General features: G+C 43.4%; 5 protein-coding genes, 4 long non-coding RNA genes and 1 pseudogene across 19 annotated transcripts; 9 read left to right on the top strand and 1 right to left on the bottom strand.

The window, feature by feature from the left end:
* The first annotated feature begins 9,546 nt into the window (after positions 1–9,546).
* Positions 9,547–10,946, top strand: LOC120712081. The gene is made up of 3 exons (XR_005690676.1): positions 9,547–9,935; positions 10,084–10,129; positions 10,671–10,946. It is a non-coding gene; the product is annotated as an uncharacterized LOC120712081 (long non-coding RNA).
* Positions 10,947–16,962: 6,016 nt separating this feature from the next.
* LOC120713348 (receptor kinase-like protein Xa21) lies at positions 16,963–22,003 on the top strand. Its single transcript, XM_039999330.1, has 5 exons — positions 16,963–17,413; positions 17,536–17,718; positions 20,277–20,528; positions 21,237–21,380; positions 21,642–22,003. The coding sequence occupies exons 1-5, from the start codon at positions 17,044–17,046 to the stop codon at positions 22,001–22,003; spliced, it is 1,311 nt and encodes a 436-aa protein (XP_039855264.1). The 5' UTR covers positions 16,963–17,043.
* Positions 22,004–24,459: 2,456 nt separating this feature from the next.
* LOC120712079 (probable LRR receptor-like serine/threonine-protein kinase At3g47570) lies at positions 24,460–28,014 on the top strand. Its single transcript, XM_039997794.1, has 2 exons — positions 24,460–24,802; positions 27,369–28,014. The coding sequence occupies exons 1-2, from the start codon at positions 24,496–24,498 to the stop codon at positions 27,728–27,730; spliced, it is 669 nt and encodes a 222-aa protein (XP_039853728.1). The 5' UTR covers positions 24,460–24,495; the 3' UTR covers positions 27,731–28,014.
* LOC120712080 lies at positions 24,838–28,001 on the top strand (annotated as a pseudogene).
* A 5,000-nt stretch (positions 28,015–33,014) lies between the features above and the next one.
* LOC120712078 lies at positions 33,015–35,066 on the top strand. The gene is made up of 3 exons (XR_005690675.1): positions 33,015–33,522; positions 33,634–33,710; positions 34,857–35,066. It is a non-coding gene; the product is annotated as an uncharacterized LOC120712078 (long non-coding RNA).
* Positions 35,067–44,986: 9,920 nt separating this feature from the next.
* On the bottom strand, positions 44,987–49,804 carry LOC120712077. The gene is made up of 2 exons (XR_005690674.1): positions 49,427–49,804; positions 44,987–47,411 (listed from the first exon to the last, which is right to left on the bottom strand). It is a non-coding gene; the product is annotated as an uncharacterized LOC120712077 (long non-coding RNA).
* LOC120712075 (probable LRR receptor-like serine/threonine-protein kinase At3g47570) lies at positions 45,383–49,047 on the top strand. The gene is made up of 2 exons (XM_039997792.1): positions 45,383–48,179; positions 48,437–49,047. Exons 1-2 carry the CDS (start codon positions 45,446–45,448, stop codon positions 48,796–48,798), a joined length of 3,096 nt encoding a protein of 1,031 aa, XP_039853726.1. The 5' UTR covers positions 45,383–45,445; the 3' UTR covers positions 48,799–49,047.
* Positions 49,805–52,483: 2,679 nt separating the features above from the next.
* Positions 52,484–58,003, top strand: LOC120712076. Of its 11 annotated transcripts, none has more exons than XR_005690672.1 (8): positions 52,489–52,669; positions 52,774–52,824; positions 52,910–53,063; positions 53,917–53,998; positions 54,134–54,218; positions 54,447–56,237; positions 56,704–56,814; positions 57,700–58,003. It is a non-coding gene; the product is annotated as an uncharacterized LOC120712076 (long non-coding RNA). The 11 variants fall into 11 exon arrangements; XR_005690667.1 differs by having other exon boundaries at positions 52,491–52,669; positions 52,910–53,082; XR_005690664.1 differs by having other exon boundaries at positions 52,502–52,669; positions 52,910–53,998; positions 54,447–54,525; positions 55,104–56,237.
* A 3,149-nt stretch (positions 58,004–61,152) lies between these two features.
* On the top strand, positions 61,153–61,512 carry LOC120713347 (polyubiquitin-like). The gene has a single exon (XM_039999329.1). The coding sequence runs from the start codon at positions 61,153–61,155 to the stop codon at positions 61,510–61,512; it is 360 nt and encodes a 119-aa protein (XP_039855263.1).
* A 10-nt stretch (positions 61,513–61,522) lies between these two features.
* Positions 61,523–61,846, top strand: LOC120713346 (polyubiquitin-like). Its single transcript, XM_039999328.1, has one exon. The coding sequence runs from the start codon at positions 61,523–61,525 to the stop codon at positions 61,844–61,846; it is 324 nt and encodes a 107-aa protein (XP_039855262.1).
* The last annotated feature ends 9,285 nt before the right edge of the window (positions 61,847–71,131 follow it).

Raw genomic sequence — 71,131 nt, 5'->3', positions numbered from 1 at the left:
GACAAAACAAAAGAAGCTTGCTTATGACTTAACTGAAGAGGAGTTGAATGAAAATGTGAAAGAGGATGTATATCAGCAAATATTCAAGAAGAGAAGTCCTCCTAAAAAAGCACCGATAGATCCATCTACGAAAGCCTTCTTTGTTAACATGAGCCGAGGTGCTAAGAAAAAAAATGCTAACAGACTATGATCGCACAGTAAAGAAATCTGTTGAGGAAAATCGTCGTAAGAGGAGTGAGGAGACGCAACAGACACAAACAGCTAATCTTGGCATGTCCCAACAAGATCTAGAAAGGTTGGCTAAAGAAGCTGGCCTTACGGTAAACAAGCTGCTGGGGCGGGAAGATGTTGAAATGGCTGAAGAAGTTTGGAAATTTGAGCATGGAAAGCCACTAGTCAAGCCAGATCTTCTCAAGGGTCTGCCAATACAAATGCATAGATTCCATACATGGTACATGAAGAAATCAACGACTGATCCGGAGTACTTAATTCCTGTGCGTGTTCCAGATACACATTACTTCAATGGCGTTGAACTCTTCTACCTGGATTTCAAAGATATCTATGAGATATACCATCGAGGCGCCCTCGACCGTTCTCTCGTTAGCTGCTGGGTTCTGTAAGTATGCTTTCATGCTTCTGTCAGTTGTCTATATATTCATCATTTTCGTGTCATCCTCACAGCTACTTAGCACCGATTGCAGGATGGAGATCCAAAGGTGCCGTCAACAGGGGATTTACAATGTGGGCTTCATGGACCCTGTTGCAATCAACTAGAAGACCATAACCGACCATCATGAATTAGCAAGCCAGAGGGTTGTAAAGTTTTTTAGCAACCAATATTTCAAGCAATTCATACTTCTACCTTACAACTGGGGGTTAGTGTCTATTATCTCGTACCACTTACATTTTTCATTTATAATTGTTTCGTCTAATATGCTCTCTACGTTTAATTGCTCAGCTTCCACTGGATATTGCTTATCATAGGGATGGAAAGTGGAATTATTAATATGCTTGACTCCATGAGGAAGCCACCCTCTGAATACGACGAAGTTTTTGACGTCCTTAACGAGTATTTCATGTCATTTTATCTCAACTATGTAATATATTCATGGCATTTCCTCATCTCAACTCTGTCATTCCTTTTTATGTGCAGTGCATGGTGTGAACTGCGTAAAAGTCAGTCAGGCCTTCAAGAAGAACTTACATATAGACCAAACTTTCCGGTATGAATGCATAAACGCATGCATGCGTCGTATCTTCTTTGCCAATAATGTGTACTAACTTTTGTTCTTTCAGTGTTATAGACAGGCTCAAGGCACCAATGTATGTGGATACTATGTTTGTGAGTTCATGCACACTTTCATGGAAAAAAGTGATATGAGTGTATGTAAACATCGGCCACAATTTCAATATTTTTGTCTTACAATTCTGATTTACTATGTTATTGATTGTTTTTTATCAAATGATAGATGCTAAAACGAGAGATGAACTCCTCCCTGAAGATAGGATCAAGGCAGTCCAGGAAAGTCTTATTGGGTTCATAAATAAGGAGATCATCCTCAAAGGCGGAGAGTTTTTTGACACTAGAGAACCACTTCCGCCACCTAATGATTATGATCCAAGCAGGAGCACATAGACATTATAGCTGTTCTTCAGAAAGAATGTAGTTGGACATTGAATATATTTTATAGTTGGTTGTGTATAGTCAAAAAGATTCTATGTATATTTAAATGTACATATATATATAGTATATTTAAATATATATAATGCATATATGTAGGTTTAAATATATCGGCATACGTATATGCATAATAGATTTAAATATACATATATATAGTAGATTTATATATAATAAAAAATTAGGCGCTGCTGATTTACTCCCACTGAAGTGGCGCCGCCATGTGCAAAGTGAAGCCTCTTTAGTCCCGGTTGGTAGTACCGATCGGGACTAAAGGGTTGCGTGGGCACGTGGGTTGCTGACGCGGAGGAAGCTCCTTTGGTCCCGGTTTTCTCTACCAACCGGGACTAAAGATGCTTTTAATTTTGGGTCATGCACCCGGGACTAAAGGACGAGAGATTTAGTCCCGTTTCCGTAGTCCCGGTTGGGAATCCGGGATGTAAGGGGGTTCCCAACCGGGATTGATGGCCGGTTCTGTAGTAGTGTAGCTTCATTCACCTTGATCTTTGCAGTGGACACTGGATCTGTCTATACATCTTGCCTAAGGAGATCAAAAGTATTGGTCTTGGACTCGTTGGATTACGAAATCAAAAAATATTCGATGATTTTGAATATAATACGGTGGTACGATATATACCTGCAATATTACTTCTTGTATATGTCAAGTCGTCCTACTTATCTGAGTTTCTATATGTGTTCTAATTATAACAGGGCCTTCAAAATTGGCATCGAAAAGTATAAATTGCCGTTTTCATCCTGAGCACCAGCACAAAATCATTATCAGAGCGAAATTCCCGGTATGGAAGAAAAGACACATATATATGTTGAAACAATGTATTATAAATCTAAAACTAATTATACTTGTTTGTAAAACATAGTGCCACAAGCAACCAAGGGGAACCGGATACTGTGTATACTATGTTTGTGAGTACCTCAGGATCGATGGGAGGTACAGAACTAATCTTGAAGATGTAAGTATTCAAAAACATTATCTCGTTTCATTGTATGTATTGCATGTGTGTACATCATTAAGACCACCTTGCCACTATTGACACTCATATCATCTTTTTCTGGTCCAGCTCCCAGAAATCCCTAAGACAAATCGGCCTCTCACCGAGACTAACCTCATGGACGTCGTTGCCAACGTATGCCGCTTCACAACACACGAGGTGATCAACCTGCGAGGGCAATTCTTCGATCGCGGTTCCACTTTAGCAACTGAAGAAAAATACCATCGATTGATCGAGTGGGAGAAACGTGGCAGTTCTAGTTAAGTTGTTGTGTTCGATGTATAAACATGTATTAATCTATGTGCGATGTGTTTTGTAACTAGCTAGCATGCACGGCAAGGTTGACACACACTTGAATATTTATTAAATGTGGCTCGAATATATATATACACACATACACACACGCGTTTCAATCCATTAGATTTCGAATCTGGCTGGAAACAGAAAACACATGGCTTTCTCAAATTATGGCGCGAATGAAACAGGGGTTTAAATTTTAGCAGGAGCGGTGGAAAACAAAAACTGCTCCTGCTGCAGATTTTACAGGAGCAGCTTAGGAACCGCTCCTACAGCGGGTTCCATTGCAGGAGCCCACGAGTAGGAGCCCTTCCTAAAACCGCTACTGTAGGGATATTTTCCACCGCTCCTATAGCAGACTTGTGTAGTAGTGGCTGTTAGGGACTTGGATGTCCCGGTTGAGTGGGTATATGCAATTTTGGTGAAACAATATTCAGAGAGAAACCCTGCTTGTCTTTTTCTCCACGGTGTTCCTACATCATCGATCCCGCGAAGTGGGTCTATAATTTGATGGACGGTTAGATCGTAATCATGATTTTCATCTAATGGTTAGACCATACGTGCGTAAAGGTTTTCTAGGTAAGAAATAGTAAAACGACGGCCCGCTCTCAGGCAGCGATCGGCAGAAGCGCTAAAAAATCTAAGTGTTTGGTGGAATTAAACTGGATTCTCATGTCCAACCTCCTAGAAGCGGCTTATAATCGTATAAAAACTGGCCCATTGGCTCAAAACAAATGACAAATCTGACATCCAACACTGTTGGAGAAACGCTTATCGGTACCAGCACGTTAGTGCCGGTCACAAGGGAGCCGGCACTAACGTGTATCTACAGTACACTACAGTCACTTTAGTACCGGCTATTCTCTACAGCCGGCACTAAAGTGTCACCCCCAATGGTCAGCAGCCTGCCCCCTAACGGCTCCAGCCGGCACTAACTTGGCACGGTGCAGGTTAGTGCCGGCTTAAGGGTCCAGCCGGCACTAACTGTCTACAGTTTGTGCCGGATGAATTCACTGGCCGGCACTAAGTTGCCCCGTATATACTGCCCCCTCCCTTCTTCCCCAGCCCGACCCATCCATTTGGCCGAGCTTCTCCTCTGAACCATGGCGTGTTAGAGGGGAGGTGCTGCCCATTTTCTCCAAAATTTGTGAGGATTTCGCCCATCCAAGTGCATTAAAGGTTAGCAGCTTCTTCCACTCTTCTTTCACAGTGTTTATTCTTTTGTTTCATGCTTTCTAGGTAAAGAAAATAGTGATTTTAAGGTTGAGGAACAATGAGCATAATTTTTTAATTTGTTCATTAATTTGAACAAAATAGAATTGATTTATTGTGTTTTAGAGAAGGATTACTATATAATTTGAGTATGACACATTTAGATTATTTTTTTTGAATTATTTCATGGGGACATGTCTATATGTTATTATGCAAAATTTTAAGGATGCGGGAAAATGAACATGATTTATCAATTTGTTCATTAATTTGAGCAAGGTAGAATTATTTGTTGTTTTTTAGAGAAAGTTAACTATATAGTTTGACTATCACATATTTAGAATGATTTTTTCGAATTATTTCATGGTGACATGTGTATATGTTATTGTGTCAATTTATTTTGCTATTTAGGTTTACTAGATAGGTAGCCTATGACACATTTACAATTTGTTTTCGAAATACTTCATAGTAACTTGTTTTGATATATGTAGAATTGATTTTTGTTTTTATACGGTAATTAATTACAGATGGACCGGCAATGGATGCACGGCAGCCGGAGCACATCGGCGTGGATTCAGGGTTTATATTCTTTTCTCAAGGCGGCAATGGCAAATAGGTCGCCAAAGGGTTTAATGTGTTGTCCATGCAGTATTTGCAAAAATAAAAAGGAATTCCGGAAAAGAGATACTCTATGGAATCACCTGGCCTTGAATGGATTCATGAGTAACTATACCCTTTGGACCAAGCACGGCGAAGTTGGAGTTATGATGGAAGATAATGAAGAAAATGCCAATGATGATAACAACCTTCCAGATTGGGCATGGGTTCATGAAGCAGGTGGCTTTCAAGATGAACCAATGGACGAGGGTGAAGCAAATGTTGCACAAGAGGAGCCACCTGACGAGCTAGGTCAGGCGTTACTTGATGCACAGAAAGACAGTGAGACTGTGAAGGAGGCATTAAAGTTCGAGAAGATGTTGGAGGATCACAAAAGGTCGTTGTTCCCTAGTTGCAAACCGGAGCAAAAGAAGTTGGGTACCACGCTGGAGATGCTGAAATGGAAGGCAACTAATGGTGTCACCGATAAGGGATTTGGTGAGCTATTAAAGATTGTAAAGAACATGCTTCCTGAGGGTAATGAACTGCCGTCAACAACATACGAAGCTAAAAAGATGGTTTGCCCTCTTGGATTGGACGTGCAGAAGATTCACGCATGTCCTAACGACTGCATCCTGTATCGCGGTGAATACGAGAACTTGGAAGCTTGTCCTGTTTGCAGCGCATTGCGGTATAAGATTAGGCGAGATGATCCAGGTGATGTTGATGGGCAGCCGGTAAAGAAGAGAGTTCCCGCAAAGTTGGTGTGGTACTTCCCTATAATACCACGTCTGAAGCGCTTTTTCAAAAACAAGGATAACGCAAAGTTGATGCGGTGGCACAAAGAAGACCGTAAGGAGGATCACATGATCAGACACCCAGCAGATGGGTCCCAGTGGAGAAATCTTAACCGAGAGTATCCTCAATTTGACAACGACCCAAGGAATATAAGATTTGCTCTAAGTACTGATGGAATGAATCCGTACGGTGAGTTTGGCAGCGCTCATAGTACATGGCCTGTGACCCTATGTATGTTCAACCTTCCTCCTTGGTTCTGCCTGAAGCGTAAGTTCATCATGATGCCGGTGCTTATAGAAGGGCCAAAAGAACCTGGCAACGACATTGATGTGTTCCTGCAACCCTTGATGGATGATCTATTACTACTCTGGAAAGAAGAAGGTGTACGTGTGTGGGATGAGTATAAACAGGAGTCCTTCAACCTCCGAGCTTTGCTTTTTTATGCATCAATGATTGGTCTGCACTTGCAAAACTTTCGGGACAGTCGAACATGGGATACATGGCCTGCACCCACTGTTATGATGAGACCGATAGCATTTATTTGAAACACTGTAAGAAGTGCGTATACATGGGCCATCGTCGATTTCTTCCTACCGATCACCCCCTAAGAACCGAAGGGAAGCATTTAAAAGAAGAGCCCGAAACTCGTCCTAAGCCTCTATTCCGTAATGGAAAGCGTGTGTTCTCGATGATCAAAGATGTGAAGGTAGTATTTGGAAAGGGTCCCGGTAGGCAACCTGTTCCCAAGGATGACCAGGGACATGTTCCAATGTGGAAGAAGAAGTCTATATTGTGGAACCTACCTTATTGGCAAGTCTTACAGGTTCGCAACGCAATTGATGTGATGCATCTGTCGAAGAATCTTTGCGTGAACCTACTAGGCTTCCTGGGAGTGTATGGTAAGTCAAAAGACACATTGGAAGCAAGGCGCGACATGCAACAGCAAGCTGGACGACAAGGCTTGCAACCCGAGAAGAGAGACAAAGGATGCCACTATTTAAAACCTGCCAACTATAATCTGAGCAAAGAGGAGAAGGAAAGTATGTTCGATTGCTTGAACAGTATCAAGGTCCCGTCTGGGTACTCCTCAAATATACATGGCATAATAAATGTGAAAGAGAAGAAAATCCAAAACTTGAAGTCACATGACTGCCACGTCCTGATGACACAACTACTTCCGGTTATACTGAGGGGTGTTCTACCGGAAAATGTGATATTGGCAGTTGTAAAGCTTTGTGCGTTCATGAATGAAATTTCGCAAAAAGCAATTAATCCAAATAATCTAATAAAGCTGCAGAAAGACATTGTCGAATGTCTTGTCAGCTTCGAGATGGTCTTCCCACCTTCCTTCTTCAATATTATGACACACCTTCTAGTTCATATTGTAACAGAAATAACTATCCTGGGTCCTGTTTTTCTACACAATATGTTCCCTTTCGAGAGGTTCATGGCCGTATTGAAGAAGTACGTGCGCAAACGTTCTCGCCCAGAAGGATGAATTGCTAAGGGCTATGGAACATAGGAGGTCATTGAGTTTTGCGTTGACTATCTTCCTGATCTCAATCCGATTGGGCTCCCCGTGTCACACCATGAGGGGCGACTAAAGGGAAAAGGCACACTAGGAAAGAAATGTAATATGAACATCTCTTGTAGTGAATTCAGCCAAGCAAACTTCACGGTTCTTCAGAATTCATCCAAGGTGGCTCCCTATATTGATGAGCACATGAATATTATATGGTCTGAAAATCCACAGAAGAATTTTGCTTGGATTACACGCCAACATATAAAAACTTTTGACGGCTGGTTCAGACGAAAATTATTGGGCAACAACACAGTTGATCAAGAACTTCAATGGCTGGCCAAGGGACCATCAATAACCGTCCAGCAATACCAAGGGTACGAAATCAATGGGTATACATTTTACACGAGAGCTCAAGATAAAAAAAGCACCAACCAAAACAGTGGTGTCTGTATGTGTATAGTAAACAGTATTGGAGAAAAGAACAACTACTATGGTGTCATAGAGGAGATATGGGAACTTGAATATGGACCCATAGTTGTCCCTCTGTTTCGTTGTGAATGGGTGGCTGGAGGAGGCGTAACGAAGGACCGGTATGGGATGACCATAGTCAATTTTAAAAAGATTAGATATAAAGATGAGCCATTCGTTCTAGCCAAGGATGTGACACAAGTGTTCTATGTGAAGGACATGTCGAGCAAACCGAAGAAAAAGTCGGATAAGACGTCTCAAGCAGACAAGGCTGGAAATGAGCCAAAACGGCACATAGTTCTTCCAGGTAAAAGAAAAATTGTTGGAGTCGAGAATATTTCGGACAATTCGGAAGATTATGACCAGATTGATGACCTTCCTCCATTCTCAGTTGACGTTGACCCCAGCATCCTCTTATCCAAAGAGGACACGCCTTACTTACGCCGTGATCACGTCCAAGGCACTTTCATCAAAAGGAAGATTATCAATGTTCCAGTAGATAATGATGATGAGTAGTACTTTTATATAAATTATATATTGTATTTTCTCATTAAGTGATGTAATGTAACGCACCGCGTCGTATTTGTCTCAATTCTCGATACTATTCGTCCAATTAGGACACAATATCATCTTCAGATAATATTATATTTTTGCATGGTATAAATATTATTTACTTTCGCTAATTTTGCATTACTAGGAGTGTTGAAACATTAAATTACAAACAAATAATCAAGTAATTTGCGAATTGATTACATCATTGTATAGGCTATTACTGAAAAGACTTTTGAATATTTTTGCATGGATCAATCTGAAATTTTTTCGATTTATTACGAATAATAGAAGCATACTAACATATAAACCCTATAAGCTACACATAATTGATAATAGTAGCATATTTGTTAATTTACATCAATTGCTATTATTATTGTGTAGATATAATTACTATAATTATTGTGTAGCTAAAAAAATTAAGATATAAATTTTTGTTGTATTATTTTAATTATTAAGCCTATTATAAATAAATTTATGAATATTAAAAATTTATTGTAAATGGGAACTGGCATGTCGAATTTATAAATCCCGCCAGATGGGACACGTTAGTGCCGGCTGGTAGTTCTAGCCGGCACTAACGTGAGAACGTTAGTGCCGGCTAGAACTACCAGCCGGCACTAACGTGTCCCATCTGACGTCACGGGGGCACGTTAGTGCCGGCTGGTAATACCAGCCGGCACTAACCGAGCACCCCCCAACAAATTACCCCCTTCGGCGCCGCCCAATTCAGATCGACGTCGCCCCGCCGCCCCGACTTCTTCTTGCCGCCCCTGCTCGCTCGCCCGCGTGCGCCGCCGCGATCTTCCCCGGCCAGCGCTCGACCATGGCCGGCCTTGAGGTCGTCCCCAACCCGCCGTCCCTCCTCGTCGTCCCCAGGCCGGTCGCCCCCACGCCTCGTCGTCCCCAGGCCGGTCGCCCCCACGCCTCGTCGCGGCCGCCCGGTTGCCACCACCGCCCCGGCCCTGACCACGCCGCCCCTGCCTCCGTGACGTCGCACGTGGTCTCCGCGGCAGTCGCCTGGTCCGGGCGAGGCGAAGCAAGGTGCAGTGGCCGGCGTCGCACGTGGCCTCCCTTGCCAATCCCGCCGTACGCCCACCTGGTCCGGCGAGCCGAAGCCAACGCTCCCTTCAGCGCTGCACGCCCCAGCCCCAAATCACGCCCCAGGTCAGGTTTGATTTGGGCACGAGTCTGCTGCCCATCGTAATCCGGCTAGGTAAATTTATTGATCCTCTTTTTTACTAGAAAGCTACTAACCTGCAATCCGCTTGATGGAAAATAGATAATCTGCAATACACATGCTGAATTGCTAATAAGCTTTTAGCAGTTACACATTGCTCATTTATTTGCTTACTTTCATTTATTGATCCTCTTTTTTACTAGAAAGCTACTAACCTGGCTTTTTTCACAGTGATGGACTTCATTTCATTTCTATTTATTGATCCTCTTTTTTACTAGAAAGCTACTAGCCTGGCTTGATTAAATTTAATTCATTTCAATGGACTTCTCATATCATTTTGTGTGCAGGAAGTTGCTTGCGTGCACAATAATCAAATGAAAACAATTAGTTTGTACTCATTTCGTGAACTTAGCTCTGCCATCTTTGCATTTGGAGGATTTCATTTGCCTTCTTTCCCATGTAAATTCTAAACTTTGCTCACTACTCTTTCTTTTCAGCAAAAATCTGGAATAATGGAGAAGAAGAATAAGATAGTAGAAGAGTGACAGATTGCTGCAACCACTTAGCTCACGAGATGACCATCTATCTGCACTTGTCTTTCCCTTTGTCCTGCTAATTTAGTATCAGGTAAACACATCTTACTTACATGCTCGTAGACACATTTTATTGTTCATTTGCAAAGAAATTAAGGGAAGGTGTGCTCTTTTCCCTTTTCCCTTCCATTCTCTGCATGTACACTTATGCTCTCTCTTTTTATTATTTTGTTTCTCAACAGGTACTGAAAATTCTCGTATTTGGTTGAGATCTAAACTAGGCATAAGGTTAGTTTTTTACGTTTCTTAATCCAAGTAATTTCATAATCCAAGTAATCTCTGTATTGATCAGACAAGATATGCATTCTTAGAGTACAGGTTACTGAGTATTTACAGTACTCGAGACTTCACATACATGATTTTTATTACCCATAATTTCATAACTAGGCATAAGGCATTTTGAAGTCTTTTACCATTTAGCATGCTTATCAGGTACAAAATAATACAATCAGAACTGGTTACAATCAGAACTGGTTACATATCTGACTAGGTATCTCCCCTGTCTCCACCAAGAACACTAGATCCTCAAGAAACTCCTCAAATCTGTAAGGTATCATAATCTGTAGATTGTTCAGTCTAGGCAGTATGATATAGTATGTGGCTTTAATAGATGCTTTGTAACCGCATATAGTATGTGGCTCCAGTATGATATAGTATGATATCATAACATGATATAGGAATCATAAGGAAGGAACAGGATAACCTTTGATTTAATAGATGCTTTGTAACCTCATATAGTATGTGGCTTGCTGTTTTTTTATTGTTTCAGGTAGTGGAAATGGATCCTACGAACAACCAAGACGAGTTAATGCACGACCTCATTCGTGATAGTACTGCGTATGTAGCTCCAGAGTTTGATGAGGACGAGAACGATGGCAGCCAATTTTTAAACTTGCATTATCATGGCGACGAGGACCAAGATATTAGTGGGGAGGAAGAAGAAAATGTCGAGGAAGCCGAGGTATAAAAGTTTAGTGATTCTTTCAGGCATCAGGATAAACGTTTTCTCAATATATATGTTAGGAGCAAGATATTGTTTGTGACACATGCGGCCCAGCTGCGAACTATTTGTATTATGTTGCTAGCTTTGTTGATGATTTCAGTCCTTATGTAAGCAGTCGTGCTCCAGCTAAAAATTCTTATAAATGTTTCAGTCAATAAGTTACCTAATATCATGATAATTTTCGATCTGGAACCCTTGCTTGCGGGTTATGCAGGTTACGCATACCTGCCGCGACGTCCACTAGTTGCTAGCAACCCGCTTGATAAATTTGTGATTCTTTCAGGCATCAGGATCGACGAAGCCTAAACGGAAACGTGGCTCCAAGAGGAAGATGGTAGGATGTACGACCATCACGGAGATCAACGAAGCAACCGGCGAGCCACTAGCTCCTGGTCAAATTAAGACAATATTTGTAAATCAATTGGGATATCTTGTTAGGGAATCCGTCCCCATAAAGTATGAGCTTTGGAAGAGAAATAAAGTCTCTGATCGACCTGAAGATATCGTGCCAGATTCAGAGAAAGATTTGTTATGGAAAGAGGTGTCGTTGCACTTCAACTTTCCTCCAGGCAAAGCTGACAAAATAAAGGGATGGGCATTTAAGAAGATGGCAATTCAGTTCGCCTCGTTCAAGAAAAAATTGGTGGCAAACTTTGTCAACAAGGGCCTCACACCAGATTTTGATAAAGTCTGGAAGAAGCAACGAGAGTGGTGGAATGAATTCGTGAATTACAAGCACAGTGCTGACAGCATGGCAGCCTCGATTCAAGGCAAAATGAATGCTAGCAAAAAGAAAAACTTCCATAGACTTGGGCCCGGAGGTTATAAGGTTGCCATTCCGAAATGGGAAAAGATGAAAAATAATTTAATTGTAAAAGGAATCGTACCGCAAACCTTGAGTTGGCCCAAACGAGCAAGGTATTACTTCTATGCTCATGGAGGCACACTAGACCCTGACACTGGAATGTTTGTGACTAGCGACGTACTAAGAGAGGCTACCCAAAGACTCGAGGACGCAATGAGGCGTACCGAAGAAGGAACCTTCCAGCCCAACAGAGAGAATGACGAGCTGACTTACGCTCTTGAGAATGCGGAACACACTGGACGGACCCGAGGCGTGGGCGTAGTTCCATGGAAATATGGCTTTTCCGGAGATCTCGAAACCTACCGAAGCCGATGCAGAAGCAAGGCAGTAGTGGCTGAGAAGATCCATAGCCTAGAAAACCGGATAATGTCACTTGAGGCAGCAGTTGGGCAACGCTCGGACCAACCAGCTGCCAATGTGGAGATCAGCCCCTCTTCTCAGCGTCGTAGCAGTGTTGCTTCCACGGAGTACCCTAATTTGGGTGCCGACAGGTCGAGGGACCCCATTGACGACATCACCGTTAGGACCCAATGTGAGCTTCTGGTTCTTTATGGGAAAAAGCTCAAAGTTTGTGCTGAGGGTTATGCGGAAGTCCAAGAAGAGGGCGGGACAATACATTGCCAGCTGATTCCTGAAGGATTCGCCAGAGTCTTTGTTGACCGAATTACTGAAGAACGCTGGGAAGACATGGACCTCCCGATCCCTATAAGTCCTGAAGAAACAGAACTACAACATGCCGTACACACATGAATCGCGTGGCCAAAGCGCGACATAAGATTGGTGCAAGCAGACACAGATTCCGCTCGGTGCTCAAGGCAAAGATCACCAACGCCAGCTGACAGGAATCCTAGTGTTGGCCCACCTTCTCCACCGCCTGCACGGGACCCCAGCATGGATCCGCCATCACCAGCCGCACAAAGCGAGCCAATTCCGGCATCATCACCAGCCGCACAACAGAATCAGAGTCAGCGACAGAAGTCATACACGGTACCTTCGGTCCAGCCATCTCATAAGCAGCAAAGAAAGAAGAAAGCAAAGGCTCCAGAAGAGGAAGAGGTAGAAGAATCGTTTCAAACCTTCTTGCTGAAGCGCAAGCTACTGAGGGAGGCTGCGAACAAGAAGCTAGAAATAGATCCGGTTGCAAAGTCACACTTCATTAAACACTTCATTAAAGATCCCACCAAGGAGAAAGAAAGAGAGTCGGATTATGATCGGCAGATCAAAAAGTGCTACAGCAACCCCAAGAATTGGCGGATTAATGCAAAGACCGTTCCCCAGCTCGGAGAGCAGTCCAAACAATCGATCCCTCCGTTGATAGTGCCGCGTGAAGAATGTCCCGATGAATCAAGAGATCCGTTGACCATGGCTGGGATGATATTGCAAACTGATCTAACAAGGGCTCAATTGCTTGGGGAGGCCCTACAGAATGCCCGCGGCAAGAAAAAGTTTGTACTTGGTGAACCTTTGATATGGCCAGAGTTGCTACCATTCCTACCAACGAGAATGGCCGAGTTACACAAATGGTATGCCGTGCAATCTAAAGCTAATCAATTAGAGATGTTCCCAGCTCGGATTAAAGATGAGCATTTCTGGCGGGGGGGAGATGATGTATATATCGAGTTTGCAGCACTTTACGATTTATACCATCAAGATGCCCTTCACAAGTGCCTCGTCAGTGTATGGTGCATCTAAGTATTGTCTCTCGTTTCATTATTTTAGCCTTGTGTGTTGACTGATCCCCGTTTTTCTTGTGTCCCGTAGGTCAAAAATTCAAATTTGCCGAAAGAAGAACTTCCATAACGTCGGGTTCTTCGACCCCGATATTATACACGAGAAATCGCTAGCGCTAAATCCTGGAGACATAGTCAATGTTATATACAGGGGGTTGCGTAAAAATAGCATGTGTCCCTTCATTCTCTTGCCATACAACCATCAGTGAGTCGTTCTTTGTTAGACTTTTTTTTCAATCCCTTCGTATTAATAATACTATTTAATAACTATTATAATCAACATTAATTGGTTATGCGTATGTATATGCACAGCTTTCATTGGATATTGCTTTGTATTCGGATTGAGGAGCACAAGGTCTTGGTGTACGACTCGTTAAGGCAAGATAAATCAAAGTACCAAGATATCATCGAGGTGGTAAATACTGCATGGAGTCGCTACCTCCACAAACACATAGGCTTGCCCATAGGTGAAATCGAGCCTCTTCATTGGGTGACTGATTTTCCGGTATGAATATACTCTCGCTACTAATGTCATTCGCAATAAACATCAGAAAAATTCTATATCGTAACCCACATTTGTCCATAGTGTTGGAGACAGGGCCAAGGAAACAACTTATGTGGATACTACGTATGCGAGTGGATCAACTCTTTTGCAAGTGAAAAAGGGCAAATGACAGTGGAGGCATTCAATGTACGTGAGCACAATCACATCTGCTCATTATTTTAATTCATTATTTTTTATTCTCATGTTTTTATCGAAAAATGTGACAGCGTTGGTGGATGAAAGAAGAACTCATTGAAATCGCTCGGATCAGGGCAATTCAAGAAGCTATATGCGGATTTCTACTCGATGAAGTCATAAATCCTAAGGGCGAATTTCATAGCGATCTCCGTCTAAGCGTCGCCCAAGAAGATCCGACGACGAGGAAGCTGATACGTTATTATAGTTGATGTGCGCAATAATTTGTAATATCTCATATACTTTTGAACTCCTAAGTGTTCCATACATCACACACACACACACATATATATATATATATAATGTTAGTGTAATATGCTGTTCTAATAATACTGTGCAATACAAAGAGTACGACTATGTAGTCACATACGCTAGAAATACGCATAACCATATGTATAAAAACGAAAAGAAAAGAAACATAAAGAAGAAAAAACATTTAGTGCCGGCTAGTTAAATCAGCCGGCACTAACCTTATTGTCAGGACTCGGGCGGGGGCGGCACGTTAGTGCCGGCTGGTATTACGGACCGGCACTAACATACGCACGTTAGTGCCGGTCAGAGTAGCCGGCACTAACGTCTGTCACGTTAGTGCCGGCCATTTAGTGCCGGGCCGGCACTAACACGTCCTGTGACCGGCACTAATACGTCCTGTGACCGGCACTAATAAGCCGTTCTCCAACAGTGCAACAACATGCTAAATAGAGGGTAAACAAGTAACCCCTGCCTGCAGGTTGTGCAATAGTGCTCAGAAACTCCCAAACATCTTTGTAAATATTCCCATTTGCGAGACAAGTTTGAGATTTTATATTCTCTTATTATGGGGGAACTTCACCAGGTTGCAGCAGGCAAGCAGTGGTTTGGTATACTCTAGGTGGAAACGATTGCCCGTGAGGTGCAAAAGTTCACCAGGTTGCAGCATGCAAGACAGTGGTTTGGCTTACTCTAGGTGGAAACGATTGCGCGTGAGGTGCAAATTAGATACAAGCGGCGCTAGCTATGTATAGTGATAAAAAATCTTTACTGGATAAAATGTGTTACATTTGAATAGTTATTAGATACAAGCCTATTCTTTTTAAGCTTTTTTACAATAATTGGAAAGTACTAATGGTACTTTTGAGCTTTTTATACTTTTTTGGTAAGTACCCAATGGTACTTTTGATTAGGTTTTTTTAATAATTAAATTAATATAATTGAGGGCATCTTTATTATTGCATAAATCTTCCTATTTGTTTTCACGGTAAAGGAAAAGATCTAGACGCAGTTCGCTTCGGGCCTTCGGCTCCGCCTCCGGCGGCCCCTTCTCCCGTGCGCCACGGACGCCCGCTGCACTGTGCTGGCTGGTTCACCGCCTCCCTCCTCGATCGTCCTCATCCGCGCCTCCGCTCATCCATGCGTCTCAATGGTCTTCCTCATCCGCCCGCCGCCGCAAGTGAGACGGTTGCCACCGACGGCCGCCTGGCTGCTCCCACCGCACGGCGTTCCTTCCCTCTCGCCTCTCCTCCTGCAGTAGGCTAGCTCCCTACTCGATCGTCCTCTTCCTCACCTTGCGGGTGCTCAGCCCTGGCACCTGCTTTTCTTCAGCACGGAGCAGCAGCAGCCGCACTCCACCAGCCTGTTGGACGCACTGCTTTCCATGGCCAGGCCCTACGCCTTGCAGCGCCGGCCACCCGACTCTTGCTTCCTCCTAAAGCTCGCCCCTGCCGATGCCCTCTGCAGACCCAGCGCCACAGCGGCTCCCAGTTCCCGGCTGCCCTCCTGCAAACCCAGTGCGACTTCCTGCAGGCCATGGCGTCTGGCGCCTCTTCCCTACAGCGGCGGCGGCTGTGGGGTGGGGAGGGAGTGGGGTCGCAGGGCGAGGCTCAGCCGGATGCACACGCCTGTGGCGGCGGCAATGGCGGCCGCGGTGGATAGAACTGGCTGCACGGCGGTGGAGTGTGCTTCTCGCCGGGATTGGGCGAGCAAGAAGATGAGACGGACAGAGCCGCGCAAGCTGGAGACGATGAAATGTCCATTCTGTCCTTCCAACTAAAAAAACAAAATACATGATTTTGGTACTGGGCTCACCTAATTTTGGTACTTATCCCACTTCATTAGTACTTTCCAATTGGTACTTCTCTATTATTAATAACCATTCATTTAGAATGAAGGGCTCACATGAATCCTAGCCATTGTAAAAGTTGTCTTTTTATTATGTTTTCATGTAAAACAATAGTTTTTTCTGACCCATTCAAGAAATCAAATATGCCCAGCTATCCAAACGGTTTCAGAAAGTGATTCTAGCTAATTCACTTGAGAAACATTCCTGGGAAGGAAGCTGAATACAAAATGAATTCTGAGAGAACCTACCAAACGCACCCTAAGATTCTAACTTGTGAGGGACCACGGGTTGAAAGGGTGGTTGCATCTAATTCCAGAAGAATTAGCTTGCACACTGCGCGTTTGAGGAAATCATTTCCATTTGGCTCTTCTGTTAGACGCTTGCAAATATTGATGCTGAAAAGCCACAGTCCTCCGTCAAACACCGATGAGGTTTGCAAATGGACAATCTGCATACTAGGTCAAAAATTAAAGAAGCAAAGAAGGACCCGCAGTAGATATGAAACGGGCAGGTGAACTGCCGCCTGCCGGCCTTCATTTTCTGTCCGCGTCACGCGTTTTCTATCACGTACTGCCTCCAAGTCAAGGTCTTAGAATTGAAAATTAAAGATATCATTGCACCTCATGTGATAAATGGTTGATCAACCCACCCCACAGGCGAGCCCAGAAGATTAACCAGGTTGCTCCTGCTCTTCTTGTTGGCTGTCCATGGAGCATAGACAGCGCCTCCTGCTTCCTCTCCTCATCAGCTTCATCTTCCTGCTGCTGTTCACCACCAACACCAGGAGCTCCAGCCCCGACAGCGACCTCCAGGCGCTTCTGTCGCTCAAATCCTTCATAAGCAAGGACCCTTTGGGTGCACTATCTTCCTGGAACACCCTCGACAGCAGCACCACCCTCAACGGCACTGAAGGTTTCTGCAGATGGACTGGGGTGACATGCAGCAGCAGTCGCCTAAGACCACAACGCGTGACTGTGCTGCGCCTACCAGGACTTGGCCTCATCGGCACCTTGTCACCACACATCGGTAACCTCACCCGTCTTGGAGTGCTTGATCTCTCCAACAACAAGCTTGAAGGTGAGATCCCTCCTAGCCTTGCCAGCTGCTCTGTTTTGAGGAACGAGAGTACTCTATTCTGCTTGTGATGAGTGAATTGTCAACCGTGCGGTGTGATCGTGCGCTTGGTCTTTGGATTGCAGGTACACGGGCGTCGAGTGTCGACGGGGAGCTGCCGTGGAGGTGCTGTGGCCGATGGACCGTGCGGTGGACGGCGTTGAAGGGCAGCCGGGACCGGAGCTTGGACCGGGCGGCAGCTGTGGCGTCCACTCCTGGATCGAGGGCGCAAGCGGCGACAGAAGACGGGTTTCTTGGTTTGCGCCACAAAACCAAGGAGGCGGACGGCGGTTGAAGACGCCAAGTCGTGGAGGCACGGGCGTCAGTCTCGGGACTGACGGAGGCGACGGGCGTCGACAGCGTCTAGTGCCTCGCTGCGGGCGAGGAGGTGACGGGCGTCGGGCGGCGTCTAGGGCCGTCAGAAGGCCGAGGCGGGAACGGCGTCTAGGGCCACGGCGCGGAGGCGGGAATCTTCCCGCGCGTGAGGTTTTGGTGGTTTTCTCAAAATCGGCCACCTACCCGGGTTTCGCAGACCCTCCAAAACCGCGGACTGGATCTTCATCAAGACGGCGGCATCGCGGAGAAGACTTCGTTTTGAAGAAAGAACCTCGGCCGTCGGATGAGATCGTGTACAAGGGGTGCTGCAGGCCAACCGGTCTGACCAGTCCCTGGCACCGGTCTGACCGGTCTAACCAACCGGTCTGACCGGTCCAGCGTACCGGTCTGACCGGTCCCGCGGGTATAATTACCCTTCACTTGTGTTAGGTCAAGTGCGGCTTTTGTATTGTGTCCGTGAATTCTTTGTTTCCCCAGGCCGCCGCCCCTGTGTTCCTCTCCCTCAGTTCATCTCTTTAGGGTAGATTTGAATGTTGTTTGTGTGAGAACTCTTGTGGATTTGATTGGGAAAGGAGGCCCTAACCTCCTCGTGCCTCTAGGCGGTTTGAATCAATCCATCTCCTCGTTTTGTGCCTTGTTTGATGAAATTTCGATTTCGTTTTTGGTGCACTTGATTGCGAGGAGTCCATGAGTTCTTTGCTGTGATTCCCGTGCTTCTAACCCTGTCCTAAACCCTCTGGAATCACTGACGTGTTCGAATTCGATTTCTTGAGTTCTTGAGAAAACCCCAATCCCTTTTGATCTCCCCATAATTCTCACGATTCGTTGATCTTTAGGACGAGATCTTTTGGGGATATGTTCACGGGGTAGGGCGAAGCAATCCCCCGAGTCGTTTGGTCGAGATTCACCGTTTGAATCTTAGTTTTTGGGGGTTTTCTGGGTGCCACCGGTCAGACCGGTAAGCAAGACCGGTCAGACCGGTCCAGTGCACCGGTCAGACCGGTCTAGCGCACCGGTCAGACCGGTCCAGGCAGATCAGTTCTGCAGTTTTCCCGATTCGCTTCCGATTTGCTTCGTGGTTTCGCTCGCTCGTTCAATGCCTTTTGTTTTGGTTTAGCTTTTCCATAGCTATTCCAAACTTTGGCCAGAACGCTTGATGGCTTGGGTGATTTTCGGGATATAGGCCGACGGTTTGAATTTCGGAAGAAATTTTGATCGGCTCCCATTCACCCCCCCCCCCCCCCCCCTCTGGTCGCCGGCTTCGGTCCTTCATGTTCTTCAAGAGCTCAACTTGAGCAACAATTCCCTATCCGGCACCATTCCTACAAGCATGGGTCATTTGTCAAAGCTTGTTATTTTCACTATGGAGGGAAACAATATCTCGGGTCTCATCCCTTCTTCGTTTGCAAACCTCACCACACTCACTGTGTTCGGCATTTTCGACAACTCTATTCATGGGGAGATCCCACCATGGTTGGGGAATCTGACTAGGCTAGTAGCATTGGACATTCAAGGGAACAAGATGAGCGGACATGTCCCGCCAACTTTGTCAAAGCTATCTTACCTTAAAGCTTTTGGGATAGCGGAAAACATGCTAGAAGGTATCATTCCTTCATCCTTGTTTAACATATCGTCTCTTGAGACAATTAATATCGGTGGTAATGCACTGTCAGGCACTTTGCCTCCAGACATGGTCTTTATGCTTCCCAATCTAAGACAATTTCATGCATTCAACAATGAATTTGAAGGCCCGACTCCATTTCCTTTTCAAATATATCCCGGCTTCAAATACTTTCAATAAGTGGAAATAGATTCCGAGGCATAATTCCACCAAAGATTGGTATAAATGGTCATATGGAATTGTTTGATGTAAGTAGCAATGAGCTCCAAGCTATGAAGCCAACAGATTAGGATTTCCTAACACCCTTGGCTAATTGCAGCAAGTTAAGAGCCATCATCATTGAAAGAAACAACCTTTCGGGCACTTTGCCAACTATAATTGGTAATCTCTCGCTAGAGATAGAGATCATCGCATTGGGTAGGAACCAAATTTCCGGCCGCATACCAACAGGAATCGGAAGATCCTACAAACTCACAACCCTTGGACTTGCATATAACCACTTCATAGGAACCATACCTTCAGATATCGGAAAGCTATCCAACCTCCATAAATTGCTCCTATGGCAGAATGCATTCCATGGGGAGATCCCACCATCACTAGGCAACATCACACGACTAAATCTGTTGAGCCTATCTTCCAACTATCTAGAAGGCAGAATTCCAACAACTCTTGGCAACCTTAGCATGTTATCCGCCATTGATGTATCAAATAATCTCCTAACCGGCCAAATCCCACAAGAGGTTGTTAGCATTTCCTCCCTAACACAAATTTGTAACCTTTCCAATAATGCACTATATGGGCCCATTCCTATGCAAATTGGGCGCTTGGTCAACCTTATCATAATTGATCTTTCTTCAAATAAATTATCAGGTGAAATCCCAATCACCCTTGGAACTTGCCTTGAATTGCAGTCCATTCGCTTTCAAGGCAACTTCATCCAAGGAAAGATCCCAAAAGATCTCAGTGCGTTAAAAGCCTTAGAAGAGCTAGACCTCTCCAACAACAAAGTATCAGGAACCATCCCTGAATTCCTTGAGAGCTTCAAGCTTCTAAGGAGCCTGAACCTTTCATTGAACCAATTATCTGGTCCAGTGCCAAACAAGGGTATCTTCTCCAATGCAAGTATTGTATTACTTGAAAATAATGGAGCATTATGTGGTGGTCCTCCATTCTTTTATTTCCCGCCATGTCCGTATCCAAATCCTAGTAGCCATGCACGAAACCTACGGTTGCGCAACTTGATCTTTATTGTGGTGGGAGCATTTACCTTTGTTATCATTTGTATTGTTATATGCTACTATGTCACGAAGCAAAGATCAAAGCTAGTTGGTTCTAACCGAGATCAACGATACCCCTTTGTTATAGTGACATATCAAAGGATATCATATGGGGAGTTGTCTCTGGTGACAAATTCATTCTCTACAGAAAATTTGGTAGGCCATGGAAGCTTTAGCAGTGTATATAAAGGGATTTTGCCTTGTGATGGACATTCAATCGATGTGGCAGTCAAGGTACTCGATCTTCGACAACGAGGTGCCAACCAGAGCTTCATTTCTGAGTGCAATGCACTTAAAAGAGTTAAACACCGGAAATTAGTGAAAGTAATAACCGTGTGTGATGGTTTAGACCACAATGGCGATGAATTTAAGGCACTCGTGTTGGAGTTTGTCTCCAATGGAAGCCTAGATAAATGGTTACATCCAAGTAGTGGCAGTATGGACATGCTAAGCTTGGAACAAAGGCTAAGCATTGCTCTTGATATTGCAGAGGCACTAGAGTATCTTCACCATCGCATTAATCCTCCTATTGCACATTGTGATATCAAACCAGGTAACATCCTTCTTGATGAAGATATGACCGCACATCTTGGTGAATTTGGTTTAGCCAAGATAATGAATGTTGGAGCAAGTGGGCAATCATTAAGAGAAAGTAGCTCAGTTGGTCTTAAAGGAACGATTGGTTATCTTGCACCAGGTATGTGATTAATATTTGCAATAATTTTAAATTCATATTTTTATCACGTCTTCTTGTTTGACTCCGATAGCAGTAATTAATGTTTCCCATGCATGGTGATTACTCTACAATTTAATCTGAGAATATGAATAATTGACATATGCCTTAAGTTGTACACAACATTCATTGTATTTGCAATATCGTAACCATACTGCTGTCCTGTAATATATATGTGGATGTGTTTCACTTCAAATCTAATCGAATCCCTCCTATTACTGCTAGAGTGTGGCATGGGAACAGTGATTTCTACGGAAGTTGATATATTCAGCTATGGTGTGCTACTGTTGGAGATTCTTACTGGACGAAGGCCAACAGACAATTCATTTCGTGATGCTACAAGTCTCCCCAAGTTTGTCGAGCTGGCCAATCCTGACAAGCTATTGGAAATAATGGACCCTAGGATGATGCATAATGGTGAAGAACAAGACCTCATAGATTTTTTCATTGCTCCTATTTCAAGGCTTGGTTTGGCTTGTTGTAGAAACTCTCCAAGGCAGCGGATGAAGATGGGTGAGGTGGTGAAAGAATTGAACACAATAAAGACAAGATGGGGGCACAAATTCAATCCATCTGTTGACCCATAAGGCAAGTGGTTAACATACAATCATCTATTACAGATCCACTGCTCTAGCCTCTAGCACGGCCGGCACCAACACTCGCACTCTTTACCCACGGGTATTGTGCCCATTGCCATCCTTAACCGGTGCCGCGGTGCCGGCGTTCGAATGGTGTACCATGATGCTCGTGGCCTTTTGAGAGGGAAGAGAGAAGGGAGATGAAGGCGGCACAGCACAGTAGGGGTTGGAGCACAAGTTTTGACGTGCAGTGAGAGCTGTGTGCCTGTGTGCCTATGGCATCAGATTCAGATGCGTGCTCGACGGTGTACATGGTGTGGATGCACTACCGGAGAAATGCTCATTGGTCCCGGTTGGGGACCCCCTTTAGTCCCGGTTACCCAACCGGAACTACCCAAGCGGGACTAATCCCGGTTGGGCAAACCGGGACTAAAGGCCTATAAAATCTAAAAATATTTGTGTTTTGGTGGGGATCGAACCCAGGACCTCAGGCCTCGCGCGTACCCACCTTCACCAACACACCACACAATCACATCTGACCATATAGGGAACGGTGTCCTTTTATTGTATGCCCTCCCAAGGCATTAGTCCCGGTTCGAGAGGCAATACCAACCGGGACTAAAGCCCCCGGGGTCTCTAATCCCGGTTGGTATTAATCCCGGTTGGTAATACCAACCGAGACTAAAAATGCGCATTAGTCCTCTTTGGGGCCCCTCAATCTTTGGGACCGGGACTAATATACATATTAGTCCCGGCTCCATTTATAACCGGGACAAATGTATTGGACGGATGTAGCTTTCTCCAGTAGTGATGGAAGAGGCCCGGCATGGGCTTCCATGGCACCGACAGCTTCTGCGTCTACGACAGCGCCAGCAGGCTGGCGTTCCGCGTCCGACGACTACTCAGCGCCGGCGTGCTGCTGCTAATGTCAATAAATTAGTCGCATGCATGCATTTCATGGGTCGTGACCTGCAAAGAACCAGCGCTCCTATTGCCTTGATTAAGGACAAAAACAATCACAACTTATTTGTATCTACATAAACCACAGTCAGCAACGCACAACCAGTGATTGTTGTGAGGTTATCCTCTGTAATGTTCCTTCTTTTTCCTTATTGGTCAATTTCTTTAATCAATACTTTTTATGTTAGAGTTTATGTCGGATATGTATACAATTCGGGTACGATTGACCTACTTGAGTTGTATTAGAGGATAGCCTAGTGTAACTCTATATCTAGGGATCATAAATATGAGACCAACCCTGTGTACCCGAGTAAGACGACTAATGGCTTGGCGTGGGGTGGGTGTCGTTGGCCTCGTGTGCCTGGATGCTAGCATAGCTATTGATATGAGAAGCAGCGTCCGTGGTCATGCTCCGAGGATGTAGGCTTAGTCGAACCTCGTTAACAAATACCGTGCCTCCGGTGTCATCTGTGACTGCGCACGTCTGTCTTGATAGATAAAAGCACTTCCCCATGCTTATTTTCTAACATTTTATAAATAGTATTCCCTCTTGTCATTAATATATGATGTTTTTTCATGCAAATTACATAAAAATGTCATATATTAATGACAGAAGGAAGTAGAAGGTATGGAATTTGTTACTACTATAGCCGGAGACTAAATCAAAGAATTTAATTACTGCATTCTTTACTGCCGACGTGAGATGCTAGCCTTACATTTGTGCTGTATCCCAGATTCCCATAGTACATAGTACCTATATTTTCCTTTCAGAGAACGACAGCGCCGTAGGCCTTGAGATTACCCTATTCTACCTGTGACTGACGGCCGGCTCTATCTTGCGACTGGGAGAAAAAAAATTCAAGTGAGCTGCCGGCCTGCAATTTCCATCGGCCGGCCAAATGTTTTAACCGGGCGGAAAGGGACAAAAGATGCCAAGGTCAAGGAATTAGAACTGGCAAGCAATTGTCGCTGCTCCTGTGATACATACATGATTGGAAGGTACAGTATAGAACTTAGTACTGGTAATAATCCTTAAAGCTTGATACAAGACTGAATCAAATAATTTACAGTCGCAAATGTTAAGTGTATATTTTTTTTTATCTCCTTGGTGCTGACGCAGTGACGCTATCTCATCAATTCTCATCTAGTTAAACTACATCTCCCTCTCTCGGAAAATGTCTGCGCCGTAGGTCTTGCATTTGCAGTCTGATTTGTGATGATCCCAAATGTCAACTTTACTAGTAAGCAGTCACAATCACAGACAATATGGCTGCCGGCGGACGGCCGGCTCTATTTTGCGACCGTGAGAAAAGGAATCAACCTAAGCGAGCAGTGAGCTGCTGGTCTGCAATCACAGTCAAACCGACGTACGGACATCGCTATATCTTGCGTCCGAGAGAAATATTCAAATGAGCGAACTAAGACGATGATGTCAAGGTCTTAGAATTGGCAAGCAATGGTCATTGCTCCTGTGATAAATGGGTGATCGATACGACGATACCCCATACCGACCGACTTGCTCCTGCTTTGCTAGCCTGTCCATGGAGAGTAGACGATGCCTCCGCCTGCTTGCTCTTCTCGGCTTCATCTTCCTCCAGCTCTTCACCACCAACACTAGCAGCTCCAGCCCAAACAACGACTTCCACGTGCTCCAATCGCTCAAAAAATTCATAAGTAATGACCCCATTGGTGCTCTGTCTTCCTGGAATGATCTCGACAACAGCACCATCAATGGTACCCACAGTTTCTGCACATGGACTGGGGTGACGTGTGGCGGTCGTCACCGCCGCGTGATCGCCTTGCGCCTGCCAGGATTTGGCCTAGTCGGCACCTTGTCACCACACATAGGTAACCTCACCCATCTTGGCGTGCTTGATCTCTCATACAACAAGTTTAAAGGTGAGATCCCCCATACCCTTGCTATCTGCTCTGATCTTCAAAAGCTCGACTTGAGCAATAACTCCCACTCTGACAAAATTCCTTCCGGTATGGGTCGCTTGTCAAAGCTTGTTATTTTCAACATAGGGAGCAACAACATATCAGGTCTCATCCCTTCTTCGTTTGCAAACCTCACTGCACTCACCTTTTTCGGAATTTTCCAGAACTCGATTCATGGGAACATGAACATTCCACCATGGTTGGGGAATTTGACTATGCTAACAGGTTTGGACATTCAATGGAACAAGATGACCGGCCATGTCCCACCACTTCTGTCAAACCTAGCTTTCCTTCAAAATTTAGGCTTAGGGGCAAACATGCTCGAAGGCATCATTCCTTCATCCTTGTTTAACATATCATCCCTTGAGCTTCTTAATATCGGTCATAACGCATTTTCAGGCTATCTGCCTCAAGACATGGGCTTTATGCTTCCAAATCTAAGATGGTTTTATGCATTTGATAATGAATTTGAAGGCCTCATTCCATTTTGTTTGTCAAATATCTCTCTACTTCACACACTCGTCATTGGTGGAAATAGATTCCGAGGCATAATTCCATGAAACATTGGTATAAATGGTCGTTTGGAATGGTTTGCTGCCAGTAACTGTGAGCTCCAAGCTATGGAGCCAGCAGATTGGGATTTCTTAACTCATTTGGCCAATTGTAGCAAATTAAACACCATCTTCATTGGTGGAAACAACTTTTCGGGCACTTTGCCCAATATAATTGGTAATCTCTCACTAGAGGTAGAAACCCTTGCATTGGGAAGTAACCAAATTTCTGGCCATGTACTAACATGAATAGGAAGATATTACAAACTCACGAACCTTAGGCTTGGAGATAACCTATTCATAGGAACCATACCTTCAGACATCGGAAAGCTATCCAACTTCCATGGGGAGATTCCACTATCAATAGACAACATCACACAACTAAATTTGTTGAGCCTATCTTCCAACCATCTAGAAGGAAGAATTCCAACAACTCTTGGCAACCTTAGCATGTTATTCGCCATTGATATCTCAAATAATTTCCTAACAGGACATATCCCACAAGAGGTTGTCAGTATTTCCTCCCTAACACAAATTTTTAAACTTTCCAATAATGTATTAAATGGTCCCATTCCTATGCAAATTGGGCGCTTGGTCAACCTTGTCAATATTGATCTCTCATCAAACAAATTATTAGGTGAAATTCCTAACACCCTTGGAAGATGCCTGGAATTGCAAATCCTTTACATTCAAGGCAATTTCCTCCAAGGACAAATCCCAAAAGATCTCAATGAGCTCAAAGGCCTAGAAGAGTTGGATGTCTCCAACAACATATTATCAGGACCCATCCCTGAATTCCTTGGGAGCTTCAAGTTTCTAAAGAGGCTGAACCTTTCATTCAACAAACTATCTGGTCCAGTGCCAAGAAAGGGTATCTTTTGCAATGCAAGTTCTACATTCCTCTCAAGTAACGGGGAACTTTGTGGTGGCCCAACATTCTTTCATTTTCTGCCATGCCCAAATCTAGTTCCTAGTACCCCTACAAAAAACGACTTCTACACACATTAATCTTCACTACTACGGGAGCATTTGCCTTTCTTATCATTTGCATTGTTACATACCACTACATCAAGAAGTTAAGGTCAAAGTCAGTTGATTCCGATCAAGATCACGGACTCACATTAATTACAGTGATGCATCAAACAATATCATACGCGGAATTGTGTGTGGCAACAAATTCATTCTCTGCAGAAAATCTGATTGGTCGTGGAAGCTTCAGCAGTGTATATAAAGGAATGGTATCCTATGGTGGACATTCAACCAATGTTGCAGTGAAGGTACTTGATTTGCGACAACGAGGAGCTAGCCAAAGCTTCATGTCAGAGTGCAATGCCCTCAAACAAATTAAACATCGGAAATTAGTCAAGGTTATAACTGTATGTGATAGCTTGGATCACAACGGTGAAGAATTTAAGGCACTTGTTTTGGAGCTCCAATGGAAGCCTAGATGAGTGGTTACATTCGAGCATCACAAGTATGGAGAAGTTAAGCATGGTACAAAGGTTAAGCATTGCTCTTGATGTTGCAGAGGCATTGGAGTATCTTCACCATTATATTGATCCTTCTATTGCTCACTGTGATATTAAACCTAGTAATATTCTTCTTGATCAAGATATGACCGCACACCTCGGTGACCTTGGTTTATCAAAGATAATGAATATTGGAGCAAGCAGGAAATCATTGGGTGAAAGTAGCTCAGTTAGGATTAAAGGAACAATTGAGTATTATTAGTAATAATTTCAAGGTCATATTTCTCGTACTGTTCCTTATTTGAACTGAGGAAATGAAAAGTTGATAGATCCTCAATTTTGTAGACAACCATTATTTACATTGCAATATCACAACTTTATTAGTTCACTTGTATCATGATATATGGCTCACTTCAAAGCTAACTGATACCCTCCTTTAATTTATTTTGATCCTAGAGTGTGGCTTGGGAGTTGTCATTTCAACCGAGGGTGATGTATTCAGCTACGGCGTACTATTGCTAGAGATTCTTACTGGACGAAGGCCAACAGACAATTCATTTCATGATGATAGAAGTCTTCCCAAGTTTGTCGAGATGGCCTATCCGGATAAGCTATTGGAAATAATGGACCCAACGATGCCACACAATGGAGACGAACAAGACATCATAGATTTGTACATTGCGCCCATTTCAAGACTTGGTTTGGCTTGTTGTAGAGACTCTCCAAGGCAGCGGCTGAAGATGGGTGAGGTGGTGAAAGAATTGAGCGCCATAAAGATAGTATGGGAGCGCAAATTCAGTCCGGTTGCTGATCCATAAGGCAAGTGGTTAGCACATGATCATCTGTCACAGCTCCACCAGTCCAGCATCGATCTAGTACCACTAGTGCTAGCACTGGCTTTTGTTAACTTAAACAACATGCAGTGATCAAGATTCCGTCTGACATTATGTCTAAAGAATAAGCATTTGCCTAAACTTCATTCTTCCAATTTGTAAAAAAAAAATGGCATTTTCTGTCATCAGGAAAAGGTCATTTGAAGTTTGTACAGGGCCTTTATTAAGAAAAGGATATAAACACTTATATTTGGCTCTTTTTTGTTTTCCATAATTGTTGCCAGCTGGGACTCTAACCTCGAACTAGTTGGATTGTGTGGATAATTTTACAATAGAGGAAGACGCTCCCCAAACTATGCTTGTATTTTTCATTGCGCGCGACTTCCCCTATGTAGAAATAGCCTATTTCTGTTCTGAAGAGGAAGTGCAATATTAAAATTTTCTTAATTAGTATGAAGTGATTCACCTATTACGGAGCTTTTCGGAACGGTAAATGTACCAGTTTTATCTTGATATCGATCTTTTTCAAGTTTACCAGGTAGAACACTGAACACCTCTCTGATTTATTAGTCGGTCACAAAGAATATGTCGGGCTACGTTGTTGCAATAAAAAAATGGGGTCGCTTGCAACAGAGACAAAATTTGAAGTGAAATAAACTTAACAGAGCAGGCCACCCCACATGAGCTGAGACTGAAGCAAGCGAGTTGCTGGCCTACGTGCGTTTTGTGTATCCGCCGACCAAGTAATCGTCGCTGCGGTTTCAACAGTTGGCAAGCAATCGTCGTCGCTGCGTTTTCTTTTTGCTGCATACTGACGAAACAATGTTGGCAGTGGTAGGCACAGGAGGAGCTACGTCTAGTCTAGGCCAAACGGGGCGACATTATGTACTCTATGTTTTGGAATCAGTAGCTAATCTGAATCAACAAAAAAAGAATGAGAGCCGTTGGGGAGGGGCGATCGTGGGCGCCGCCTGGCGACCACCGCCGGCGACGGCTCACCCTCGCGCCACCGTGGTCGGGTTCTACCGATCCTGGTCAAGATATCCTTCCTGCCTCCGATGGGAATCCTTTGGCGGGCGGAGGTGACGTGCTCGCAGGATCTCGAAGATGGAGATGAAAGAGAGGATCTACGTCAGCGACAAAGCCGAGAGGAGGAAAGAACACAGGTATGTCTTGACGATCATCTCAGAGAGGTTTTCTGGTCAGACATGGGATTCCCAAAGGGCACCAGATGGTGGGAGGCAAAATCACCTCCCTCTCGTGATGCACCTGAATCTTCGAATCCCATTGCTGAACCCGTTTCTTTGCCAATCGGGGTGAACTCCACCATCGACAGGCACCCTACCCCTGCGGATCAGAACCTAAGATCGATCGATGACACTGATCATCGAAAATCACAGGCTGGTTTCAAAGTCAGACCGTGGCACGGTCCTTTACCGCGTTCAAAGCCGACTCCGGTGACCTTGGCGGCGTTCTGGACGGCGAGGCCGAACGGCCTGCTCGAACCCTCCACGAAACCTGCAATTTTTCAAACATCGGAGCAGCAGGCGGAGTTAGGTGGCAGCATCAAGTGCCAAAGCACACTAGTGATTGCCGATCCGGAGTTTCCTCCGCTGATTGCACAATTTCAGGAACTGCTGTCGCTGGCCCACAATGCTTCGACTCCAAAAACTAGTCGGTTTGTGTGGACCTAGTGCAGCGGGCCAAAGACTACAGGCGAACCCGAGTCATCTTTCTAAGACCAGCACCTAGGGTTCGCCAAACAGCCGTCCAATCTTCCGCTCACGCCGCCGGAGGCCATCCCCCTTCGGAGTTCAAGGCAAGGGGCGAAGATACGGATCGTAGAGGACGTGGGCTCCCCGTCGCTGGTCGCAATAGAGCCCATGCGGCCGCTGGGCGAGGCGCCTCGGGGCCTGGTCGTGGCTTCAACCGTGCCGGCCGAGGTTTCAATCCTGGTCACGGCCGGGGCATAGCACAAGAGAGAGGTGCTCAACCAGGCCGGGGCGTAGCACCAGGAAGAGGAGTGCAACCTGGTCCTCCCATACAGCAGCGAGACGTTCCCATGGTACATGATCCACCCCAAGAAGGGGAAGACGGAAAAGCACCACGGAACAGGGCCCTGTCAAGGCCAAAAAACCACGCCCGCCTTTCTGTTATCTCTGTAAGTGTACTGGGCATATCATTGTGAATTGTACAGCCAATCTCGATTGCTATATCTGCAACAAACGCAATGCTCATCTCGCAACCAAGTGCCCTGTTCTCAAGTCACCAAAGCCCACAGTAAGCATGGCAGGATGGGCAAAGAACGAGTTGTGCTTCTTCCAGATGCCTGATTTTGATTACAAGGAAGAGGTGCAGGATCCAACATCAACTACTCTGTTATCTGTAGTTGGAGGTCAGTTAGATGCAGCTGCCATCCAGACAGAACTAACCAAGCTAGCTCGGGTTGAGTGGAACTGGGAAGCTCTACCTCACGGTGAAGGCACATACCTTGTGGCCTTCCCTTCGGAGGAAGAACTTCAACGCATGGCTGAAGTGGAGTACAAGATAAAGAGTGGTGCCACCATCCAAATTAGTAAGTGGGAAGTGCAGAGAGCGATAAATCCATCTTACTATTTAGATGAACTGTGGGTTCATGTCACAGGAGTCCCTCATGCGTGGAGACACTATCTGGCTTTTTGGGCACTAGGATCGATGATTGGCTCCACACTGGATGTGGATATGCTGACATATAGAAAGAAAGGTGTGGTGAGACTGAGAGTAGGTGCGATGGACAGAACACAACTGCCGCTGACCACGGACAGTGTCTTTGGTAGGGGAGGCTATGATATCACCTTCACACCCGAGAGCCCTGACTTTATTCCCGCTCTCCCAGTGCCAGCGAATCCTGATGATGAGAGGCAAGATAAGGAGGATAGAGAAGATGGGGACCCCTATGAGAAGGGACCGGATCATTCTAACAAAAAGCAAAAGAATGGATCAGGAAACCCAACACAAGTGGCTGATAGACAAGAATCAGTGCCAATGCAAGTCGACAATGGGGCACACTACAAGAAACCTTGCGATCTACGACGATTTTCTGGTGACACTAGAGCTTTTCGTCGTTACCTTTGTTTGGTTTATAACGTTTTAAACGAAGCAGGATGATTTAGTGACGAAATTTATGTATTCGTCACAATGAACATATAGAAATCGTCATAAACTAGACTAATAGCATATTGTGACGAACTGTAATGTGTCATAAGTGAGGAACTAGCAATCGTCACAAATTTGTGACGCTATTACTTCGTCATGATTTTTCATTGATTTTTTAAAATGATAATATGCATGCTAGCATTATTGGCCCACATGTCAGAACAGGTCCCACTATCAACTACTTAATTACCAACTTTTTTATAAGTTATTTTTTTTAAATTTTATACTAGAAAATAAAATAGGCACCGTAACACTAGAATTAGAAGTGACTTTAGGCGAATAAATAATTTTTGGATAACAACCTACGGACCAATTTATTTAGCTTTACGTGTCGACCTAAGCTGGCGGTACAATCCAATTTTATTTGGACTAGTCTATTGAACTTATTTAGTCTCAAATCGCTACATATAACTGTTCACCGTAAATTGAACAAATGACTTACTGGCATAGTTTGAACAATATACATTTAAATTTGACTTTTAAATAAATCTTAAGCAATATTAATTTAAATTTGATCCAAACAAATATATTAGTGCACAAATAGTTATATAATAAAATTAACTAATTTGGGTCCAACAGCGGCCTGCACGAAACAATCTGGCCTGTTAGGCTCAATGGCGGCCTCTAAGATAATGAACAAATAGCCTGTTGGGCCCAATGGCGGCCTTTCTATCAGAATCTAACCAAGCAGCCCACCTAAGTTGGCCTGTTGGGCCTAATAAAGGCCTGCAAGAAAATTAACAAAAAATTTACAGCACAGCAATGCTATGGGGGAATTTGAACCTAGGCCTTGCTGTTTGCAACCAACATGCTAAACCACTAAGGTAGCTAGATGTTTCTGTGCTAAGGCACATATTACTTTACATATATAGTGACGAAGAAACAAATGTCCAAACAACAAAGAGTTTATCTGAATTTTACCTTTACTCCAAATAAGGTGTTGAGTCATAAAAAAAAAGGCTTAGTAATCATAGTAATAATTTAAAGCATACATATAATGAAACAATTATTTTTATGATTTAATTGAATTTTTGTGATTTTCTAGTTAAAAAATATATAATACCGAAATATTCTTGGAACACCATGAAATTTGGTAGGGTATCAATGCATGTATATATAGTGGTCCCAAAAAAGTTTCAGCATGATACTGCATCATAGGATTACGTCTCTTTCATATTGTAGCTTGTATTCACGATGAAGTCTCCCCGGATCTCTCAAGTTTCAAAGTAACCACTAGTTATTCTCATCTTTTTCATGTATAAACTAGTCGTATCCTTCCTCTCACATATAAATTGACTTAGGTAATATCGGTACAATTTTCAGGTTGTCCTATATTATTTTTAGAATTTAATTGTAAGTTTTCATGATTTTCTAGTTAAAAAATTTAATAATACCTAAATATTCTTCAAACACCGTGAAATTTGGTAGGGTATCAATACATGTCTAAATAGTGGTTCCAAAAAAGTTTCAGCATGATACTGCATCATAGGATGACATCTCTTTCATATTGTGGCTTGTGTTCACGATGAAGTCCCCCAGGTCTCTCACGTTTCAAAGTAACCACTAGTTATTCTCATCATTTTCGTGTGTAAACTTGTGGTATCCTTCCTTTCATATATATATATATATATATATATATATATATAACATTGGTACAGTTTTCAGGTTTTCCTATATTATTTTTAGAATTTAATTGTAAGTTTTCATGATTTTCCAGTTAAAAATTTAATAATACCAAAATATTGTCCAAACACCATTAAATTTGGTAGGGTGTCAATACATGTCTATATAGTGTTAGCGTGCCTACCGTCCTAATATATATTCACTTAGGTGACATTGGTACAATTTTCAGGTTGTCCTAAAATTATGCTTAGATTATAAACAACTTTGAAATAATGAGAGAACTAAAACTGAATTAAAGAGAAAACTATTTGTGGTCGCCATCGAGCTGTTCGGCCCACTAAGCAGCCCCGCAGTGCCACTCATGCGATGCCAACCATTCGATCGCGACACACGGCTACGATCTGCCGTCTTTGTATTAATATATGTAGCTAAACCCTAGCGCTCTGCGCTCCACGCCCAGGCGGCGTCGAGTGTTCTACTTCCACCCATCCCCCCAGCAGTGTAACCCTAGCCTTTCTTCCCACTCTTTTCGCCGCCCCCTCCTCTCCCTACTCGTCGTCTCTGCCTGCTACCCCTTTGAACTCACTCCATGCGCCATGTCTGAAGCTTTGGCGAGTGCGTCAGTCCTCATGGTGGCTGCCGGCGGCATTCCAAACGCGGTCCCCCACGGCAGCTTCTGGCGGCGCTCGGGGCACGGCCACTCGGTGGCTGCCGGCCTGCTTCCCTCCCACCTGCATGTCGCGCTAGCTTCTGAGTCTCCCTCTGTCTCCCAGGATCTGGCGAAGTTGAGACTAGATCCAGTGGCGGAGCTTGTCGCTGACCCGAGCTGGGGGGGGGGGGGGGGGTGCTCCGTAGCCTGAAACAACGGAGCAGGTCGTGGGTTTATCTCTGCGGGCGGACTGGCAGCAGTGGATGCAGGCGGTGGTAGTGCAGCACCGGCGCTGACCTGGGGAGAAAAGGTTTGGCCCTCAGATCTGCCTTTCCCTCTTGTTCTTTCGACTGTTTTGATTTGGAATTTCCATTCTTGTTCCTGAGCATGACTTGCTTGATGTTGATCCGTTGATTTACAGTCTGAAGAGCTTCCAGCATGAGCCTGAGTTTGGCAGAGCTGCAGATTTGCATTGCTGCCTAAAATAAAAGAGGCAAGGTGAGTACAACACTTTATCCTCTAGCTAAACAGTCTTTACCCTTCAGATTTTTTTTGGATGTATATTTTTGATTGTGCTAGTGTTCATGGCGGACTGTGGGGGATAAAGGAGGGAAATATCAACTTTGATACTGCCACAGTGCAACCCCTTGTGCTAGGTTGCTAGCATGTTAAATCTATTTCTAAACTTGCTTGTGCTCAGATAGGAAGACTGAATATTGTTACTCTATTTCCAAAGAGTGGCTTCAAGGATGCTCACGTCACTTGGTTTAGTGGTTTACTAGGCCGGGAACAAATTGCTTGCATCATGTACATGCTTTCAAAAAGGAAAAGTCTTAGTTTTCAGTGTCCTAAACTGTGGTGTTTGTGATATAATCTAACTTTCTAAGTGAACAATATTTTGGAGGGTCAAACAACTGGAGGTAGTTGAATTCATCGAGACAGGACAATAACTGCTCCTTTGTCCAAGCAATGCAATCATCAACGTGTATATGTAGTTGTGACCATTCATTTACCATTTCTTCTCTAATAAGGATGTGAGTACCAGCTAATCAAGGTAGCCAAAAGCAAGATGATATTTGATCCCAACTGGTCATAGTTCCAAAGTGCTAACAAGTTCAGCAAATTATGTGCAAATGGCTGATTTGAACTAAAAGCTAATTTGAATTTGTAAACTTTAATTTGTTTGCTGCCTAGCCTGGACAAGTTCATGTGATTTATTGCCATTGCAGCACTAGTTCTCATATTTGGAGACTTGTATACTATTATGTAACTGAATTTCATCTAAAATTGGAATGTTTGTGTCTTGTAACAGAATGTGCTGTCAGCTGCATATACCCTATTGTATCAATTACTCCAAAACATGACTACAGCTATCTTGTATTACATATTCGAAACTTGAAACTTTAATGACTAGTCATTTCTTACAATATATACTTGTTAAGCTGTTTACTTGTTAGCCTTGGTCTGTTGGTCCTTCGCTGCTGCTGGTTGTTCCCTTTTTTCCCCTAATCAACAATGCAATATTTTTCCTTATCTCAAGCTCAACTCTAATGTTGTATTTTTTTGCCATCGACTAGTGCCCCAAGTATGTTTAGTACTTCTAACAAGTCACCTTGTAATGTGTCTATATGCTTAACTTTGCAGGTGCATGCTTGGTGGGAGCAGCATTGATGATATTGTTTGTTTTAAGTTCAGATCAAAAGAAATGTAAATGTGTAAATAGGTTCTACTATTTTGAATTTGTATCATGTTATGATGCCTGAAAGTCTCCTATTTGGTGTGACTTGGACATGTTAATATCAGATAATTATGATAATACAGGTTTTATCTCTGATAATGTATTTTATTCTGCTTTGGGCTATTTGTGCTGTTTATTAGGCTATATGGGTTGTTATAATGGGCCTAGCCCATTCATTTTCTGCAGTGTGAATGTCTAGCCATGTGAAAATCAACCTTGAATTGGGATTGGCCCAAAAGTATAATGGGCCAGGAAGAACCCTGAAATGGGCTTGAAAAAGAGTAACGTGCATGATATGGGCTGAGCCTAAAATGAATTGGGCCTATGTTTGGGCTTGGCCCAGAAATTGCCTATTCTCTAGATGGGCATTAACTGGTCATAACATATTTTGTGACGAATTAAAAATGTCACAAACATCAGAGCCAAGTGGCAATAATACCATCATCCACCTTTAAGGTTTTGTGACGTTTTTGAGCTTCACTATGACAAAAATTGGGTGTCATATGTTAGCGACGAAGAAAAGAACGTCACTAAATTTATGACGAAAAATATTGATAACATCATAGAGGACCATTAAAGACGCTCGATTGACGACGAAGTGATTTTCGTCGTGGGAGCGTCACAAAATGCGATATATGACATGAAAATCAGGATTTATGACATAAATAATAAGTCGTGGATCGCAAGGTTTCTTGTAGTGGCAGTCCTAAATTTGCTCAAAGCACAAGTTGGTCCGATGGCACTTACTCCATTCGGCAAAAAACCGGTTGTTAGGACATCGCCACCGCTATTCCTCTGGAATGACAGACCAACAGGTCCTATTTGGGTAACCAAAAGGTGCACACCAAATAAAAGGGAGAATTCAGAACAAATGCGGGTAGGCAATTCTGTTAACAATCTCCCCCATGAATCCATGTCTCCTGAATCTAGTGAATCATTCTTTGACGGTGATTTAATTGATGATCAGGACCCTAAGGCGAGCAACAGCAAGGAGCTCACCACAACTGAAGGGAAGGTAGCCGCGGCTATAGCACCACAGGTGCAGCATGCAGCTAGCAGCAGCCCTGTCCAAGCTGCCCCACCACCCAGCACAAACCTGGTAGCACAGGGAGGGAGTTCACCCTCTCAAGCAACCTCCAAGCTGGGCGATGCGAACGGGAAAACCGTCAAAGATGGGCTAGCTGAAACGCCCAAGGCAGGCAGCTCCGAAGGTGGTAAAAACTCACCCCATTTTTACTGTATAGATGGTTACCGCCGCAGCCGACGATGCAAGTTATCGCTGCTGACGGGACTGTTTTGACAGATGAGCCTACTCTGGAGAAAGCAATGCAACGTACCGCAGCTCGCAACCTGGACCAGGTGATGCGCAACTACGGTGACGCCCAAGACAGGGGCGTCACATTCGCCGGTGTGAATCCCCCCCCCCCCCCCGCGTCGCCTCTCCCTGGCGACACGGGGGCGACTCGGCGACACCACCTCCTCCCCGCCGTAAGCCTCCCTGTGGCCGCCGGCGGCGGCCTGCGGGTTGTGCCGAAGTCGGCCAGTCCCCTTCCTCCCTCCCCGCTCTCTCCCACAGCCCGAAAACTGAGGTCGTCTTCTCCGCCCGTTTGTGGTCGCCGGCGGCCGCCGGGGTTCAGATCCGCGGGCTCCTTCGCCGGATCCGTGTCTCCCTTGGCCGGATCTCGGTCGGCGCGGCACCCCTCGCGCCTAGGCACCTTGGGTTCGCCTTCCCCTTCGCCGCCGGCCGGTGGGAGTGCTGCCTCCTTGGGTCGTGGCCCCTGGGGCCGCCCTCCCCTTCGTCTGCGCCGTCGCATCGCTCCCCCCGTGGCCTTGGCGCCCGCCCGGGGGCTCCTCCTCGCTGCTGGTGCCCTGGGGGCGCCCGGGGGCACTTTTGGCCGTTCTGCGGCTGGTGCCGGCGCCCAAGTATCGCCCATTGCCAGTGTGGTCTCCCCATGGCTCGTCGTGGTGGCTCCCATCCCATGGATGGTTGATGTCGTTCATGGCCTCCCCTCGTCGTCGACGTGCCGATGTTCGCTGTGGATCTACTTCGCGCTGTCCGGAGAGGAAACATCTTGTGTCTGTGTGTGATTCATATCACCTTCTTCGCCATGGTCTGCTCTATTGTGCTGTTGCAGGGTTCATATTTGGCGGATGCTTTGCCGCCACTGGTGATTTCGTCTCTTCTACGGCGGATGCTTTGCCGCCAGGCCGTGCTTCTTCGCTCTAGCTCTAGCGGATGCCCGCTGTTGTCGTGGTCGTTGCTGGATGTTCCGGACGGATGCTTTGTCGTCGCGCTATTCTGATTTGGCAGTATATTTAGACAGTCATGGCGTTGAGGTTTCTTATCTCATAGACTCAGTTGTACTTGGTCGTCTTGGTCGTCTTGTTAGGTTTCAGGGCTGTTTGGGTTGGTTTCTTTTTCATGCTCTTTTGTTTTAGGTCGCTTATCACTTGTTTAGTGGTTTGTTCTCTGCGCTACGAGGGTGCTCTCGCAGTCGCGTCGTGTAATTCTTTTCCTCTTAATGAAAAACGTGCTCAGACATGGTCTTGAAAAAAAAAACACTCGCCGGTGCACAACACTCCTGCAGAAACAGGTATGCCCACCTTTACTATTGCAACCTTACCCGATGAAACCTGTGAAATAAGCTTAAATAAATTAGGTTTCAAGCTGGCACATAGCAGGGCTGGGATTAACCTATCAGTTAAGGCTCTCAAAAGGGTAGACCTTGATAGATTAAAACTGAGCAAACCCTTGCATGACAGCGATTTTATAAGAAAAGCTAAGGAAGGCAATACAGTAAATCCCTTTGAATCAAGTGATGACGAGGTCGACAATGACCTATTCGCTCACTTGGTCAGAGATGTATCTGATATGGATCTAGAGAAAGAGGATCTAGACCTAAGAATTTGTGATCTAATGGCCTCTTCTCGAAAGACCCGTAAGAATAAAAATAGGAGGATTAAGTACAAAAAAAATATAATTCATCATGAAAGGTATGTTCTGGAATAGCAGAGGTCTTTCAGACTTGGCTAAATTTAGATACATATCGGAAGCTATCTCAGAAAATAAACTAGACTTTATAGCCATAATGGAAACAGGGAAACAAGACATGTCAAATTCGAATCTAGCACACCTATCTGGAGGTGCAGACTTCATTTGGCATTGGTTTACCACCGAGAGGTAGATCAGGAGGTATACTGCTTGGGATAAACGGTGCAGTATTTGACATTTCATTGATAGTAATAGGAGAATTCTTTATCAAATTTCATCTAAGCAACAAGTCAGATCAATTTAAATGGATTTTAATGGCGATCTATGGTCTTGCCCAGGATGATTTTAAATCAGCATTTCTGGCGGAACTTGTGAGAACCTGCCAACTCAATTACTTACCAACTCTGATTGGAGGAGATTTTAATTCATGCGGAGTAGTAAAGATAAAAACAATGACCGGTTCAGGGCGCGCTGGCCTTTTCTTTTCAATGCTGTAATTGACAGTTTTGATTTAAGAGAAATTGAGCTTACCGGCCGCCAATTCACTTGGGCAAAGTCTCTACCCAAACCTACTTATGAGAAGTTAGATAGGGTACTTATGACCACCGAATGGGAATTCAAATTCCCACTTGTCTCGGTCCAGGCTTTGGACAGAGGTGTATCGAATCATACCCCCCTACTCCTTGATACAGGAGAACCAGCTTTTTCAGGAACGGCAAAACAGTTCAGATTCGAACTAAGCTGGTTCGAACGAGAAGGATTCTATGATCATGTCGTAGAAATATGGAACCGGCCTACGAGGGGAAAAAATCAGTCCAAAGGTGGAATCATAAGGTGGGATCCCTTCGACGCTTCCTTCGTGGATGGGCTGCCCATACGAACGGGGTATATAAACAAAAGGAATCCAATCTCCAATCGACTATTAATGAGTTGGACATTGCCGCTAAAGTTAGGGATCTAACTGAGATGGAGCAGGAAATCCTAGCACAAGCTCGGGATAACCTAGCTAGTCTTCTTAGAGAAGAAGAAATTAAACTTTACCAGCGTGCAAAAGTTAATAACGTACTCTCAGGAGATAGCAACACGAGATACTTTCATATGATTGCCAATGGCAAACATAGAAAGAAAATGATATATACCCTAGAACATGAGGACACCAAGATTGAAGGACAAGAGGACCTTAAAAAATATATCACAAATTTCTACAGAGAACTTTTTGGGGAGCCCGAGGAAAGCCCTATAAGCTTAGATGAAGAATGCTGCCCAGATATAGTGAAAGTTTCTCAATCTGAAAATGACATATTGATAGCACAATTCACTGAGGAAGAGGTGAAAATGCAGTCTTTCAGATGGAACATAATAAGGCCCCCGGTCCAGATGGCTTCCCTGCAGAATTTTTGATCTAAGGAGACCTACTCCAAATGTTTCATGATCTACATGTCGGTGACTTGCCTCTCTTCAGCTTGAACTTTGGGGTAATAACTCTGATACCCAAAGTTCAGGAAGCTAATGAAATCCAGCACTACAGACCCATATGGTTGCTAAATGTGAGCTTCAAAATCGTCACAAAAGTGGCTACCAATAGACTAAACATGGTAGCAGATAAGATAATTAGCCCAACACAAACAGCTTTTATGCGTGGACACAACATCCTAAATGGAGTCATCATACTGCATGAAACTATTCATGAAATGCACAGGAAAAAAATGAGTGGGGTAATCCTCAAGATTGATTTTTAGAAGGCATATGACAAGGTCAAATGGCCCTTTCTATTCCAAGCCCTACGAATGAAAGGTTTCTCACCCAAGTGGATCGCCTGGATTAAGGCCTTCATTTGCAGGGGTAGTGTAGCAGTAAATGTTAATGGGAAGATTGGCCACTATTTCCAAACCAGAAAGGGTCTCCATCAAGGAGATCCTCTATCACCGATTCTCTTTAACATTGTTGCCGACATACTGGCAATACTAATCCGAAGAGACCAAGTCCAGGGACAACTAAGCGGAGTTGTGCCACATCTAATTGATGAAGGACTGTCCATCTTACAGTATGTGGACGACACAATCTTATTTATGGAAGATGACCTCGAAAAGGCACGCAACATGAAACTGCTGCTAAGTGCCTTCGAACAAGTCTTCGGTCTTAAAATTAACTTAAAAGTGAACTTTTCTGTTTTGGAAATGCCAGTAATTCAGTACAACAGTACGTAGAGCTGTTTGGTTGTAAGCATGGGGAATTCCCTCTAAGATATCTTGGCATCCCCATCCATTTTAGAAAACTACGCAATTCAGACTGGAGACCAGTCAAGGAACACTTTGAAAAGCGCCTCAGTCGTTGGAAAGGAAAACATCTCTCGGTGGGTGGTAGGCTAATTCTTATCAATTCAGTTTTAAGTAGCTTGCCTATGTACATGATGTCCTTCTTTGCGATACCCAAAGGTGTTCTTAAGAAACTTAACTTCTTTCATTCTCGGTTCTATTGGCAAGGAGACGAGAACAAAAGAAAATACAGGCTTGCCAAGTGGAACATTCTATGCCAACCAAAATATCAGAGGGGGGCCTTGGAATCCACGATTTAAAGATAAAAAACACCACGCTTTTAAGAAAATGGCTATTTAAACTGCTCACCACAGAGCGCACCTGGCAACAATTGCTAAAACAAAAATATTTAGGATCTAAGCCATTGGTCCAGGTCTCTTGGAAACCAGGAGACTCACTTTTGGTCTAGTTTGACGAAGGTAAAGCATGACTTCCTTCGCTTTAGCACATTCAAAATGAATAATGGATCACAGGTTAGATTCTGAGAAGAGCATGCCCATTTCGGAAGTACTATCACCAGCGCAACCAAACATCTCATGGAGAAGACCTCTGATTGGGCCCATGCTAGAGGCATGGAACGAACTACTTCCACGCATAACCAATATGTTTGGAAGATGAATTTCACTGGAATTTGTGCCAAAATGGACAGTTCTCAGTAAAATCCCACTATCAAGCCCTGATTAAGTGTCATATGCCAAATCTAAACAAAAAACTATGGAAACTCAAAGCCCCCGTAAAAATCAAAGTTTTTCTTTGGTACCTTGGGAAAGGAGTAATTTTGACCAAAGATAATCTAGCAAAACGCAACTGGCAGGGAGACAAAACATGCTGCTATTGCCACGAGCCCGAGACAATTAGGCACCTGTTCTTTGACTGCCGCTCTGCGAGAATGGTGTGGAACCTAATCCATCTAGCCACTGATATATCAAGTCCTACTGGAGTGGAAAATATGTTTGGAAGTTGGCTTACTAATTTCGACAATCATTTTCGTGCTCTAGCGCTTCTTGGAGCCGCGTCCACAGTCTGGTCCATATGGCAAAATAGGAATGACATTGTATTTGAAAAGAAATTGTGTACATCTCCTTTGCAGGTTATTTTTACCATTATCCACTGGCTTCGTATATGGGCTACGCTACAGAAGGAGGATATGCGACATGCTTTAGTGGAGGCTACGCAACACTTGGCGCAGGTGGCCAAGGACTTTTTTCTCCATGCACATGGGTGGCGATCTAGTCGTAAGATTGATAGTCATTAGAGTGCTTGGATCTTTCAATTTTTTGGCTGTGTGCTGTTAAGCAGAGGCCGTAAGAAATTTCAAGGATTGTATCAGCTTGATGTAATGACTTTGAAATTAATAAAATCTTCCTTTATCAAAAAAATATACTCTATGTTTTAGCTTATTATTTTCTTGGTGTTTCTATGGAGAAAGTCAAAATAAAACTACTCACAATCAACAATCTCCAACCATATAGTCGGCATTCCGTTGTACACGTGTGCACGTGGCCCACGTCTGAATTCTCTCTCATGGGTTCACTCGTTAGTCTTTAGTCCTCAGTGCCAAACAATCCACAGTGGCTCACGGCTTATTTGCAAAACCACAACTGCAAGTTGGCCATGCGCATGTCGTATATTTAACCATTGTTTTATTATGCCTCTCGTTGTGGTTATATGAGGTTGTTGATACTTGTGTAAATGTTAACATGTAAAATCGCATTAGACGATGTTGGCCCTCTCTATATTTTGTTTCGTACAACTTTTACAGTGGTTGAAAAAATAAAGACCGTCCATCGAACGAGATCAAACGGTCGTAACATAGGCAGTACAGGGTGGTACCGAGAAAATGGTACCGGATGGTGTTTTAGTGGGACCGGTACCAAAAATGATGGGACCGATACCCATACAACATTAACCATTGGCCGGTTAAATAAAAAAATCCTGGTAGGTACCGTCCGGTACCGGTTGGTACCGAACCAACCACCGTAAAAGCTCTCTTTGTTTCGGGCTCCACCACTAGTGTAGGGTAGGGACTAACCCTGACTCCGCTAACCGGCCGGGCCGTGGCAAGGTGATGTCAACAGTCTAAGAATTGGCAGGCAATCATCATCCCTGCTCCTATATATTAGGCCGAATGAATGGTGATACCCCGCGGAAATCATCAACCAACTTGCTCCTGCTGTGCTAGGATATTCATGGAGACTAGACAGCGCTTCCTTCTTCTTCTTCTTCTTCTTCTTCTTCTTCTTCTTCTTCTTCATTGCTTTAACTTCCTCCTTCTGTTCACCGCCACTAGCAGCTCCAGGCCAAACAACCACCTCCACGTGGTCCTGTCGATCAAATCCTCCATAAGCCAGGACGCCAAGGGTGCCCTTTGTTCTTGGAACGCCCTCAACAGCAACAGCACCTCCAATGGCACCCACGGTTACTGCACATGGACCGGCGTAGGAGTATTTACCTTTCCAGGAGTATTTCCTTTGTTTTTAGCCATTAGATTTAGGTCAATGGAGGGCTATATATGGTCAATTAACAAAGTCAAGTAATTAATATACAAATTTAGAAGATTATTTCACAATAAAAAATCTAGGTAATTCAGATCTAAATTTGGATAGTTACTTTATATTGTCTCTATAATGCTAGTGGATAATGATTTAAAAACATAACATATCTAATCATTATTAATATTTTAAGAGAGAAATGCACCAGATGCTTCTTAACTTGTCTTGGGGTGTTACTTAGGTATGATGAACTTTTGGAGTGTGTCATATAGGTCCATACTGCACCTGACACTAACAAAAAATACATATGAAATCATGTACCTGTCTAAAATTATAAAATACACTTTGTTAGCTTTGTCTTGATGAGATCTAGATAATAGAACTGACTTGATCTAAAAAAGAGCCCCACGGGGAAACAGCCCCGGGAGATTTCATTAAGAGGAGTGAACCTCAATCGGGGCTCAAAAAACCCTCCGAACCTTAGCAGACTTGATATATAAAATGATCGCTTTGCTCGTATTTGTTAATTAAATATTTTATCACTTTTTACTCAAGTCTTTTTATTTTGTACATCTAAAAACTTTGCAAAAGTACCACTATGCATGTTATGCCCTATATGCACTTGTACAAATTTATCATTGTTAGTGGTTGTTGTTTTCCTTAAAGAAATGATATTTTTTATGCATTATGCTCTTTTAAATAGAAAGAAATATATGAGTTTGTTATTCTACTCATCTAATGTCACAAAAACGATGTCGCGTTTATTTTAGTCGTTATATGTATGTTTAAAAGTTCCATAATAATGCTTCATGTTTTGGTATTGAAACAAACGTAAATAAGTTTTAGCATTTAAATTTGTTTTATCATTTAAATAGGGGCAACGTGGTCAAGGATAGTTCCACTATGTAGATTTCATCAACAAAAAAGCTAACAAAATTGATTTTTATAAATTTTGGACATGTACATGATTTGATATGTAAAATTTTATCAATGTTGGATGCGATATGGATCTATATGACACAAATTAAAAAGTTGGTAAAAATAGGTGTGCATGTACATTATTTGGTGGGTTAGACAATTTAGCAAGTATTGGAAATGCATATGGTGACAGAAACATTTATGCATATAATCAACAATGCAAAATGATGATGGATTTGCGTCAAAAAGTTTTTTTAAAAAAGTCGTGTGATGTCATCTATGAAAAGAATGTAGTGGTCACTCGCTTTCTACGGACCCGGAGCAGCTAGCACCAGATGCGATCGACCGACCGACCGAGAGAAAAGCTGAAATGAACAAAAACAGCTAGAGACAAGACATCACGGCTGGCTGGCTTGACTGTCCACACGTCTTGGTGTCTGTCGCCGGCCAATTACGTATGAATCACAATCGTATGCTCAAAATGATGATGGATTTGCGTGAAGAAGTCCTTTAAAAAACAGTGGAAAGTGGATGACTTTTTTCTTAAAAAAAATGTAGTGACGAATCGCTTTCCACAGACCGGACCAGCACCAGACTCGATCAACCAAGGGAAAGTCTCTTTTTAGATAAAGGAAAAATGTTCCGACCTCTGCACTCAATGACCGAGTGAAAATCTGAAGTGAACAAAACAACTAGAGACAGCTGGCTCGACACCCCCACACGTTTCTATTGGTGTCTGTGGCCGGTCAAGTATATTAGGAATCATATGATCCATACGTGTTGCCGGGAAAGCAACCCAAAGGTAAAGCACTAACATAAAGAGGCTTCCACTATGAAGAATGGACCGAAAGGCATATCTTTGTGTCTCCACGACGAGAGGCACGACGACGTCGGCCTTGACTTGACGGCTCCCTCTCTATTCAGACGTCAGGCACCTCACTAATTGAGTAATTGGCATATATAAAAATCCTTGATCCCTCGCACCATGTGGCCATCAAGCAGAGACCTACCACCAGCTAGCTGCTTGCTCTTGCTCCGATCCTACATACTGTGCAGCCATGGAGAGTAGACGACAGCAGCGCCTCCGCCTGCTGCCTGCTCTTCTCAGCTTCATCTCCTACCTCCTGTTCTTCACCACCAACGCTAGCAGCTCCAGCCCAGACAACAATTATGTATGAATCACAATCGTATGCTCAAAATGATGATGGATTTGCGTGAAGAAGTCCTTTAAAAAACAGCGGAAAGTGGATGACTTTTTTCTTAAAAAAGATGTAGTGACGAATCGCTTTCCACAGACCGGACCAGCAACAGACTCGATCAACCGAGGGAATGTCTCTTTTTAGATAAAGGAAAAATGTTCCGACCTCTTCACTCAATGACCGAGTGAAAATCTGAAGTGAACAAAACGACTAGAGACAGCTGGCTCGACACCCCACACGTTTCTATTGGTGTCTGTGGCCGGTCAAGTATATTAGGAATCATATGATCCATACGTGTTGCCGGGAAAGCAACCCAAAGGTAAAGCATTAACATAAAGAGGCTTCCACTATGAAGAATGGACCGAAAGGCATATCTTTGTGTCTCCACGATGAGAGGCACGACGACGTCGGCCTTGACTTGACGGCTCCCTCTCTATTCAGACGACAGACACCTCACTAATTGAGTAATTGGCATATATATATATAAATCCTTGATCCCTCGCACCATGTGGCCATCAAGCAGAGACCTACCACCAGCTAGCTGCTTGCTCTTGCTCCGATCCTACATACTGTGCAGCCATGAAGAGTAGACGACAGCAGCGCCTCCGCCTGCTGCCTGCTCTTCTCAGCTTCATCTCCTACCTCCTCCTGTTCTTCACCACCAACGCTAGCAGCTCCAGCCCAGACAACAATGACCTCACCACGCTTCTCTCGCTCAAATCCTTCATCAGCGAGGACCCCACGGGTGCCCTGTCTTCCTGGGATGCCCTCGACAACAGCACCCTCAACAACGGCACCCACGGTTTCTGCAGATGGACCGGGGTGACGTGCACCAGCAGTTTCCCCCCACGCGTGGCTGCCCTGCACCTACCGGGACTAGGCCTCGTCGGCACCTTGTCGCCACACCTAGGTAACCTCACCCAGCTCAACTTGCTTGATCTCTCGCACAACAAGCTTGAAGGCGAGATCCCTCCTAGCCTTGCTGGCTGCTCCGTGCTCTGCCACCTCAACCTGAGTGGCAACTTCCTGTCCGGCGCCGTTCCTCCCGCCATGGGCCACCTGTCGAGGCTCGCTGTTCTCAGCATGGAGAAGAACAACATCTCGGGTCTCATCCCTTCTTCGTTCGCCAACCTCACCGCGCTCACCGTGTTCGGCATCGCTAGTAACTCCGTGCATGGGGAGGTCCCGGAGTGGTTGGGGAATTTGACTAGGCTCATATATTTGAACATTGGACAGAACATTATAAGTGGCCATGTCCCACCACCCTTGTCCGAGCTAGCTCACCTTCAACATCTTGGGGTAGCAGGAAATGTCCTAGAGGGTACCATTCCTCCGTCATTGTTCAACATGTCATCACTTGAGGTCTTTGATGTGGGTAACAACAACCTCTCAGGTTCTCTACCTCCAGATATGGGTTTCATGCTTCCCAATCTAAGAATATTTAATGCACTCGGCAACCGATTTGAAGGCCCAATACCATTTTCTTTGTCAAATATATCTCGGCTTCAAACACTCAACCTCAATGGCAACAGGTTCCAAGGCAGAATCCCCCCAAACATTGGTATAAACGGAGTTTTGGTGGTGTTTGATGTAAGCGACAATGAGCTCCAAGCTACGGATCCAAAAGATTGGGATTTCCTAACTTCCTTAGCTAATTGCAAAAAGTTGAAAACCATTGGTCTTGAAACAAACAACCTTTCGGGCACTTTGCCAGATACAATCGCAAATCTTTCTCTAGAGCTAGAGTACATGTGGCTTCAGGGAAACCAAATCACCGGGCACATACCAAAAGCAATAGGAAGGTACTCCAAACTCAAATCCCTTGCGCTTGGATATAACCTCTTCACAGGAACCATACCTTCAGATATTGGAAAGCTGACTCAACTCCATGATCTATGCTTAGAGCAAAATTCATTTCATGGGGAGATCCCGCCGTCTCTAGGAAATCTCACACAATTGAATTGGTTTAATTTGTCCTCCAACTATCTTGATGGTAGAATTCCAGCAACTCTTGGAAACCTTAGCACGGTGACTTATTTTGATATATCACAGAATCTCCTTAGTGGCCAAATCCCAGAAGAGATTGTCAGCATTTCCTCCCTAACCGAATTGTTTGACCTCTCCAATAATGCATTAACTGGTCCTATTCCTCTACAAATTGGGCGTTTGGTCAACCTTGTCAAAATTGATCTCTCATCAAATAAATTATCAGGTGAAATTCCAGGAACAATTGGAAGATGCCTTGAAATGCAATTCCTTTACTTTCAAGGAAATCTCCTCCATGGACAAATCCCCAATGATCTCAAAGCAATGAAAGGCCTAGAAGTGTTGGACCTATCAAACAACAAACTATCAGGACCCATCCCCGAATTCCTTGGGAGCTTCATGCTTCTTAGGAGTCTAAACCTTTCATTCAACAAACTATCTGGTCCAGTGCCAAACAAGAATATCTTCACCAATGCACGTTCTGTATCACTTGCAAGTAATGGGCCACTATGCGGCGGCCCTCCATTCTTTCATTTTCCTCCATGCCCGTATCAAAGTCCTAGCAGCAATAAACAAAATCAACGACTACAAACATTGATATTTATTGTACCAGCATTGGCCTTTGTTATCATTTGCATTGCTACATGCTACTACATCAAGAAGCTAAAATCAAAAGCGGTTGGTTGTAATCAAGAACATGGAAGCACAATTGTTTCTGTGATGCATCACAAGATATCATACTCAGAGTTATCTACTGCAACAAATTCGTTCTCTATAGAAAATTTGATTGGCCGCGGAAGCTTCGGCAGTGTATACAAAGGAATTTTGTCATTTGGCAGACATTCAATCAATGTGGCCGTGAAGATAATTGATCTTCAACAACGAGGTGCATGTCAGAGCTTCATGTCAGAGTGCAATGCTCTTAAAAGGATTAAACACCGAAAATTAGTGAAAGTTATAACTGTGTGTGATAGCTTGGATCACAACGGTGACGAATTTAAGGCACTCGTGTTGGAGTTTATCCCTAATGGAAGCCTAGATAAATGGTTATATCCAAGTTGTGAAAGTGTGAACAGGCTAAGCTTGGAACAAAGGCTAAGCATTGCTCTTGATATTGCTGAAGCACTAGAATATCTTCACCATCACATTAATCCTTCTATTGCTCATTGTGATATTAAACCAAGTAATATCCTTCTTGATGAAGATATGACCGCACATATTGGTGATTTTGGATTAGCAAAGATAATGAATGTTGGATCAAGTGGGAAATCATTAGGTGGAAGTACCTCAGTTGGAATTAAAGGAACATTTGGGTACCTTGCACCAGGTAATATTTTTGTAATAATTGCAAGTTCACCTTTATCTTGTTGCTCCTTCTTATTTGATTCATGTAGAGGTAATGTCTTTTATATATATGGTGGTTCCCTACAGTTTGAATAGAGAAACCAAAAAATTGACATATCTATTAATTTGTACGTAACTAATAACAATCACTTACTTTGCAATATCAATAATATACTTGCTGCTTGCATCATTTAGATATGTTCACTTGAAAGCTAACCCAAATCCTCCTTTCTTTGCTAGAGTGTGGCACAAGAACCGCGATTTCTACCGAGGCTGATGTATTCAGCTATGGTGTGCTATTGTTGGAGATGCTTACTGGACGAAGGCCAACAGACAAGTTGTTTCATGATGCAACCAGTCTTCCCAAGTTTGTCGAGATGGCCTATCCTGATAAGCTATTAGAAATAATGGACCCTATGATGCCTTACGATGGAGAAGAACATGACATTGTAGATTTGTACATTGCTCCTATTTCAAGGCTTGGTTTGGCTTGCTGTAGAGAGTCCTCAAGGCAGCGGATGAAGATGGGTGAGGTGTTGAAAGAATTGAGCACCATAAAGACAGAATGGGAGCGTAACATTAGTAAATTTGATGATCCATAAGGCAAGTTTAACACATAATTAATCATCAGTTACAGCTCCACCGATCTAGCTTCTAGTGCCTCTATTAGTAGCACACAAGATGTCTGAACATTACCGAGCATTTTTGTGTAACCATTTGCATAGTCTTCCTCTCTTTTGACAAAATTGGTGTTTTCTGTCATCTAGCATATGCCATTTCAAATATGTGTTGTGCGTGCCTTTGTAAAGAAAATGATACCACAGCTGGCCATTACTTGTTTATTGCTTCCATCAAGAACTTTTCTATTACAATGTATTTTTGGGGCTAATACAAAATGAAGCTTAGTGTCCTTTCTAGAATAAACTTGGTGCCACTCATGAATGTTAACTTGTCCCACTTAAAGAAAAAGATGTTCCACGAGGAGAAAAATGTTCAGTCCCTAGTCAGGGGCGGGCCCAGGATTTTGAGTTTGGGTATTCAAAAATTGTAAAGGCAACCTAAACTAAGATATAGATATAATCAATTAATCATATAGCCATAGATATACTCAATAATGAACATGGTAGAAATTAAAATGATTCAAGTTGACCGCTCACTGCACAAATTACCAGGCTAATAGCCTAATATGCAGAAATAGGAATATGGGATTACGAAATTTGAGAAATTGACCTTAGAATTGTCCAATTTTGAGCAGAGGCGGCGCGCGAGCTGCCTGCTGCGGTGCCGCGGTCGCCGTGCGCATGTGCCTGGTGTCGCAGTGCCGCACTGCGCCACTGCCCGCTCTCGTCTCCCCGCGCGGCAGCCGCGGCTGGCTTCGGCTCCGACCCGCCGGCGGCCGCTGGTCAGTTGCCCTGTGCCCTCCTCGCGCCGTGCGCGCCTCGCCAAGCCTGTCCACCAGCAAGGCACCGCCGCTTGCAGCCTGTGTGCCCGGTGCCCCGGAGACCAGCCGCCACCGCTCCCTGGCTCCTGCTGCTGCCGCCGCCGCCGCCGGGTAGGGTTCGAGCGATGCGAGGGAGAGAGACACGAAGTGGCCGTGTGGGGGCTTGGGGTCTGCGTGAGGGGTTTAGGGGGGATGGGGGGAAGGCCAGCCAGTGGGCCGTTTTTTAGCTGTTTGGCCCATTTCGAGAGGGGGAGTGGGCTAGATGTGAATAGACCTGAGATAGTATAATTTTCTCATTTTTTTGAATACTGATACATGTATATGTATACTTGATTTTTTAAAATAATGAGTATTCAATGAATACCCTTGAATACCAGGTGGGCCCGCCCCTGTCCCTAGTTGCTTAGGCATTATCATACTCCCCACGAGGAGAAATTTGGTGTCACACCCAAGTTGAAGATAACTGAAGCGAAAGGGACTGTTACGTTAACGCTGGTGGTCCTTGCTTGCTTGCATTGGTCCTCCTAGATAGCAAAAGGGACTGCCGCTAGCCTTGCCTCCACTAATAACTTCACTACACATACTCTCCCCTTTGGGCAAGCAGTCGCGTCATTGCTGATCCGATCCCATCCGATGATGAAGATGAAAGGTTTGATCACTCACTACTGCAAGGCGATATATGACCAGCTTGATCGTGCTGTGACAGTGCGTCCACGGATGATAGACAGCGCCTCCACCTGCTTGCTAGCTAGCTCTCTTCTCAGTTTCATCCTCTTGTTCACCGGCCACCAACGCAAGCCAGGACAGCGACCTCCACATGCACTCCTGCCGACCAAATCTTTCGTGACAAAGGACAACTTGGGTGCAGTCTTCCTGAAACACCATCAGCGTCGGCATCGGCATCCACGCTTTCAGTAGGTGGAGCCGGCCGGGCCGGGGTGACATGCACGTGGTGCTCACCGAAGCACCCGCCGCGCCTGTGACCCTCCGGCCTGCACCAGCTACAAGGACTTGGCCTCGTCGTCGGCAACTTGCTTGTCGCCGCACATAGGTAGGTAACCTAAGACCCATCTTGCTGTGCGCCTTTCCGACAACGAGCGAGCTTCAAGGGTGAGATACCTCTTGGCCTTAGCTTGCCGGTTGCTCTCAGTGCTTCACAAGCTTTTCCTGAGCACTAGCTTGGGTCACTTGTCAAAGCTTTTTATTTTCAGCATCGAGGGAATAGAAACGTACAAAACAGACGGTTGGTGGTCCTTGGTTAGAGAGAAACAATCTCACCAATTTTTTCATAATAACCATTTATTTTCACTGCAATTTAGTTTATCTTATTATATAGTTTAAGGATAATTGTTTGATATTTCCTTTATTTTCATAAAAAAATTTAGGTAAGACGGGTTGGTCAAATTTGATATAAAAAATGTCAGATGATCTATAATTTGAAATAGATGGAGTACAAAGGAGTTTTCTCAAGGCCGTTACAGAAGGAAGTCTAGTGTCCTTTCTACCAAAAACTCGAGATTTCGTGAGGGTGCCATATTTTCGTGAGAGTAATAAAAGGACTCTCACGTGAATAATTTATTTCATGAGAGTGCGTATAAAACCTCCACGAAAAATATATTTCGTGAGGGTGCCATACAAACCACCACGAAAAATCATATTTTCATGAGAGTATGTTATGAACCTTCACGAAGATACATGCCCACCCACAAAAATGGCTTATTTTCATGAGGGTGGTGCTAAAACCCTCACGGATGTAAGGTGATTTCGTGAAGGTATTCACCATCCCGCCATGAAAATAGCCCACTTTATGAGGGTTATGATTTTCATAGAAGTAAATTGCAGCCTTCAAGAATATGACATGTGGTCGTACATTAAAAAAACTCAAGTTTCAAGGTGGTTATTAATCGGTTGTATGTTTTTAGTGTAATTTAAAATTTTATTATGTAACTCATTTGGGATTTAATCATAGATTTAATTAACAATACACAAATCACCATAGAAATTCATGAGATTTGATAGGAGACCAACACAAATTCATGAAGCATCCAAAAAAAGTTTGAGAATGAACATCTATTGGAGGCATGCATTTCTTTTGTATGGCTTCCATTCCTATGTCAAGTTCTTAATAAGTTCCGCCAGATCTCCAAAGTTTCATTGTAACTAAAAAGTTGACTTGTCCTTTTTCATGTAGAAACATTAGGTACCCTTCATTTTACATGTTTATTGATCTAGATTACTTAGTTATAATTATAAGCAAACATGTATTATTTTTTAGGTTTAAATTCTAGTTTTGGTGAATTCCTAGTGAAACAATTAATAGTTCCTTAAAAGCCTAAAAATCATGAAACTTGGGACAAATTTTAAACGCTAAAACATCACTTATTTTGGGACGGAGGTGCAATAGGAGGTAGCTTAGTATGTTTCAAATGAATTTTATGTTAGATTTGATTTCACATGTTTTTTGTAATTAATTAATTTTAAGTTCTTTTGCATCATTATATATTTTTAGAATTACTTCAGTATAAGCTACATGTATTGTTAAAGCTATTTAGTTTAAAAATACTGCACAATAATAGCTTTGTCTTAGCCCATAACACACTACTGAAATCCAATGGTCTATCTAGGGTTGTTTTGTTTCAACCATAGTGAAAATCCGAAGGGAAAAATCTCTTTCCCATCCAAACCGTAGAAACTTATTAGGTAATGACTTCGTATTGGCGGGTCATATATTTGTTCATCCGCGCGGCCGCTTCATCTGGCGTCCCTCCACCATCCAACAATCGTGAAGACTAATAATTTTCCATTCACCGCACAACCAACCACCATCCCAGGCCCACTAGTCAGTCAAGAATAATGAGTTGTCCAGACCCCCCCCCCCCCAAGACTCTAGAGGCGCACGGTTCATTTTCCTCTCGTTTCTCTCTCTAGGGTTAGCCTCTCTCCTCTCTTTCACTCGTGTTCCCTCAGATCCAGCGATTATGCATGGTCGGAAGCATAGATCCGAGGTGGAGAGGCGGGGGATGCACGCGGAGGTGATATTGCCCCATTGTTTCCATAGATTTTCATCGATGCTCTTCCTTTTTTTTTGTCGCGAAGCGAACTGATTTTGGAGAAATTTTTCTGGTGAATTTTTCAGCAGCGATGCGCTGAGATCCATGGTGAACATTTGTACAAGAATGCACAAGATGTGAGAAATTATTTGTACAAGAGTTGTTGTTTTTCCTGTTAGAATAAATTTGATTTTGGGTGTTTACTTTCCTTTTTTTTGGTAGAGGAGCAGACAAACTTTAGTCTCTCAGCCTAAGTCATCCATGGTGATCTCTAGGAAAAGCTCAGGACATTCGAGTGCTCTTCCGGGCTGTCACTGCTTCTCTCCAAGCCCCCAGGCTGCTGGTCCTACTGCATCATGTTCCTCGAGGACCCATGGTCATTCCCTAACCCTCTGGTATGCTATCGATTTTCGTACTAAGTATATAGTATGTCATGTTAAATTATCTAGTGCTGTTACCATCCATCCATTGGTTGATTCAGATATGTTTTGACCACCTGTTGTGTCCACGTACTACTCATGTGCAAGCCACGTTAAGGAATAGTTGGTGGAAAATTGAAGAAGCTAGCAATTGCCAATTGGCATAGATGTTGATTGATGATAGGGACATAACATAGATAGACTGACAGTAGCTACGGCACGCATAACAAAAGACTTACGTTTATAACCAGTTGAAATTGTGAGTGCAAAGTATAGAATTCCTGTTGCACGTCTCGTTCCTTGCTCATCTAATTTGGTAGCCTTTTGTAACCGTGAGTACAAAGTATAGAGTTATATTGTTCTCCTTTGCAATTTTTGTAAACTAGCTTGGTGGCTTTGACTAAGCATGTGCAAAACTACATATCCGTATGTCTCTGCAACCCACAAATCTTTCTACTAGCATTATCAGAAGCATTTTAATAAATTTTAGTATGCATTTAAATACTATTTAGATAGCATTTTAAATGTTCAGTTCAAGCAATTCTTTTTTGAGCATTTCATACGTCTCAAGTGATAGACTCTCTTCTTGTCTGGAACCAAGTCTTTTACATCATTACAGTCATAGGCCAAGTAGATGGACATCTTTTATCAGTGCAAGGACATCCAAAAGTTGTATAGTGTCCTGTGCTGGATTTTACTGCTTTAATAAATCAATACCCTCATTACCTACGCCTACACAAGCAACCCGTATGTCACAGCTGATCACCTTCATTGTACATGTTTAGAGATTCTTGTTTGAGTTATTTGTAGGACAAGGGCTGGGATTTCTAGAGCTAACCAGTATTATGCTTCCTATCCTGCTGGTACTGAGTTACTGATTGATACAGCAAAGGTATGGATATGGACACTAGAATTTGTTATGATTATCTGTGGCCACAAGTATTTAGATGATAGAAATGTCAATTCCGTTTCAAATGAATGGTGGCTTACTGAGTGGTAACATTTGGTTTCATCTCATTGTTTACAGCTTTACGAGACGGCATTAGGTAATTGTTTTCAAATAGATGACTAGGGCCCAATAGAATTCTCCATCATGGCAAAGCATTTTGACTGTAAGTTGTTGCTCTCTTTGCTCTCCAAATTTTCTGAAATGTACAATGGGACTAGAATCAAGTAATGAAATAGTAGACTCCCAAACTGATTCTAGTTTCCCTAAAACCAAACTATTCACTGTATAATGAATCCACCAGCAAGACTGATACCTTTTTTCTGAAATTCTCTATAAGAATTGAAAGTTATGCTTCCACCATCACTAACCCTTTTATCTTCGTAATTTGTAGTTTCCTTACCAGAGACATATAAATTGCAATGCCAAGAGTAAAGAACGGGCAACGGGGCCGGGCAACATCATCCAATGCTGTATTTCACAATATCTGCTTCACCTGTCACTACTAATATGGCCATGCTTTTTCATTATAGGCAATTATGTTTACTTTATTAGGCAAAATATTAACTCCAGTTGGCATTTTTCACCACCAAAATTGCTTTTATCACCAGATCGAAGAAATAATGGAAAGGATCCCCTCTTTTTAACCATTTTTTTGTGTTCATTTCATCCCAGGCAGTTATGTTTACCTTATTAGGCAAAATAATTAATTCCAGTTTGCATATTCACCACTGAAATTGCTTTAGCCACCAAAATAATTAATTCCGCGGTGCCTGCATGGCACATTTTGTTATTAGGCAGATTAGCATCTCTTCTATCCCACGACTAGGCAATAATGTGTATACTACCTGGCAAAACAAAATACTTTGTACAAGCTTTTTTTGAACCATATTATATCTGTACCAAAAGCTAACATGCTGGCAACAACAATGTGTTTACAAAAGGGCAAAATAGAGTACATTGCCCAAGCATTTTTCCCAATCAGTAAGCTAATCTACTGTAAGAAAGCTACCGTGCTGATGTTCTTCTCGTTTCTGCTTTTTTTTTGCAGTCATTTCTACTGTAACAAAAGCTAACATGCTGTGGTGGGGACGAAAGGAGCAATCTAGTTCAGGCAAGGTTGGGACATCATTCAGCAGATTCGGCATCAAGCAGATTTTTGGACTTTTCTTTTTTTTCTCTTTCAAAAATCTATTGTACATGTCAGCCTAGGTTCAGCTCTAAACTCCAATTATAATGCTCAAGAAGATTTTTGCCCCCCTACCCACCCACCCACCCACACACACAATCTACTGTACATGTCAGTCTATGTTGTGCTCCAAGCTCCTATTTAAAATGCTCAAGTAAACTTGTGTAATGGAAAAGAAATAGGGCTTCAAAGGAAGTGGACCCCGCCAGATGCTCTTTTTTTGCTTTTTATTTGGCGGGGATGGGGTGGACAAGCGCTAGTTGGCGCCAAAATCACCCGTGGGTTCTAGAATTGACGGATTAGCAAGGTGGTATTACCAGATTAGAAAGACACTGGTTGGACTTTCTAAAAATAGTAAAAATTGTATGGCCATACGAAGAAAAATAAAAAAAAGGCTTAAGCCTTTCCAGCCCTCCCGTATCCCTCTCAGTCTCGCGTACTCTATCCCTTCCCCCTGCGGTCCTCTTCCCGAACGCCTCTCTCGGTTCTTTCTCCCCCACCAAACCTTCCCTCGATAGGATGCCGGCACCGGCTAGATCCGGCGAGGACTAGGCTTGGGGCGGCTGGATCTGGCGAGGACGAGGCTTGGGGCGGCTGGATCCGGCGAGGACGAGGCTTTGGGCGGCTGGATCCAGCGAGGACGACACCGGCTTCCGGCGAGGATGAGGCCCGAGGCGACCGGATCCGGCGAGGAGGGGGTGACCGGCGGCCTGATCCAACAGGGACGAGGCCTAGGGCGCCCGGGTCCGGCGAGGACGAGACCTAGGGCGCCCGGGTCCGGCAAGGATGGGGGCTTGGGCCAGGCCAGTGGCGGCTGCATCCAGAGACCGCGGCGGCGGGCGTCACCGGGAGGGGCCGTCCCTGTCCGGATCCAGCGCACGAGGAGGACAGCAGCGGCGGTATACGAGGACGACGACGGAAGCGGCCGGATCCTGCACCAAAAACCTCCTTCCTTAGAGTGATCCACGGTCCATCCATCTAAAGAAGATAGTTGATGTGTGTTACTTGTTTTTATTTATTTATTTTACCACCTGTTCTTGTTTAGTTTTTCTGCTTGCTTCCTGTTTGATTGCATCATGTTTCTTTTTGCATGCCTATAATCTTTTTAGCACACAACAATATGCCTAGACTGCTATTTTTCTTCCTTTTTGTTGAGAAAACTGTAACTATATGCGTTAGTCCTTTTGCTACTAATTGATTAGGCTAGCTGAAACCTCAATGACTTTAAACAATACGATAACAATAGACTTTGTGGTCTGTTAAGTTTAGAAGGCAAATCAATTCTGGATCAAGCAGTGATGTCTACTAGTTAATTAGCACATACTTGTATTATGACTGCTGAACATATGGACTATGTATCAATGTTGTTTGAATGAAATCAATATCATTGTGCTTGTTTTGGAATTCATTTCGTAGTTTGTATCGTGCTCCGCTTTTCACCCTGGCACATGCTGGCTCGTAGGTACAGATGGAGATGCCCTCATCATGGTTCTTCTTGATGCTATTCTTGTTGCCACTTTGGCACAGATGACCAGGTGAAAGAACGAGTTCCACCTCCTGTGCATCATTAATGGTGAGGCGTCACTCACTCTCAAATCGCCTCCTGCAGCTATTCACTTTTTTTTGGGATATCTGTGTTGGTAGGATCAGTGGTTGTTGCAGTTCTATTGTGTTGCCATGTGCTCACTCATAATTTCAATTAGTGCTAAATGCATTGCTGGTCTGAATCTCTTTATATGCTCTCTAATGCACCACTTCGGATGAGTTGCAATATTTGTTATGAAACGCCTGGCTGTCAGTTGCCAGCATTGACGTATTACCTATATATTGTATTGTGTATTGTTCTTTGTTATCTATAAGTGATGTTACTCTAAGCATTATAATTGCAAGATTAGAAACAACATACAGTTTAGTGTACTTTGTTAAAGAGATGATTATTATACATGCTAGGTCTTTTGTGCTAATGTAGAATTATAAACATGCCGTTCTCTACATGTTCTGTATTAAATGCAGAGGCATTGCTTAGCTCTTAGACTTGTCATATATTAAATGTAGAATTACTGTTTTATTTAAATTGCTTGTGGTAGAATATTTACCACAAGTCAGAGATCAATGGTCAATGCAGGCATGTTTTTTTAGGAATGCCAATGTGCCACTTTTCTTGCAATAGTGAATCAACTTTAAAGCTTCAGTTAGCTAGTATTTCTAGTAGCAGTTTATTTCCTTTTAAATTTGGAGCTTGGTTCTTCAGTTCGTTCATAAGCTTATCTGTGGTTTGCAAGTTCTGCCATCAAAAAGTGTGTCATTTGTCCTTACTAGAAGAGGTCGTACAATCAAAAGCCAATTAATCTTTTGACCTTTGTATTTACAGCTGGTTGGTTTTTTGTGGTTGCCGTTGTACATAGCTAGATTCAATTCTTAGTTTGATATGCAACTAACCCTTTTGATACTCGCACAGGCCATCATGAGCTGAAGACTTTGCGGATTAATGGCCTGCTTGGAAACCAAAGCGGAGACTGATGATCCACAAGCCAAGGATACATGTAGGTCTTAGGGGTGCTTGGTTTTTAAACCAAGGTATTGTTTACTTGTGGGGTGGGCATCTATGACTTATTGTAGGACTTGTACATATGATATTAATTGTTGAAATGTAATATTATTGGTTTGGAATCATTAAATGGTGTGTTGGTATAAGATTTGGCTGATATGTGTGTGATAAATTAATATTGATTGTGATTGGAAATATAAATTTGCAAGGTAAATCTCTGTGCAAATTGATTCGAGAGCTCCAATTAATTTTTGTGACGATGCTAAACTCTCATGAAAAAGTGTTTTCATGTGAGTTCTAACTGGTTTTCTTGGTGATCAAACTCTCATGAAATTATATTTTCATGTGAGGCCTTGCTATTTTTCGTGACACTCGTGCTCATGAAAACAATTTTTCATGTGAGTTTAAGCTACTCTCATGAAAATGAGGCCGTCACGAATTATTTTTGTGGAGGCATACCGTCATGAAATATCACTACAAACATGCCATCTAACCCTGACGAGACCCTTATTTTCGTGAAGGTGGCCATCACGAACGGACCGTCATGAAAACAATTCGTTGCGGGCGACTCTCAACTCAATTTTCGTGGCGCCTGATTCGTGAGAGTTCTTCCATGACGGTAGACCGTCACGAACTATTTTCGTGAGGGTATAAGTGCCTTTCGTGATGGTTTTTGCACCCTCACGAAATATCTCGTTTCTGGTACATTTTCCCTTGGAGAACATTTTTCGCATAACCTGAACACATATTTCTTTCATGTGACATTTTATGTCAGTCTCGGAAGTTTTTTCTCGAACAAAGAAATGTCCCACCAAGAGAAAAAAATGTTCAGCCCCCTAGTTGCTTAGGCATCATAGCGCAACAACAATCATGCTTGCCAACTGTCACCTATTACAATGGAGCAGTATATAGGAGTGCTGAGGCTACCTCCAACGGTTCCCTGTATATGGCCCCCCATCCCACGTAGGGGGAGCTTTGGGGGGAAATCCGATCCAACGGTTCCCCCCAAAGCTCCCCCTATATAAGGGGGGAGTTGAAACTCCCTCTATATATAGGGTGAGTTTCAACTCCCCCTATATCTCTAATCACACCGTTTCTTAATGATATTAATCTCGTTTTAGCCCCGTAACATGATGATAATGCGTATTATGACAGTACAAATACTGTATGATTTTTTTAAAATTCAAAAACAATAAATAAATTGTTAGTTAATGAGTGATAGTATATAGAGGGAATAGATATGGGGGGAATGGTTGGAGAGAAGGAGTTATAGGGGGAGGAATCTTTTGGAGGGAGGTAGTAAAATATAGTAAATAGTACGTTTGGGGGGAGTTAGATGGGGGGAATAGTTGGAGATAGCCTCAGGCACGTTTGGGGGGAATGGTTGGTGATAGCCTCACATGAAAATATAATTTCATGAGAGATCCACTCCCACGGTTGGCAGCCCAAAAAGGAACTATAACAGGGTTTCTTCGATCCCTATTGTTCCTTCGACCAACACATATAAGCCCAAACATACGGTTGGCCCATAGATGCACAATTTGGATACATAATAAAGGTCTTTTTGCTACTAGAGTAGTAGAAAATATATTTCAGAATGATAAAATTTCACTGCTAGATTAATCCGATTATATCATAAGAATATGAAAAATGCTACTCCATCCGTCTCAAAAAAACAAGTTCTTCTAGTTTTGTCCTAAGTCAAATTTTTTGAAGTTTGACCAAGCTTCTATAAAAAAGTATAAATATTTACGACATCAAATGAGTACCACTAGATTCGACATGACATATATTTTCATAATATAACTAATTTAGTTAAAGTTTAAAAGTTTGACTTAGGGCAAAACTAGAATAACTTATTTTTTTGGGACAGAAGGAGTACTATCACAATACAAAATTTCTTTGTTGTACTCCATTTCAATTACAATGGTGAACAATGGAAGTGGGATGCAGAGCTTACCTAAACATACAACACAACTGCGCCGAGGAATTTTAAGGGCAGCGGGTCCTTTGGTAGAAATGAAGGATATTTATATGGTTTCAACTTGGGACACATTAGCAGCAAAACAAAATGAATACACAGCAGCATCAGCAATATCTCCCCTGTTTAATATCATTTCTTTGCTCACCAGTTCTGACCTATCAAAACAACTTTTGATAGGTCCTCGTTGAGTCGTTGTGGCAGGTTCTCAGCATGCGCGGCCAATGTATTTGTAAATGTTACCGTCTGTAGAATATAGAAAGAATAGTATTTTGGGACGAAGGGACTATTTCATTGCATATTAAATTTTTGTAACACGACGAGCTATAAAAATCATTGGGGTAACGAAACAGAGAAACTTCGTTCTATAATAGCTAGCCTTGTATGCTCCACCATCTACCATTCGTCTCATGCCTCCCCGGCACCACGCCTGGCGGAGGCGACTAGGCTCCATTTCCACTCGTCTTCAGTTCCTTCGTTGGGGCTGCTGCCGATTTTGCTCCCCCCAGTATCTCCTCCTATCCATTCCCATCATATATATTCAGCTCGCTCATTATATTCCACACCGGCAAGGCAATCACCAACTAACAGAGGCTGCGGCTGGTCTCCGGCGGCCATCACCGCCGGCAAAGGTAGCTCCAGCTACACTCCCTCCGTGTCCTAAGCTAGTTCTCGATCGATTGATGTGAATCATCATGTGGAGCTAGCAGCTTTATTTGTCCAGCATTTATTTCCATGCATACACCTTTCTTTTTTATCTGGCGTAATGTGTGTACTAGTACGGTGACACGGTCTTTGCCTTGAATTGTTAGATTGTAAATGAAGATGTTGGCATGGTCTATCCTAGCTAGGAGCCAACTGCTTCATATATAAAGCGATTTCTGATTCTGCTGAATCAAGGATCTATCCTAACCTAGCTAGGAGATTGAAATTGCTTATATATATGGTCTAGATATTTTTGGTTGATTGTCTGCTTGTTCAGTCCACTTACGTTAGGCATATATATATGTATGTAGCATGTGTGTTTGCTTGATCTGAAAGTTCGATTGACAAAGTGTACATTTCAATGCTTTCTTCATCGCATGCACTTGTCTTCTTCGGATTGAACATTTGGGGGTTCATTCAGGGCATACTCTCTACTCCCGAGTAGAACTCAACTGTCTGCACTCTGCCGTGGTATTTCATCAATAAAGGGTTCTAGTGTTCTACTGACTCTCCAGGCAGTGCTATTTGCGGCGTTGGCGTGGTGGCGTTGTGCTTTGCTGTTACGACCAGCTGTTCCTACGCTCACCGGTAAAACCTTCATTGTGGAGGTGGAGCCCTATGACACAATTGGAAATTTGAAGGCAAAGATTCAAGAGAAGGACGGCAGTCCCCCAGATATGCAGAGGATTATCTTCACTAACAAGGAGCTCAAGGATGAGCACACGGTGGCTTGTTACGGTCTCAAGGACAAATTCACAGTGCACCTCGTTCTGCGCCTTGGTGGTAATGGTTTCATGTATCTATACGTGAAGGTGCTCGCCGGCAACGCCATCACCCTCGACGTGGAGCCATCGGACATGATCGGCGACGTGAGGGAGAAGATCCGAAGCCACCAGAGGCTTGTCTTTGCCGGCACCCATCTTGAGGATGGGCAGAGAATCGTAGATTACGGACTTCAGTATGAGTCCACCCCCACCCTGCACATGGGCTTTGGCATGCAGATGCAGATTCTTGTGAAGATCGCCACCGGTAATTAAGGCCATCACCATGGAGGTGGAGCCATCGGACACCGTCCGCGACGTGAAGGCCAAGATACATGACCGGCAGAAGATCATCTTTGAAGGCAAACAGTTACCTGGCTATGGCACACTTGCTGATCACAACATTCGTAACGAGTCCACCCTGCAGGTGGATCTCTGCCCCCCATCCCCAAAGCAGGGGAGCATGCAGGTCTTCGTGAGGGCGCCCTCCACCAAGACGATCAAGCTCAAGATACGGCCATCTTACACGATTGGCGATGTGAAGGCGATGGTTCAGAACCAGCAGAGGCTCTTCTTCGGTGGCGACCAGCTTCAGGATGGGCGGACTTAGAAGCGACGGCGAACAAAACGATGAAAAATAGAAAGATCAAACCGTAGAAAGACACGAGGATTTAAGGTGGAAAACCCCTCCAATGCGAAGGGTAAAAATCACGGGCGCCAGCCAGCAAGAACTTCACTATATCGGGTGTTTGTGTACAACGCCTAGCGGCGGCTTACAAGAGAAATAATAGGATTGATATTCTCCGGTGAAGCCTATGGGTTAGATATATAGGAGAGTCACGTGGTCTCCTCAACTTCTACTAGCAATGTGGGATTAAAAGTTTGCACCACATGGGCCTTAATGGGCCAAGCCTAAATTCCAACAATCTCCCATCAGAATTTGGATCACAATATAATATACTCCACCTTGAGACAAATTCTTTCTTGTAGCATATCAAAATCATCACCTGAACACAACAAAGAACAGAACTTCTTGCGCCAAATAACCTCTTGGGCTAAACTGTCAAACCAACTAAGCTTGAGCAAAGCTCAAACTTAGCTACAGGAACTGGTTTAGTCATCATATCAGTTGGATTATCATGAGTACTGATCTTGCATACCTTCAATTTAGCTTGTGAAATAACATCACGAACATAATGGTACCTGACATCAATATGCTTTGTCCTTTCATGAAACATCTGATCTTTAGTGAGGCAAATAGCACTTTGACTGTCACAGAATAGATCAATGCAAGAATCAACTCCACACAGCTCAGCAAACAAACCTTTCAGCCAAACTGACTCCTTGCACGCTTCAGCAATAGCCATATATTCTGCTTCTGTGGTAGACATAGCAACAACAGGCTGCAAAGTAGCCTTCCAACTCACAGCACAACTGCTAACAGTGAACACATAACCTGTGAGTGACCTGCGCCTATCCAAATCAGCAGCATAATCTGAATCCACATAACCAATGAGTCCCTGATCAGTTCTCCCAAACTTCAAACAAGAATCTGTTGTTCCTCTGAGGTACCTGAAAATCCACTGAACTGCCTTCCAGTGTTCTTTACCAGGATTAGACATGTATCTGCTAATCAAACTCATAGTATATGATAAATCTGGGCGAGAGCAAACCATGGCATACATCAAAGAACCAACAGCACTAGAATATGGGACTTTTGACATGTATTCAACATCCTCCTCAGAACTAGGGCACTGAGCAGCTGACAATTTAAAGTGAGGTGCAATAGGAGTACTAACTGGCTTTGAATCATGCATATTGAAACGCTGAAGAACCTTGTTAATGTAATTATGCTGACTAAGAAATAATAAACTAAATTTTCTGTCTCTAGTAATCTTCATACCTAGAATTTTCTTAGCAACACCAAGATCCTTCATATCAAATTCACTACTCAACAATTTCTTTACTGTAGTGATTTCTTTTCTGCTCTTGGCAGCAATAAGCATGTCATCAACATATAACAACAAGTATATAGGTGATTCCTCAACAATCTTAATGTAAACACAGCTATCATATTCAGATCTTTTAAAACCATGTAACAACATAAATGAATCAAACCTCTTATACCACTGACGAGGAGACTGTTTCAAACCATACAAGGACTTCTTTAATTTACAAACATAATTCTCTTTGCTTGGCACTATGAATCCTTCTGGCTGATCCATGTAAATTTCCTCCTCAAGCTCTCCATGTAAAAATGCAGTCTTCACATCTAACTGCTCAAACTCAAGATCATGCATAGAAACAATACTAAAGAAAGTCCGAATTGAGCTATGCTTCACAACTGGAGAGAACACATCATTATAGTCAACACCAGGAATCTAACTGAAACCCTTTGCAACTAACATTGTCTTAAATCTTGGAGGCTCACTAGAAGACAAACCCTCCTTTCTCTTGAAGACCCATTTGCAGCGAACAGTCTTCTTTTTCTCAGGCAAGCTTACAATCTCCCATGTGCCATTCTTCTCAAGAGACTGCATCTCCTCCTGCATAGCTGAGATCCACTTCTCCTTATCAACAGAATAAATGGCTTCAGAATATGTTGCTGGCTCACTAGCATCCTCCACCTGTTCAGCACAACTCAAAGCATAATAAGTCAGATTACACTCCTCAATTAAACGGTTTGGAGGTCCACAACTCCTCTTTGATCTGCGAAGAGCAATAGGTAAATCTACATCCTCCTCATGCTACAAATCAGACTGTGAAACTGGAGGTGAGTGCTGAACAGTATCAGGAACACTATCTGAAACATCATTACCAACAACTTCATTTTCCTGGTCATCCATAAGCTCCACTTGCACACTAACTTGTGACTGCAATTTCTCAACTAAAGCATCATCTGTGGACAAACTGTCAGTAAGCATCACAGATTCATTGAAAACAACACTTCTGCTCATGAAAGTCTTTATAGTTTCAGGATTCCACAATTTATATCCTTTGACTCCCGAACCATAACCAAGAAACAGACATTTAATAGCTCTAGGCTCTAATTTTCCATTATCAACATGAGCATAAGCAGTGCAGCCAAAAACTCTCAAGTGTGAATAATCTGCAGGTGTACCAGACCATACCTCAATAGGAGTCTTCTTGTTGAGTGGAATAGAAGGCGATCTGTTGATCAAATAACATGCTGTATTAGCAGCCTCAGCCCAAAAACGCTTGTTCATATGGGCATTGGACAGCATGCAACGAGCCTTCGAGATGATAGTCCTGTTCATACGCTCGGCCACACCATTCTGCCGAGGAGTGTATGGTATGGTGTGATGCCTAACAATGCCTTCTTTTCTGCAATAATCATCAAAAGCATCTGAACAGAACTCTCCACCATTATCGGTTCGAAGCACCTTGACCTTCTTCTCAGTTTGCCTTTCTATCATAACTTTCCATTCTATAAAAGCAGCAAAAGTATCATCTTTGCTTTTCAGAAAATAAGGCCAGACTCTTCTAGGGTAATCATCAATAATGGTAAGCATATAACGAGCACCACCATATGAAGGCTTACGTGAAGGACCCCACAAATCAGCATGAACATAATCAAGTGTACCTTTTGTCTCTATAATGCTAGTGGATAATGATTTAAAAACATAACATATCTAATCATTATTAATATTTTAAGAGAGAAATGCACCAGATGCTTCTTAACTTGTCTTGGGGTGTTACTTAGGTATGATGAACTTTTGGAGTGTGTCATATAGGTCCATACTGCACCTGACACTAACAAAAAAATACATATGAAATCATGTACCTGTCTAAAATTATAAAATACACTTTGTTAGCTTTGTCTTGATGAGATCTAGATAATAGAACTGACTTGATCTAAAAAAGAGCCCCACGGGGAAACAGCCCCGGGAGATTTCATTAAGAGGAGTGAACCTCAATCGGGGCTCAAAAAACCCTCCGAACCTTAGCAGACTTGATATATAAAATGATCGCTTTGCTCGTATTTGTTAATTAAATATTTTATCACTTTTTACTCAAGTCTTTTTATTTTGTACATCTAAAAACTTTGCAAAAGTACCACTATGCATGTTATGCCCTATATGCACTTGTACAAATTTATCATTGTTAGTGGTTGTTGTTTTCCTTAAAGAAATGATATTTTTTATGCATTATGCTCTTTTAAATAGAAAGAAATATATGAGTTTGTTATTCTACTCATCTAATGTCACAAAAACGATGTCGCGTTTATTTTAGTCGTTATATGTATGTTTAAAAGTTCCATAATAATGCTTCATGTTTTGGTATTGAAACAAACGTAAATAAGTTTTAGCATTTAAATTTGTTTTATCATTTAAATAGGGGCAACGTGGTCAAGGTTAGTTCCACTATGTAGATTTCATCAACAAAAAAGCTAACAAAATTGATTTTTATAAATTTTGGACATGTACATGATTTGATATGTAAAATTTTATCAATGTTGGATGCGATATGGATCTATATGACACAAATTAAAAAGTTGGTAAAAATAGGTGTGCATGTACATTATTTGGTGGGTTAGACAATTTAGCAAGTATTGGAAATGCATATGGTGACAGAAACATTTATGCATATAATCAACAATGCAAAATGATGATGGATTTGCGTCAAAAAGTTTTTTTAAAAAAGTCGTGTGATGTCATCTATGAAAAGAATGTAGTGGTCACTCGCTTTCTACGGACCCGGAGCAGCTAGCACCAGATGCGATCGACCGACCGACCGAGAGAAAAGCTGAAATGAACAAAAACAGCTAGAGACAAGACATCACGGCTGGCTGGCTTGACTGTCCACACGTCTTGGTGTCTGTCGCCGGCCAATTACGTATGAATCACAATCGTATGCTCAAAATGATGATGGATTTGCGTGAAGAAGTCCTTTAAAAAACAGTGGAAAGTGGATGACTTTTTTCTTAAAAAAAATGTAGTGACGAATCGCTTTCCACAGACCGGACCAGCACCAGACTCGATCAACCAAGGGAAAGTCTCTTTTTAGATAAAGGAAAAATGTTCCGACCTCTGCACTCAATGACCGAGTGAAAATCTGAAGTGAACAAAACAACTAGAGACAGCTGGCTCGACACCCCCACACGTTTCTATTGGTGTCTGTGGCCGGTCAAGTATATTAGGAATCATATGATCCATACGTGTCAAATTCAAATTTGAATCAAGCCTCTGAGAACCTTCCCGATTAGGAAAGACCAATCTGCTAAAAACAAAACGAGAACTGGGTTGATCAAATTCACATTGCGAATTCCTCCCTCCATTGCTAGAGACCGAGCATTAAGACCGAACCCGAACCCCATTTAGCACCAAAAATAGTACCACGACTAGCACATTGCGACTAATGCCCGGACAGAATTAATCCCGGTTATACACCGGGTACTAAAGGGCGGGCTTTAGTCCTGGTTTGTAATACCAACCCGGACTAATATAGCCTCCCAGGGGCAGCTGATCCATGCCACTTTAGTCTCGGTTTTACTTACCAACTGGGACGGGTTGCCGAGTACTATTGCTCCATTATATATATATATATATATATATATATATATTACTACTATATGTATTAATTAATGTATCTTTGCATAATATATAAAATAAAGTACAATATATATTAACAGAATATATATGCACACACACAATAATGTATCCCATTCTAACCGATCCACCAAATCCCCCTTTAAATTACGTGCAAGCACTACATAATATATACATTTGGAGACTTGCCCTTGTTTATGAAAATAAATAGTGGAACTCTCCTCCCTTCCTAATGACCTCGCTATTAAGGAACCCAAATAGTTGTTCTTGAATGGTTCGGATCCTTTCAAACGGAAGGAGTTCATCCTTCATCTTCATGAGCTGTCAAATGCAAAATGTGTGTGTGTGTGTATAAATATGAAATAAACTTGAACATAGTATTAACGAGCAGTGTTTACGTACTTCAATATCTTGACTTTTTGTCCAGTAACCTACAAAAGTTTACATGAAGTTGTAGATATAGTATCCACATAAATTGTTCCCTGGTTCCTGTCTCAAACAATAAAAGGGAAACAAATTAGTACGCGTGTTACGGAACAAATTAACATGATGTGCAAACTCCATATACATACGTACCGGAAAGTCTGGCCCGATTCTAAGTTTAGACCCGATCGCTTCTTATTGAATTCTTTCCACACACTGTGCATTAAATTTATGGTGCTTGATGCTTGATAAATCACATTAACACTTAGAGGGAAAAAAGACAGAGAATTTACTTGTCAAGTGTCACAAATACATCGTCGTAGTCAACAGTTGGCGCCTCTTTGAGTCCATGATATGGATAGTGCTTCTCTCAATATCGATTACGATAAGGATCCAATGGAAGCTATACATACATGTATCCATTGACAGCTAGATAATTTGACCAATCAATGTCATGAAATGATACAGTAGGATCAGAAAGGGATAGTAACTAATACTCACCCAAAATGGAAATGTAAAAGTATGTATATCGCATGTAGTGTTGCCTTTCAAAGAATGTTTTAATGTTGGCTCCGTGTCTTGTGGGTAGTTCTTTATCTGTGACATGTTTACCTTAGTCGGATCTATGAAGCCCACATCAAAAATCGTGTCTTGACGGCATCTTTGGATCTCCATGCTGCATAACATGAAATAAGTCATACAAACAGTCATGGTGGATAGACATATGAATTACAAAAAGTGATCAAACTAACACTTACAGAACCCAGGTGCTGAAAATAGAGAGGTCGAGGGCGTCTTGATGGTACACCTGATATATATCCTTGAAATCTAACCAAAGCACATCGGTAACATCGAAGTAATATACTTCATTGACCTTAATACCCAGGCTGGACACCCATCGTTATTTGCTGACATGTACCAGTCATGGAATCAGTGCATCTATGTTGGTAGACTCTTCACCAATTCTGGCTTGACGAAAGGATCAACATACTTATACGGCCATCTGAGGTTGGTATCATCATCTAGCATTCTTTCTTTCATTCTATTTTCATCAAGAAGATCTTCCTTTGAAACACCCACATCTTGCAAGAACTTAGATAAATCAATGTTTGCATCTGTTCAGGATGGGGGAGTCGTTTGTGGTTGTTGTCTGAACTGAGGCACTTCTTTGGACTTCCTACCTTTCTGTTGCAAGGACTTGTTGAGCGTGCATTCATAGTCTGATTGCACTTTCTTCTACTTAGGCGGGCTCATCTTATTAAAGAAAGAGCAGGCTTGAGGTTTTATTGGCTCTTTCTCAATAGGCCTCCTAGGCTTCAATTGATCTGTCACCTGTTTGTCGCATGCCTCTTTCAACTCCGGTTCATTAAAATCGTAGACTAGCATCTGAGTTACAGATTTTTACTTCAATGGGGTGCTTTTCTTATGACTCTGACTGAGGGACCGAAAAGGTGACCAGAGGGGGGGGGGGGGGGTGAATGGGAGCCGATTGAAACTTTCTCCGATGAAAAAGTTCGGCCTAAATCCCAAGTGCGCACCCAAGCCCTCTCTTCTAGAGTATGCTAAGTGTAGCTATAGCAGAGCTAAACACCTAGCAAAAACCCTAGGCACGAGCCTCGAGGAAGCGCGGAAGCAAACGGCGAGAAAATGGCTATACATCGCTCGGTATACACTCACCGGTTGAACCGGCGCCTCTGAGAAGTCATCACCGGTTCAAACTGTGAGGTAGAGCCATCAGCAAGCAGTACAGGCCAGGCAAAAAGCCAACGCCGGTTAAACCAGTGTGGCAAGGCCAATGCACCGGTGACAGGGGAATACACACACCGGTTGAATCGGTGTGGTTCCCAATCAACGCGCTAGTGCAATGCCTCAGCACCCAGCAGACTGCACTGGAAGAACTAAGCACCGGTTGATCCGACGTAAATGCACCGGTGTATTGAAGCACCACCGGTGCAGTTCGTCAGAACCGACCCAGAAGCAGCCAAGCCCCAGCTCTTCAGCACTGGTTGAACCAGTGAAGGCTACACCGGTATAACTGGTGAGCACAGAGAACTGGGTAGGGGCAAAACTGCTACTTTTCAGCCCGTGACTTTTGGAAAACTTGATGATTGGAGGATCAAATCAAGTCTGAGCTCAAATTTTGGGGAGATGAAAATCATGACTTGAAGAACACATCCTCAAAAGATCTTCACGAAAAACCTCACGGATCAAGAGGAATCGATGAAGAACCGAGCAAGAATGGGGTTTTTGAGATTTTCGAAAAACTCAAATCCAAAGGAGCTCGTGATTTCCTGGGGGTTAGCACTAGGCTAGAAGGATTGAAATCACTTCAAAGAGCCCCTTAGATCCCAGCAACAAGGTCTTGATCTCTCCAAACACCGAGAACACCAAAAAGGAGAAATCAAGCACCAAAACCTCAAATCCAAGAGAGAGGAGGAAGGGGAAAGAAGTGGCTGCACACAAGAGATGAACTTAGCACGAATTTCATTCAAATTTCCAAGAGATCATCACCTATACAAGTGCTAGAGCTAGTCACCCTTCATCCTACCCACTTAGAGAGAGAGAGAGAGAGAGAGAGAGAGAGAGAGAGAGAGAGAGAGATTGGCTATAATCCAATCCTCTAAACCTTGGAGCACTTTGGCCTAGCCTAGAGAGAGGAAGGAGGAAATGAGAGAATGAAAAACCAAAGGCTCAACCAGCCTTTTTATAGCCTTTCACAGAAGGCCAAAATATCCTCTAAGTAATCCTACCCACTAGAACGCCCGTAGGGGCAAAACTGAAAATGATACATATATCTAGCCGAACGGTCGCGATGCCTTGAGGAGGTTGCTTCGACTCGACGCGACCTCCGCGATGACACCACGTGTCGACGTAGATCCGCTCATGGTTTTGATGGGGCCCACGAACCCGGTCGGTGGCCGGTTTTGAGAAAACCGCCAAAACCCACGCGCGGGAAGTGTCCCGCCTCCGTGCCGTGGCCCTAGATGCCGTTCCCGCCTCGCCTCCTGACGGCCCTAGACGCCGTCCGACACCCGTCCCTCCTTGCCCGCAGCAAGGCCCTAGACGCTGGCAGACGCCCGTCACCTCCGTCAGCTTCCCGAGAACGATGCCCGTGCCTCCATGACTTGGCACCTTCACCGCCGTCCGCCTCGTTGGTTTTGTGGCGCAAACCAACAAACCCACCTTCCATCGACGCTCGCGACTTCAGTCCAGGATTGGACACCGCAGCTACCGCCCGGCTGAGTCTTGGTCCCGGTCGCCTTCACCGCTGCACAGTCCATCGGCACGACACCTCCACGGCGGCTCGCCATTGATACTCGATGCCCGTGTACCTACAACCAAAGACCAAGCATACGATCACACCGCATGGTTGACAATTCACTCATCACAACCAGGAGTAGAGTACTCCACATTCCTCACTGACCCTTACTCCCACCTGTTCATACTCTTTGTCTTTTGTGTGGAGATGATTGAGGAAGGTGTGAAGGTGTTTCAGGAGGGGCCTCCTTTGTGGTGGTGATGATTGAGGAGGGGGCTCCTGTATGAAGATGCAGGGGTAGGGCTCTTATGTGAAGATGCAGGCCTAGGGCTAGGACTCTTGCGTGGAGAGTCTAGACTCGATGGATCCCCTGGAGCTACTGATGCCTCTAATTTAATGAAACACTTATTCCATAGAACATCTTCGTGGAGATCCTCTCACAGTGTCTTCACTCCATCACATCCTCGTTTTTTGAGTTCCAAACTTTCATATCCCGGGCATATTTGCTCGACTCTGACAATGGAGTACCCAGCTGGAACCTCATCGCCGTTGAATGTTTCCTCCAGAAGGATTGGTAAAGCCATGCGATAAGCCACCATAGTGCTTAGGTTCCTCACTGGTATGTGTAACTCACACGAGGTCC

This window comes from Panicum virgatum, chromosome 6K, assembly GCF_016808335.1.
Source record: "Panicum virgatum strain AP13 chromosome 6K, P.virgatum_v5, whole genome shotgun sequence".
NCBI lineage: Eukaryota > Viridiplantae > Streptophyta > Magnoliopsida > Poales > Poaceae > Panicum > Panicum virgatum.
This window is presented reverse-complemented; position numbering and strand designations above follow the sequence as displayed.

What these genes read in the sequence shown, in the direction of transcription:
- LOC120713348 (XM_039999330.1), top strand. Translation starts at nt 17,044, where the DNA reads ATGGAGCATAGACAGCGCCTCCTGCTTCCTCTCCTCATCAGCTTCATC. An exon ending in GGGTATCTTCTCCAATGCAA is followed by an intron (nt 20,529 to 21,236) that starts GTATTGTATTAC and finishes ATATCAAACCAG; the next exon opens with GTAACATCCTTCTTGATGAA. An exon ending in GATTGGTTATCTTGCACCAG is followed by an intron (nt 21,381 to 21,641) that starts GTATGTGATTAA and finishes TATTACTGCTAG; the next exon opens with AGTGTGGCATGGGAACAGTG.
- LOC120713346 (XM_039999328.1), top strand. Translation starts at nt 61,523, where the DNA reads ATGGAGGTGGAGCCATCGGACACCGTCCGCGACGTGAAGGCCAAGATA.
- LOC120712075 (XM_039997792.1), top strand. Translation starts at nt 45,446, where the DNA reads ATGAAGAGTAGACGACAGCAGCGCCTCCGCCTGCTGCCTGCTCTTCTC. An exon ending in ATTTGGGTACCTTGCACCAG is followed by an intron (nt 48,180 to 48,436) that starts GTAATATTTTTG and finishes TTTCTTTGCTAG; the next exon opens with AGTGTGGCACAAGAACCGCG.
- LOC120713347 (XM_039999329.1), top strand. Translation starts at nt 61,153, where the DNA reads ATGCAGAGGATTATCTTCACTAACAAGGAGCTCAAGGATGAGCACACG.
- LOC120712079 (XM_039997794.1), top strand. Translation starts at nt 24,496, where the DNA reads ATGGAGAGTAGACGATGCCTCCGCCTGCTTGCTCTTCTCGGCTTCATC. An exon ending in CACCTTGTCACCACACATAG is followed by an intron (nt 24,803 to 27,368) that starts GTAACCTCACCC and finishes TTTTGATCCTAG; the next exon opens with AGTGTGGCTTGGGAGTTGTC.